General features: G+C 34.0%; 3 protein-coding genes across 7 annotated transcripts; 1 reads left to right on the forward strand and 2 right to left on the reverse strand.

Annotated features, from left to right (window-relative positions):
• Window positions 1–2,798: 2,798 nt before the first annotated feature.
• On the forward strand, window positions 2,799–7,943 carry LOC132635039 (deoxyribodipyrimidine photo-lyase). 2 transcript variants are annotated; one of them, XM_060351248.1, is made up of 9 exons: window positions 2,801–3,209; window positions 3,868–4,208; window positions 4,290–4,530; window positions 4,789–4,946; window positions 5,135–5,171; window positions 5,443–5,501; window positions 6,359–6,440; window positions 6,511–6,582; window positions 7,611–7,943. In XM_060351248.1, the coding sequence occupies exons 1-9, from the start codon at window positions 2,907–2,909 to the stop codon at window positions 7,782–7,784; spliced, it is 1,467 nt and encodes a 488-aa protein (XP_060207231.1). In that variant the 5' UTR covers window positions 2,801–2,906; the 3' UTR covers window positions 7,785–7,943. The 2 variants fall into 2 exon arrangements, with proteins under 2 accessions (XP_060207232.1, XP_060207231.1); XM_060351249.1 differs by lacking the exons at window positions 4,789–4,946; window positions 5,135–5,171 and having other exon boundaries at window positions 2,799–3,209.
• Window positions 7,944–8,852: 909 nt separating this feature from the next.
• Window positions 8,853–30,108, reverse strand: LOC132635038 (SNARE-interacting protein KEULE). Its single transcript, XM_060351247.1, is given in 23 exon segments — window positions 8,853–9,204; window positions 9,737–9,826; window positions 9,955–10,045; window positions 10,216–10,412; window positions 10,771–10,848; window positions 10,930–11,049; window positions 11,809–11,904; window positions 11,980–12,105; window positions 13,524–13,620; window positions 14,170–14,246; window positions 14,325–14,423; window positions 14,503–14,586; window positions 14,679–14,870; window positions 14,940–14,955; window positions 14,957–15,063; window positions 16,320–16,352; window positions 16,448–16,544; window positions 17,349–17,399; window positions 20,302–20,380; window positions 21,583–21,664; window positions 22,410–22,468; window positions 28,702–28,783; window positions 29,918–30,108. Coding segments are annotated over 22 exon segments (1,998 nt in total). The 5' UTR covers window positions 28,775–28,783; window positions 29,918–30,108; the 3' UTR covers window positions 8,853–9,150.
• A 33,514-nt stretch (window positions 30,109–63,622) lies between these two features.
• Window positions 63,623–66,724, reverse strand: LOC132635041 (IRK-interacting protein). 4 transcript variants are annotated; one of them, XM_060351251.1, is made up of 2 exons: window positions 66,431–66,724; window positions 63,623–65,204 (listed from the first exon to the last, which is right to left on the reverse strand). In XM_060351251.1, exons 1-2 carry the CDS (start codon window positions 66,497–66,499, stop codon window positions 63,807–63,809), a joined length of 1,467 nt encoding a protein of 488 aa, XP_060207234.1. In that variant the 5' UTR covers window positions 66,500–66,724; the 3' UTR covers window positions 63,623–63,806. The 4 variants fall into 4 exon arrangements, with proteins under 4 accessions (XP_060207234.1, XP_060207233.1, XP_060207237.1 ...); XM_060351250.1 differs by having other exon boundaries at window positions 63,623–65,207; XM_060351254.1 differs by having other exon boundaries at window positions 66,191–66,724.
• Window positions 66,725–72,089: the final 5,365 nt, after the last annotated feature.

Consider the following 72,089-nt stretch of genomic DNA (forward strand, 5'->3'; position numbering starts at 1 on the left):
CTAGACCGATGCAATTAGTATTTTGTGTGAACATATAATTCAAACATTAACTCCCTATTTTTTTTAGATATATTTATGTATTTAAAAGTTGCATAAAAAGTGCTACAAGATAAACAAATTTTTTATAGTTAAAAGTATTTGACAAAACGTTCTCAAAGATTTTTTGCTCACTTACAAGTAAATAAATAGGGCCGGAGTAAAAGGGACTCGTGGAATATTAAAAATCACTCGATATGATGATTTTGAATTTTTATAACTAAAGAAACAAATAGCCAATTAAAAAGCTATCGGATTTAGGACTGTGATGTTGGTGGAAATATATTTAAACAGACTTCTAAATTAATTAATGTCATTGCAGTTGATTAGTGGTGTGACAATCAAATGAAAAGGCAAAGTTGTACGTACAATTACAAGAAATGTAGGACGACAAACTACATCATTATATGATGGAAATAATTGTCTTTTCCATCAAGATGATATTTAAAGGAGATTTGGTGTAGAAATTCAAGATTTAGTAGGTTGCTTACCACAAAAGATGTTGGCTGTATTTTATTTGTAGGTCCACAAATTCCACATTATTTCCCTTAGCAGCCTACTTTTGCTATAGTATTTACATGTGACATTGTATTTGACCATTATGTTACTGAATACTAATATACTATAAGGAAAAGCCTTAAAATGAAATTAATTAAAAGCAACTAGATGGGATTTTATGAATCGTTACGCTTTACATATTTTTGGTAGGTTGTGAATAACTAAATAAATTAAGATAACAAAAGAAGTTCAAAAGAGTCATAATGAAATAATGGTTGATTAAGCGCTAAGAAAGGATAAAAGGTTAGAGAGCTTTTGGCCTTCATCATTTCTTTCAACAAATAGAAACGTGGTCTAATTTCTTATTCCAACATTCATGTATCAAACACTTAACCAATAGAATTTAAATTATATATATGTATAGACAGTGTAAAACAAAGGTTTATCTAATAATGGTAAATAATTTTTTGATAAATATTAATTAAAGATCTGATAAAATTAGTAATTAATCTTCAATCACACGTTTAAATTGTAAATTTGAGTATTTGACCATTGGCCAACGGATATGAAGTGTCACGGATTATAACACACTACTTTTTTTGTTCTCCTTACTTTATTGTAATGTCAATTATCAAAAGAAGGGTAGCTACAATGAGCTGCTTGCCTGCCTTGACAATTGACATCACCAAATCACTTCTATAATACTAATAACCAACAAAAGTTTGATGGTTGGCAACTATAAGGAACAGAAAAACAAAAAGGATAAAACATGAATAATATCTTCCGTATTCGTTGCATATAACTTGTGACCCTTAAACGTATAAGCACTGCGTTTAACTTATAGACACCAATAATGTAAAGAAATTTTCTTCATCAAGTCGCTCAAAATAAATTTACAGGCAATCCTTAATAATTAATGAAATTTATAATTTTAAAAATAAGACAGATTATTTGAGTTTGATAGTATATAAGTTGCACTCATACACATATAAGCTCTCCAATCTGGTCGAAGTGCACAAACATCAGATTTTGGGACCACCATTTGAGTCATATCAGTAGTGTGTAGGTATTTCAAAATTTACTCACTCTGGAATAAGTTCAGATATGCAATGTCTAAAGTTTTGTTTGAAGTTTCATATAGTTGAAGTTTATCATATTTGCTTGAACTTCAGAAGTCCAAACTTCAATCATACGAAACTTCAGACATTCTGATCGAACCTAAATTCAGACACTGCATGTGTTGAAGAAGTTCGGTAGAGACTAATGTGCAAATCTTTTTTAACTGAATATACATGTTAAATCAGGGCGTCCAACTATGGCACCTGTGAAGTTTCTACCTCCGAACTCCATGTAAATACTCCTACTAAATTGAAATTCAATTTTGTTTTCCTTCCAAACTAAGAAGATTATTGGGCTACTCCCATGATACGCGGCCCAGACATTTTACAGACCCAAATAATTGCACAATCCCTTCAAATGTGCTAGTCTTTAATTTTTGTCCTTCAAAATCAAACTTCTATCTAAAAGGCCATACACATGATAATATTCACAAGATATGTCTAACTTATATCCCTTTAGACATAAGTTTGATTTTGAAGTACAAAAATTAAATTCCAGCACAAAATAGGGACGAAAGTGTAAATGACTCCTTGCCTTGGGCTCGTATTAATGGATTTGTAAGACTGGACTCAACTCACCTGGCCCAAATAACTTGCGTACTCAATAAATCCAACCAATCAGAAAACTTCTACCCATATAACTCTAGTTTTTGACTGAGTCGGGATTCGAACCCCAAATCTCATGCTAATAGGTGAAGGGAAAATATTAAAGACCACCAATTTAATGGACAAAAATTAAAGACCACCCCATTGCCCATTGAAATTCAATTTTGTTTTCCTTCCAAACTAAGAAGATTATTGATACGTGGCCCAGACATTCTACAGACCCAAATAATTGCACAGTCCCTTCAAATGTGCTACTCTTTAATTTTTAGTCTTCAAAATCGAATTTCTACCTATAGGACCACACACATGTGTCTAACTTATGTCCCTTTAGGCATAAGTTTGATTTTGGAGGACAAAAAATTAAATTCCAGCACAAAATAGGGACAAAAGTGCAAATGACCCCTTGCCCTGGATTGGCAAAGCTGGACTCAACTAACCCGGCCCAAATAATCAGCTCACTCAACAAATCCAACCAATCATAAAACACTACGTGTCTCATTCGAATACCACAACCGTTAACCGTTTCATTTTTCCCTCCATTAACTATAACACGAAAGCTCAACCAATTTATTCACACATATCACAAAAAACATTTAATCTCCGTTAACCTACGCCCATTCCACCGGCGCACGTTAGCACAGTTTTGTTATGGCATCTTCGATTCCAGTTGTTCAGTCGGGTCGGATCCGGGTTGTAAAGCAAGGATCAGGACCGTTGGTTGGACCAGTGGTATATTGGATGTTCAGAGATCAACGGATAAGAGATAATTGGGCATTAATCCACGCCGTTGATCAAGCTAACAAGGCCAATGTACCTGTAGCTATTGCTTTTAATTTGTTTGATCAGTTTTTAGGTGCAAAAGCTAGACAGTTAGGTTTTATGCTTAGAGGCCTTGAGAAACTTCACCGTGACCTGGAAAATACTCTTCAAATTCCATTTTTTCTATTTCAGGTAAAAAAAAAAAAAAAAAAAGAGGTACTTTTAAATATGCATTTGCTTATATATTGTTCATTTTGCACTTATATTTGTGTTGTTAGTTATTTGTTTTGGTTTCAGAACTTCATGAATTATGTCGTAAAGTTGATTAGGTATACTTATTTATTTATTTATATATTATGCGTGCTTAGAGCTTCAATTATTATTTCTTTAGCGTGCTTTTAGTTAATCAGCAGCTGTAGTTTTTGTTCTCACCTAATATAGTGTAAAACATGTTGCAGTAAGTAGAAATTGTATTAAAAATAAGTTAGGTTCATGTGAAATTTAGATAACATGTAGTTTTGGAGAACCCGAATTTAATAGTAATAGAATGAAATGAGAGCGAGTAGAATGGGTATTGAAGATACTTATAGTCAAGTACTCTAACTATGTTGGGATTTACAGTTCGATCCATTCATTGATTAGGTATATGATCAAATATCACATTATGTGTCATTTATGAATATTCTTCTAGATGTAAATAGTCCCATGATTTTGTGCTGGAACTCTGAATGTAACCTTTGTATTACTCTCTACTTTGGTACGTTTTCCATTTGATTTTTTTTTTCCCTTCTTGTTGTTGCTTATTAGTAGGCATTTTTAAGCTTATTATGCAATTGACTGTCTTGAACAGGGACAAGCTGTAGATACAATTCCCGATTTTCTGAAAGAATGTGGAGCTTCTCTTCTAGTAACGGATTTCTCACCTTTGAGAGATGTTCGGAGTTGGAAAGAAAAAATTTGTGAGAGGGTGGGTGAATCGGTAACAGTACACGAGGTTGATGCACACAATATTATTCCTCTTTGGGTGGCATCAGATAAATTGGAATACAGTGCTAGAACCCTACGGGGTAAAATAAATAAGCTGCTTCCGGACTATCTGATTGAATTGCCTGCAATAGGACCTCCCAAGATAAAGTGGTCTTCCTCAAATCCTCCAATAGATTGGCCAAAAATAATTGCAGATGTTGTAAGGTAAGATATTCACTCTGGTCTAACAATCTAGTGAATCTTTATGTTTAGTCTACAAATGGTATTAATTGATCAATGCACCAGGAAAGGAGCAGAAGTTCCTGAAATTGAATGGTGTGAACCAGGTGAAGACGCTGCATTGGAAGTGCTAATGGGAAGTAAAAAAGGATTCCTGACTACCAGGTTGAAGAATTATTCAACGGACCGGAACAACCCTCTGAAACCCCAAGCACTTTCTGGTCTCTCTCCTTATTTGCACTTTGGGCAGATATCAGCGCAGAGATGTGCTTTAGAAGCACACAAAGTTCGGAAACATTATACTCAGGTCGTGGAATCGTGTCTGTCCATCTACATTCATGCTATAATTCTGCTTAATAAGAAATCCTTTCTTCAGTCTATAGAATTAGTCGATAAGCTACTTGCCTGCTGTTGCATTATATTTGGGTCCAGGAAGGAATTGGGGTAAAGGCGAGAAAATTGGGTGGTTTACTTCACTTAGGTGAAGTGTAGCTGCTCTCGTTTTTCATAGGTTTCCTATTGGCTCAGTATATGAGGCTTATTTGGTTAATTGCTGCTTATGCAGGCAGTTGACACATTTCTGGAGGAAATGATTGTGCGCAGAGAGCTTGCTGATAACTTCTGCTATTACCAGCCTCGATATGATTCATTACTGGGTGCATGGGAATGGGCACGTAAAACCTTGATGGAACATGCATCTGATAAGCGTGAACATATATACACGTGAGTGAAGTGCTTAGTTTTCTTTGTAGATCTAGAGTAGGCATGTAAACAATAAGCTTCTTAACTATCTGTTCTTCAAATCTCTATAAATTGGAGTTTGTTTGAAGATGAAACATAAAACTTATTGTAAGATTCTAGTAACTACTTTATATGGTATTGAAGTTGGAAGTGAATATGGTCTTTTGCAGGCGAGAGCAACTGGAGAAGGCACAAACTGCAGACACTGTAAATTACCTTTTCATCTTAATTATTACACTAAAAGAAGTGTTGAAAAAGCGTGATAATATTAGGTTGTGAGGGAAGAGTTATCAATCTGATTGGAATACCTTAGCATGGCACTGCTATTTCACCTAATGCTTTTAGGTTTCTAGCAGGATCCTCTTCACATCTTGCAATGAAATGGTTCTTTTCATGTGTTTCAGTTGCTATGAGTTCAAATATATCTTCCAACTTGTTTATTGATTTGTTTATTTCTTGTTTTTTTCTTTTGGTTCAGCTTTGGAATGCTTCTCAATTAGAGATGGTTCATCATGGAAAAATGCATGGTTTTATGAGGCAAGTAATACTGCTCCGTATTATGTCCTGCTCCTGCTAGTTGAATTCCTGAAAAGTGACTCCACTCTGATGCATTATCTGGTCTTCTGCATCACTTAATTATGCTTGATTCTTTTATTGTGTTTGTTTTGTTTTCCACCCTGTTACGAGCACGTTTAAAAGTAGTATATTTTCCATAAGCGGATCTTATCAGCCAAAATAAAAAAAGGTGTAGGTTTCTCGTTGAACATTAAAAAGGAAGCAAAATGAAAAGGTAATTTGGTAAATAAAATCTTACTAGCCAAAAGCAAAATGAGATGTAGATCTCTCTGTTGAAAATCAAACAGAAGTGAATTGAAAAGGTAATTGGTCTATAGCTTATTCTAGTTTGTCAGCAAGCAGTGAAAATCTTCAGATATAGTAATTTGCAGCAGAATACCATGAACAGCGGCCTTAACAGATAACTTAGTGGTGGAATGATTATCATGAGGAAAAATGATATTTGGTAAATGTTATAGACTTTTGAATACTGAGAATATTTATTGAATATGAGAAAGAAGAATGAGTATTGGTGGTTCTTTTACCGCGTATTAATCATAATGTAGCCAGGCTTTCCAATTTCTTGGTGCTTCTCACTTCGCTAGTGAACATGACAAAATTGTATAGAACAGGTTTAGTTTATTAATTTGTTGATTACATGCAGTATAATGCTTTATGGTCCAGTACCTCTTTTTGATTCACCAAAAGATTGGGATCTTCTACTAATTTTCTGTTTATGCTCTGATTTAACTCTTTACTCTTTTTCTCAATAACTTTCTTCTTTTATCAAGAAATACTGCTTGAATGGCTCATTTGTTCAACTTCAAATTTTTATGCAGGATGTATTGGGCTAAAAAGATACTCGAATGGACAAGTGGACCGGAAGAAGCTCTGGCTATCACAATATATTTGAATGATAAGGTAATCTATCTGCAGCAATTGCATTTGGAGATGCATCAGAGTTCTGATCTGAAATCTTGTTGTTTTGCAGTATCATATTGATGGAAGGGATCCTAGTGGTTATGTTGGATGCATGTGGTCAATATGTGGAGTACACGACCAGGTCATCATGCTTAATCCCTTCAATATTACAGAAAAGTAGTTGTGTGATTGTTAGTATTGATCAACAATCCAAATTATAGCACGCAATTATCTTTTCGCACACTGGGAAGTATTATGGCTACAATTGTAAACCAATCCCTATGCAAAATCCAAAATACTGAATGTTCCCCCACAGATATAGCCTTTACAGTTAGAGGTGGCAAAATAGCCCATCAAAACATAACCCGCCCAACCTGTCCATTTAGTAGCACAGCCCATTAAAATTGGGCTGATATATTTCCCACATTGACTTACGAGAAATCTTGTCAAAATATTTTCAAAAATACTTTTTAAATTGGATATGTTATATACAGTCATAATAAAGAAAAATAATAATTTTATAAGGTACTAAAAAAATTTAAAAGAACAAATAAAGCAATTAGAACTTAGTAAGAATTGGGCGAGTTGGGTAATGACCCGCATTTTAGCCCATTTCGACCCAAGTAGTTGACCGCCCATTTATTAACTCAGTCCATTTTGACCCGCCCAAATTCAGCCCAACTCGCTCATTTGACACCTCTACTTACAGTCAATGAAGTGGAATGAAAACCACGAAAGATAGAGGTTTCAAGTTCCAGCAGAGAGAAAAAATGTTAGGTGATCTTTTTTCATCCGTTTAAGCCTTCGCGGGCAGAGTTACCCCGTATGTGTGGTGGTAATAGGTGGGGATTACCCGGTGAGTAGCGGAGGCGTACATCAAGTATAGCACAGACACCACCAGTATTTAAAAATGATATGTTACCAACATTGAAAATTACTAGGCACCCAATATTCAAAATACTAGGTGTGCCACCGTGTGTAATATAACATGTAACTGTAACGCTCATAGTTAATTGGTAACCATCCTAAGTGGCAGGTAGTCAACTGCTTGTGTGGTTCGAATATGAGAAAAACATGTTAGTAACTTCAGTGAACTAATATATACCACATTTTTTAGGACATTCAATAACTGCAACTGAGATTTTTCATGTTTTGGGCTGGCTAATTCAGGGTTGGCGAGAGCGCCCCGTATTTGGGAAAATCAGGTATATGAACTATGCAGGTTGCAAGAGGAAATTCAACGTGGATGGATATATTTCTTACGTTAAAAGGCTGGTAGGTGAAAGCAAAAAAAGAAAAGCGGAAGTATTTTTCGACAAGAAGGCAAAAGAATTGCGTAGTTAGCATTTGTAGCTCTTCAAACCCAGATTTGAAGGCTCTATTGTTTTCTTTTAAATCTTATGTCTTAGTATTTAAAATTTGAAGTCACTTGAACAATTCATCCACAAATACTCCTGGATTTTGAAGATTTTTGATATATAATAGGTTTTTAACGGGACAAAACCTGACGGTTGGGACAAGCTTGGTATACTGCCTTTCCTTTACCAATAGATTGGATAGTCGCATTGCAATTATGCAACCTGTACAGATCACTTTCTGGATTTTGGCGGTGTATTAGCAACTGTAGACGGTGTCGCCCGGAGAGTTATCTTTTAGATTTTAAGTGAAACGCTTATTATCATAATAAGTGTAGTTTATGAGGAGAACTGCTCAGGATATTTGACATATGATAGGTTTTTAACCGGACAAAACCTGACAGCTGAGACAAGATCTCGATGATGTAGCTTTTAAATATATTAGTGGACGTGCTAATACATGTAGCCATAGATTAGCAAAGTCAACTTTATCACTATTTCATGAAGTCTCTTGGTCTGGGAACTTCCCATGTTGGGTTGTAAATGAGGGTTCTTCCTGCTTGGTACAATTGACTTCAGTTTGATCAATGCATATCAGTGTTGTGAAAAAAAAAAAAATTAATCAACCATACTTCACGGAGAAAGAAAAAAAGAGAAAGTAATCAACCATACGAATGATTAGCACCTGTCCCATTTTTTTAATGTCCTTCAAAATTCAGAAGATCATCGTTCAGCACTTGAGCCTATTTTACCTGTTCTTCTTTAACCATGCATTAGACTCATGCTTTGCAAGCAGAGTAAATTGGGATAACAAATGCTTAAACTGTTTGAATCTTTTCTTTGTACTTCCTCTGATACGAAGTTGGATGTCACGTGTTTGTAGTAAACCGAACAATCGCTCACTAAATCATCATTAGGGCATGATTAAGGAGGCGGAAAAAAAGCGCCGTCTGAATCCTGGGGCATGCTTCAACAGCAGACACCGTACACAAAGAACAGAGCGGAAAAATAATTTCAAAAAAAATCCTAAGAAAAAAAAACACCAAACTATAGAATGTTTCTTCCAAATGGGGCTCTACATTAACAGAAATTACAATATACACACGATGGAAGTCTTGAATGGGACCTATAAAAATGATACAACACACCCAAACCCCCAATTTTTTGGCACATGAACATTAACATTCTAGGGAATCTGAATGTTCCAGCAACTTTGCATCTAACCCTTCAGTGTGCCAGATATCTACCAAAAGACGTCAAAAATGAAATGAATCAACGTAGGTTCGGTATTACAATTGGAATGCTAGCCTGGGAAATAAGAGATTTCGCTTGCCATCTTCGCTGGCAATTTGCTTCTAGATCTGCAGATCATCCAACGAGAGTTCATCTGCAGTCAAGAGCTTTAATTTCTGCAACACAACCAACCATCACAAGTTAGTGTGGGCAATTTATATCTCAAACTTTACATTGAAATTTATCAGACTTCCAGCATACAAGCTAGAAAAGGTATGATAAGTAAAGGTCCACAACTAACAAATCACGGAATCCAAATTATTCAAGTTCTCTGGTCTACAACTACAAAACATTGTTTGTGGTCCAAAATAATGCAAACAGAAGCATATAGGCAACAAATGTAACACAAGATCCAGGAAGGGAAGAGGCTTATGCGAAATTCTAAAAAAGGCATTGCAATTATCAATAAAGCAACGAACATAAAAAAAAAAAAAAAAAAAAAAAAAAAAAAAAAAAAGAAGCAATCACTCTCCATTTCTGTAGAAAACAATAATTAGCTGTAATGTAAAAAAGTGAAACCTATCATTACTTACTACTGAAGAGATTAAATGCAGTTAGTAACAAATATTTCCAGACCTCATTTATAATGGCACCCCAAATGAGAAAAGAAAAAAGGAGATAGGGGAGGAAGCAGATGAAGTGTTGTACCGTAATGAATTGTGGAGGGTCATCGATGCTGGATGAACCAAGAACTACTTCTCTCTTCAGCTTTGTAGATAACTTATGACAAGCCCGCAACTGAACCATACAAAGGAAAATGACTTTGAGATTAACATATATGACAGGTAAACTTAAACATTAACATGCTACCAAGGAAACCAAATATAAGCCTGAAACGGAAAGGGTAAAGTTTGCGAAAGTAACACCTCTGATCGTGTAGCTCCACCAACAATAAATACAAAAATGCGTTGACCCATTTTCTTGAAATCGCTTGATGCATGCCTTAGAATTGAATCACTGCAAGAGAGTGAAAGAATTAAGACTGCTACTTCCCTCAGCTGCAAGATTAACAAATGGGAAAAGGTGCAGTGAAAGGGGAAAAAATCAGCAGTTCCTTCAAATTATTGCCTAGTGCCGACACAGAAATGATATCATGATATAAAAAGATGAGGTGCAATAATACATACCTCGAATATCCATCATCGGAATTTCGAGGGCGGGCCCATGTAGCTGTCCTTCTCGATCTCATTGAATGAGGAGTTGGAACTTGATTTGCTTGTATTGGTGCAGACTGAGAAGTCCCATGGAAAGTTGGACTTGGATCATTCATGCAGGGATAATCATTCTTTGGTAATTCCCCTTTACTGAGTTTTTCAACAAGTTCCTTCAAGATTAGAATAGCTTTGATCAGTTAACCAACTCAAAGTAGTTTCTTCGGGTCTCTGAGTCACCCCAACTCATCAATGTGATGAATTACAGTGACTCCAGACCCTGATATTAGATTTTATTCTTGCTGTGGGAGCAGTCATGTTCCACTTTTCTTCAGAAAGCCTAAGTTTATTCCCTATCCCAATCTTTTTGGGGGCAGGCTGGTGTGGATCTGAGGGAGAGGACGTTGAAGGGACCTGAGTTGTCAAGCCTTTTGACATTGTTGGCTTTACATGTAGAATCATAACAATCAAACATAATCAGAATCATCCGATCATAGATATGGTGTCATAATACACCAACATGTAGCATACCTCTATCATTGGGTAAAAACGAGACAATTGCCATGTTGCTGCTTCACCAGCACGATCTTTTCTAGCTGCGTGCTTCTTCTGTCATAAAAAATAGAACAAGGAAATCTACATCAAAGGAGCTCATCATGAATGAAAACCATTTCACAGCCAATCGTGTACCTTGTGAACGTCAAACTTGAGAGAGAAAGGTCCCAGTGAGCTTTTCTTATTTTCTGTTGATCCTTCCAGCAATCTCATATTGTACACAGCATTCATGTCATGTTGGGGCAATCTCGCCAACTAAATGGATAAGAATGTGAGTGCTGATGTGTACAAAATTGTCACCATAAAATGAGAGCAGCATTGTCTACCATTCAGAATAGTACCAAAGTGAAGTTCAAAATCAATGCAGTTCTAGATGGCACAAAATAGCATGAAAAGGAATCAGAATTAAAACAATGGCTTCACGTGAAAATTCAAGCCAAGCAGAAAAGTTGTGTTTTTTTTATAAGGTAAAGTATTATTACCAGAAATAGTAGAAATTTACCAAGAAGGTACACAAAAGTACAAAAAAGAGCAAACAGCACCGACAAGGAACTCTCTATTACATATTTGGTCTTGGTCACTACCCAGTGTAATCCCACAATAGTGGGGTCTGGGGAGGGTAAGATGTACGCAGCCTTACCCCTACCTGGGTAGGGAGGCTGTTTCCGATTGACCCTCGGCAACCCTCCTCCTTTATCCGGGCTTGGGACCGGCAATGTGAGCGAGCTCACACAGGCGGAGTTCTCTATTACATATTTCCGAGCAGATATAAAAATTCCAGGTAGTGATTCAAACTTTCTAATAAGCGTCTATTACACGAGAAAACAGATTCTGCAGACATAAGCAGAAAAGTTGTGTTTTGGACCACCAGGAAGACAGCATAACATGCAGTAGCTACCTCATTTTTTAGATTTTCAAGCTGTTAGTAGTTCAACCAAGAATAAAAGAATCTCCAAGATAAGGTAATACTTATTCGAATCAAGATATTGGAAATGACAATAACAAATAACTGACCTCCATTAACTTGGAAAGTTTGTCACTTTCAAACTTCTCAGGATGAACGGCCGCATAAATCATCAACAAGCGTAACTTGTCTTCCCTTGTCACATCCTGCAGACCACAGCTAAGTGCTCAGACAAAAAGATCTAGACATTATGGAGGTTTAACAACCTATACAATCTCTACCTGATGAACCCTCAGGAAATTGATCAACTCCTTAGAACCTGCATCTCCGAAAACAAGGTCCTGCTCTAATTGGCCAATTTCTTTTAGAATTGACTCCCTGATAATTCTGTTTAGCTTCCCGGCAATCTAGATTAGGGAAAAAATGGTCATCATAACACACTAATGACTTTTCAATAAAAGATTTTATCCACCATATCCATTAACTCTAAATTAAAAGGAAATTGAAATATCTATAATGTACATATGTGCCAAGTAAAGCATGACCTGTTAAAGATCATTCCACCAATACACAAAAAAAAAGGTGATTATCTACAGCTACACGCGATGTTGCCTCACCAGTCACCATGACAATGAAACTCTCCCTACCACAAATAAAATCATATATCACACTGAATATTGTGCTAATTCAAGCGAAGCACTAGAAAACTACAGTGTGTTCAATATTTGCAAAGGTCAAATGGATTTTTGCAGCAACCTCCAGTTCCTCCTGGGTCCCAAACGATTAGACTGCATTTAAGGAGAAAGTGTGACACTTCATAAATATCCACCAAAAACAAAAAAATCACGTGCATTAACTTCTATTTTTTTTTCTGGGTAAGATATGGCAGGCTGGCAGCCATTTATCAGAAGATGCCATCATTTTTTCTGGCACTTGTTAGGGATATCTGGATGTGTTTCCTATATACTTCTTCCTCTCGTCTTATTCAACAGAGTTTGATTAGATAAAATTGAGTTAAAACTGACTAGCATCTTAGAAGCATAAAACTAAGAATTGATTGGAAGATAAAATCATCTGTTCCTGCACTTGTTTCGGAGGGAATAGATGTCGATCAAATATATTTCACCTCCAGTTTTCATATCCTGTTTAGAACAGTTTTGAATAGGCACGAAAATTGAGTTAATTTAACTTGCATTTTATATAAGTAGAATAATGTCAAAGTAGTTGGAAAAATAATATATTTCAGAGGGAAAACTATCTTAAATTTTGAAATGTTAAATAGATATGAGTTCTTTAAACTTGTGAAGATCTTTTTTAGAAAGTTTAAACTTATGAAAATCTAGAGAAGATAATGATTATGGAAGCATTCTAAACGTTTTCGGAAACCCAAAATGAAGTCAACTGGATTAGACAACGCATATTAGGATAGAATCCCAAATATATGTAGTCTTTTTATGAACAATTATAAAAAATATAGATACAATTTAACTACTAGTTTTAATCATCTTCCTTGCAAATTATCTTTAATGCCAGAACGAAAGAAAAGCTCTTATATTTTAACCTATCTTGCACACAAGAGGAATCCATATTATGCACACTTGAGTCACCTGCAGTTTGCCACAATACCATAATTGACATGATAAAATTGCAATGACATCAATAGCCTAGAGCAGCATAAGGCTTAATGAATGACATAAACAGTCTCTCTTATCCGGAAAAACAAATATCGAAATATCTTTAGTTGCTTTACATTCAAAAGTGTAGATAAAGCATCAAATTTAGACTTCCAAAGTGAAACCACCAAGTGGAATTTTCAGAAACTCACATCAACATGGAGGGAGAGCTTCTCAATTTGTTCACTGTATTGAGGTAAAGCCTGAACCATCTTTTGCAAATCCCGAGTAGATAATTGACCACCGTCTCTACAATTGCGAGAAAAAAGTGAGTAAGTAAAATAACTTACCCGATTTAGATTCTAAAGAATGGTTAAAAAGAAGAAGATGTGCCTCGATGTCCAGACTTGCAGGTATTTTCAGTTAACCCAAATAAACAGCAACTCATGCTGCAAATAGTTCTAGGATCTACAATTAAATGGATAAAGACGTTTTCTACTAGATGAGAATAGCCTAACAGGTATCCAACTTGTTAAATATAAAGTTGACGGACTTAGCTATGTACAGCATCTCATGGTCAGTAACTGACACACCGATTCTTCCATAGAGGCAAATAGCATCTTTACTTATAAGGAAGCTACTTCAGTTGCACACGGAACGAGACTTGGCCAGCTTTTTCATACTTAAGGGTCGACATTTGTTTGAATCAACCACAACACAAATACTTATATCACGGAGATCATCTCTTTTCAAAGTTCATTAATTTTCGATTTGTATCATGACAAAGGATACTCAATCACATACTCAAGCGAAAAAATTGGAAATAGGTCTTGTAAATTGCAAAAAATGCAGACTGACCTTGAACCTTGATGCATTTGTGCAGCTTTATTCTTTGACACAAAGTTTGTCATCTTCTCATGCAACCTTTCACTAGCCTGACAAACCAATTACTGGTTAGAGATGGCATAAACACGTCCTATTGCTAACTTAAAAGCTAGTTATGCACAACTTACATCAGCAATGTGTGCATGGCGGAGCTCTAACCAGATAGGATCATGATCCTCCAAAAGAACATCTTTCTTCTCAGGAGGGCCTCCAGCTTTGCCAGGAACCTAGCCTTACAGTAAAATGTCACTCTTATGGTAGATTCAACAGCAATTCCATTAGATAGACCCGGACAGCACAACTCACCTCATGCACATATTTATTCCCGTCCATGTTTAACAAGTCATGGCACATTGCATCATATGTCCACTCGTGTATAATGGGAGCAATCTTGAAAACAGAAGGAGATAGAGAAGCATGTCAAGGAAATGATAAATATACAAGAATACCATGAGAATGGAGGAAACAAAGTTGACTATAACCTGGTCTACTGATCTATCCACAATAAGCAACTCGCAAGTTTCTGTCTGTGGAAAGTGAGGAAGAGTAGATTTGTACTTTGTCAGAGAATTCCAAACGCCAGCTGCAAGCTTTGTAGGAATTAAATCCCGAAAGGTTGTCATGGTAGTAGGATCAAGCGATTTCGCAGAGCGGTAGCGCACCAAAGGAAATTCCTGTAGAAATTAATTTTAGCAAAGGCGTCTCCATGCTTGAAATCTCCAGATCAAGATCCAAATGCTTACCAGCAATGAAGCGAACTGTAGCAATACGGTTGACCATCACATTCAAACACAAATCACCCTTCCGAGAACCTTCCTCGTCTCCATAAAGATCTTCAAGCGCCCTCTCATTGTTGGTGATAAAACCCTATAGGGTAATATGGGAGTGTAAGGAATTGATAAATCAATTACAAAGTCTCACAGAGATGGTTTATCAACCTATAGGACGACATCAGCAAATTATACAAAGAACTTCCTAGACAGTTGCAATGCTGAAGGACCACCTTAACCTCTATCAATCTCATTTGTCATTTATATTGGCGGCAAAAGATTAAGTAAAAACCTTTGCAATTCCTGGAATTGACAAAACTATAAGACAGTTCTTTAACAGCGGATATTTAGTATGTCATTTTCGTTTTCATAGTGCATCATTTCAAGTTTTACTTTGATTACCCATATAAAGTAAGAAATACAAGCTAAGAAAAGATATCACTTCAAATATCGATGCGCACTTCCCTATGAAAGAACTAAAGTGGATCAAGAAGAATGACTAGGGAAAATGCTCTAGACTGAGCCCAGGGCTTTAGTTCAGTGGTAAGTGCTTAGCGTGTCATGTCTGGGTTAGGCACACGTCACGAGTTCAAACCCTGGCGTAGTAAAGTGGGCTCATTAACCACTGAGACACAAACTATGTGCCAGCTCACCCTTGCGTATTTTCAGATTAAAAAGCTATAGACTGGGTGATAATGTATTAACTGCATGGAATAGGACAAAAGTGTCTAGGAACCAAGAAGATGGTCAGGCTAATTGGACCTATTATGTTATTTTTTCCTTTTCACATGCATACACCATGGAAGGAGGAGAGGAGTCGTTACACTACAAAAAGTTTCTTTATTGTCATATCCTTATACTCTAAATAATGAAGGGAAAACAAAGTTCAGGTTTGCAATCCAAATGGGCAAGATGTTAGTTTAACTCTGGTTCTTCAGAAATATCAAGAACAAGGATCAATCCATTTTGCAACATCATACACCACTATTTAGACAACCCCAAGGCAAAATCTGCTGGCAAAAAACTAGATTGCGCGGACTCTTCACTTTGGATGCCGCATCCGTGTCAGATTCTTCAAAAATACACTACTTTTGGAGAATCCGACACGCAACCGTTGACATTTTTGAAGAGTCTGAGCAACCTATGCAAAAAATAAGCCATATGTAGAGCTGTTGCACCGAAATACCTTCTTACCAGAGAAAGTTACAGACAAGAAGTTTGGTATGTACAATATGATTCTCAGCTTCCAGCAGCATTTTAAGGAAAAACCCACCAGAATTACATTCTCTACCAGGAATCGAAGCGGGGAAAAAACAAAATACATGACTTTTTGAGTGATGCATCATCACATACCTGGCTGTCAATAGCAAAAAACTCCAAATTCATCTGCGCAAAAAATCCCTCAATAAGAACAGTGACACCAATGAAAGCAATAAGTAAAATTAGCTCAAGAAAAGATTCCACAAAAGAAGGATGATAACTTCTCTCAAGGCACCAATGCGAGACAGAACACTTGAGTCCCTCTTTATGTAATTAACCAACTCTTTAGCAATAGGTGAACTAAAGAAGACAAATGCCCTGAAAAGAAAGAACAGCAGAAGATGAGAGAGAAAGAAAGGAGAAAAAATAACCAAAACAAATCAGACTCCGACATCTAATATATCTAACTTCCCTCTATGCTTTTGATAAAGTCAAGCTTCCCTCTATCTTTAGAAAAGGAAACAAAGGAATTGAAAAATCAGGCTTTAGGATATAGAGGATAGATCAGGTTGAGATAAACAGCTGGCTTCGTATACCATGAATATTCATGTGTTCTGGGACCTTGTGGTCATCACAAAAGGACAGAGGTCTAAACGTGAGTAACTTAAGAGGTCCTCTTTTTTTAGGATGCACTTATTAAACAGAGGTCTTCTCACCCAAATTGCATTTAGGTCGGACTGTACCTTCACAATGTTGTCGAGCATCAGTAAAAGACAACGTAAAATTTCATAAAGAGCAAATCTATCTTTAGGTTAATTACTGCAAGGTGGTCTTGATAGAATCTTTACTCAGCCTAGACGTAAGCTACAAGATATAAGAGAGACTCCCAGAGAGATTGGAAGAACGGGGTTAAAAGTGAGAAAATGCTCTCTGATAATTGGGGCAGCCCATTCTTCTCCCAAGATGTCCTCTGCCCATGCATTATATTTTTTCTTCTTCACCAAACAGGAATGTCAAGTAAACTCTTCTTTCAATTATGAATTAGTGCATTCAAAGCTATAACACAGTAATACATTATTTCTATCAACTTAAGTTAGTAAAGTAATGCACAATTGTCAAAGAAAAATAAGTGACCAAGACAAAAGGCATTCAGGATAGAACTAAGGATATCTCTGGACGTACTTTCTGTACAGAGGTGATTTACCAGCCATGTCAGACAGAAACATTACAACACTGCAAAACAAGATAAAAGGTTAACGACAAGTGTCTATATGGGTAAAGACATAGAAGCCGCATATGGATATTTAACTATAGAAGTAGAAACACAGCAAGACTGATATTACTAGCAAGAACAAAGAGCCAGCATAGTAATAATAGCACTTATCGATAGAAGTTCCTGATTATAAAAACACTTTTCAACAGAAGTTCTGCTAATAGTATCACAATAACCTATGATTATAGTGGCAAGACCAAATAAAAAGATCCTTCTATATCTAAAGCTCAGTTGAAAAATAATAGGAGATTCCTGGATTACCCGTGAGAAGAACCAAACAGAATGGTAAAACCTCCACTATAAATAGAGCTTCTGATAAGAGTCATTAAACTAATTGCTTGAAATATGTGTGTTTTTCTCTAGACTCTACATAATTACTTACATGCAAAGCAAATTCATAGACAAGACGACCTATTAAGAAGAAGAAAGAAAAACATTCACAGAAAAGATACAAAGCCATACTCCTCCATGATCAGAGTCAATATTCATGATACTAAAACGAAAATATATCACGTATTTAATGTACTGCAACCTCAAAAGGTTCAAGTAACCCCAATTTAACTTCTATCGTCATATGATATGGTGAAGGATACCAAACTGAAAGTAGAACAGATTTATAAAGCACATATACATTCATATAGGAAAAAATAAAATAAGTCTTCAACAATCAGATGTGGAAGTGTAAAATATCACTCCCTCCGTCCCATTTCATGTGACGTGAGTATGAGTTGGCGCGATTATAAATGCTAATTTTACTGGTATTTCATACTGGTCATAGTGCATGAGTAGATAGAAAAGCACTACAAGAGTCCTTAAACCCCCCCCCCCCCCCCCCCCGGGTGAATCCAGACAAGTGAAGACTCAAGACACAGCCTTGTCTCGAACTTTGTTACATTGGTGTCATAATTTATGCCGACAACTATTCCTTTTATGGGATCAATGTGTATTGAAACTCCAACTTTATCTTGCTAAATATTCGATTTCATGTTCATGTCCTTGTTTATTACTTTTGACAAGTTTGACATAGGTTGTTTCATTACCCCTAATCTTTGAACATTGACATAGGTTGTTTCTTTGGTTCACGTGCAAAAAGAAAAATGGGAGTAGATGAGAACATAATCAATAAATTAACCTCATCCACTTGAGATTAGGTTGAAGGAAATGTTTAACTCTTTTTAAATATTTAAACTTTCACTCCATACAGCATTGTTGGCCTTACCGTCGTTCTATAGAAATTGCCTTCCATTTTGGTAGGTATCTTCCTATCACATAATACTCCTGCGACACTCCTCCATATCAACCATCCTACTACAGTGATATGCATAACATCTTCTATCTACCATTCCATTTGCATGGAACATTGAGCCTAAATATCTAAATTGTCTACATTTAGGTACCTCAACTTCATCATATCTCCCTGGCTAAACTTGCAGTGCATGTATTCTTACTCCTACTTGTCCTAAATCTCTTACTCTCTGAAGTGCTTCTCTACACGGAGTAAAAGTCAAGATCAGAAATGATCACATCCGTTAGAAAGTGCAAGTAGCGTATATAAAGCATAAAATGAGGGAATGCCACTTGAGATGATTTGGAGGCTGTTTAGATGGGCTTATGTCTATAAGCTGCAAACAGCTTATAAGCTAAAAAAAATAAGTTGGGGTAGTCTAACTTATTTTTTTTGGCTTATAAGCTGTTTTCAGCTTATAAGCTGCTTTAGATAAGTTAAGTCAAATGGGCCCAATTATTTTTTTGAGCTTATTTTAAGCACAAAATGACTTTAAGTTGGCCAGCCAAACACTCAAAAAAGCTGAAAACAGTTTATAAGCAACTTATAAGCCAATCCAAACGGGCTCTTGGTCATGTGTTACATAGGCCTCTAGGTGTACTGGTTCTTATATGTGAAAACGTGATGATTGAAGATAATAAAATAGGAAGAGGTAGACCCAAAATTACCTGGTGAAAAGTTATCTGAAAAGAAGATTTAGAATATCTCGGGGTGCAGGCAGATCTAGCAAAAGATAGAAAACAATGGAAGTTAAAAATCCATATAGGTGATACCAACTAGAGGATTCTAAATATATTAGAGACATAACCACTAGAGTATATTAGAGAACCCCTACTGTTAGATAAGTTTTAAGTATGTTTTGACGATTCATACAGCCGATCTCAACTAGCTTCGGATTGAGGCGTAGTCGTCGTTGTTGTTTACTCCCTATCAGTTGTGGATCCAGAATTTTCATTTAAGGGGTTCGAAAAATAAAAATTTAGTGACTGGATTTGAACTTGGAACCTCAACGTGAATTTTAAACCTCCTAAACCACTAAACCAACCTCTTCTCTTGTGTTCAGGGTATTCAAAAACCTATATGTGTACATGAAAAATAAAAAGTTCCTTATATATATGGTGTAATTTTTCGCCGAGGGTGTTCGGGTGAACACCCTCCCCGGGCCCTAGATCAGCCCCTGCTCTATAGGTAGTCACATGATTCTTAAGACAGGTACAACCTAAACTCCATGAGTGGATTGTAGAAGGGTTGACCCAGTCTATTCTCACATGGAATTTTCAAACACATGGAACTTTAGCATGAGTCTCGATAGATTTTAGAATAAATAATAAGGTGCAAATTTTTGCAAGAAGCAGAATATACATTATGGATGTAACTCAAAGAGCTTCTGGACTTGCAAATGATAAAGAGATTAGGGTTTAGATCAATAAAAGTAAAAAAAGATATCTTCAGGGTGCAAAAATGGAAAGAGCTTAATTTGCAACATAGAAGTATCCACATATAAATGCCAGAGGATCTGAAATATTGAATTATGTAAGGAAGTCAAACAAAGGAATTATAAAGGGAGTATTCAGTACTTCTCTTTTGTTGGTTGGATGAAGTATATCGCATCCATCGATGGGAGCGGCTGCCGTCGCCTGTATATGTCTTCAACCACTGCAGAAACATTGGAAACAGATTCTTAAAGATCAAATTCAGTTCAATCATACAAGAGAGGTAACCAGTGAATGTGCAGAACACCGCCCACCCCCAAAGCCCCGGTGAAGACCCAGCAGACAACAATATCTATTTCAGTCTGTCAAGATCAAGTTTTATCAACAATCATCCACCGATAGACAATAGTAGACAACAAACCACAGGATTGGGACATGCTATGGCGTTGTCCCATGAATTTTTTGTTAATTGACCGCTATGTTCTAAAGAATTATGAATTTATTTTATATTCTTCCTCAGGCATTAATACATGCTTCTCCAGCCCAACTTTAAGTTTGCCAATCTTTAACAGAAAAGTCCAAATCACCAGGAGACCAGTAAAAGAATATAGATTGCACCAACACCTTCAGAGGAAAAGATAATAATCCACACAAAGGTGATTAATAAGATAATTTTGCACTTCTAGAAATAGTAAAACTGGAAAATATAGCCTGCTAAAACACAAGGGCACAGAAGAAAAGGGAGTAAAAACACTACATCCTATTCAGTAACATAAAGGTGAACAGATTGAAGAGGTTAAGATTATAACTGTAACATAAATGTTACCCAATACATGATACTACCAACATCATTTATGCACATTAATTCATTATGTGACACCACCAGTATAATTTTGGATACCTTCCAGTGAAAAGTTAAACCCACATAAACCCAGAGGAATACAATACAGATTTGCACATTCCAACGATATAACCAAAGCCGAGAGAAATCTATGCAATTTAGATATGTATACTTTACGTTCGTACGTGGAAGTGTATACACAAATATATAAAGCATGTCTGACATCTGAAAGCATGTATTGTTAAACTTACACACAACCATCAATGACTTGATTCACACTTCACAGCAAATCAAGACAGAAGTAAAAAATGAATATCTCTGGCACCCAAGGGTGTGGCCTAGTGGTCAATGAAGTGGGAGGAGAACCATGTGATCTGTGGTTTAAATCCCAGGAGGCAAAAAACACTTTAGGTGATATCTTCCCATCTGCCTAAGCCTTGGTGTACAGAGTTACCCGGTACATATGTTGGTGGGAAGTAGCAAGTACCCGGTGGAATAGTCGAAGTGGCAGCAAGCTGGCATGGACACCACCGTCATTAAAAAAAAAAATCCAATATCCCGAAGGATGGTATTTTAATACTTACATGAAACTCCTTCCTCTGTGATATCTGCCATCTTGCATGCATATGACATTATTTTAACGGTTAGTTTGTCCATGATGAGTACCTGCAGGATAGAGGATTAATAGAAGCGCTATCTATGGGTTTCATCAACCTGTATTCTTGGATATTTAATAGAAGTATTTCCAGACACTTCAACACAAGTGAGGGCATAACCTTGTCACAAATTGGTATACAGTCCTCTTACACTTCTCTAGAATTATAACAACGATCCATGAGAAGCAATAAAAAAAAAAGCACGAAGTTGAAAAACCCCATGATGAAAACCTGAGTCCAATTATAAATTTTTGACACGCGAACTAACTAAAACACTAAAATTCCCAAAAGAAGAAAAAGGTCGAATTAATGGTAATCACGTTACAAATGCAATAGTTGCAGCATGTGGAAGAGCAACACAAATTATTTCAAACCTCAAAGGCAGCAGATTGTGTTGGAGAGTCTGTGATGGTAGAACAGTATGATTTGTACCATTAATGAGATCTATGAAATCTTTCACATAACACAATGTTCCTACTTCTTTTTTTTTTTTAAGCAAATAGTTCCTAAGGGATACTTATAAATAATATGATTATTTCTATGAGTTTTAGACCGTAAGCAACAACAACATACCCAGTGAAATCCCACAATGTGGGGTCTGGGTTGAAATCCCACAATGTGGGGTCTGGGGAGTTTTAGACTGTAAGCATTGAATTGATAAGAAGCTTTTCATCTAAAACCACATAATTTGCAGTACAAAAATTCACAAACGGAAGCATTTCTCCAAACTGTGAGACAGATTGTAGTTGTTGTACCTTCCATGCTGATTTCGAGTCTTTTGATTTCGCAGACCTGAGCATTTCATATAGTAATCCTACAAAATATAGAAGGAAATAGTTGGAATACGTTCGTCCGAAAAGAATATCAGACGAACACACTTCATTGCAAGTCAAAATAAGTGACGACGGAATAAGACTCTTAAGGCAGAAGTTGAGATCATCATTGACTACAAACTAACACATAATATATCTATATCATGTATTTCCCATAAGTACAAGACAAGGATGTGTTAGTGCAACTTGAGAGATCATCTGTAAAGATAGTACAAAACTATTAACTGGACTGTAAAGATCGTACAAAACAATTAACTGGAATGTTTTATAGCAGATCCTGGGGTGCATTAATTGGTGACATGCTGACATGAAATCAAAGGCGGAAAGTAAGAAACTCTAAAAGTAAAACCCTTTCCCATCATTGCAATTTGCAAATTAAATCCATTGTTTTTCATTTCACAATGACCTATTTACAAACATCACAATTAATCAAAATATTTAAAAAAAAAAAAAAAAAACACACATTCTGGTATGAACATTGACAAATTCCTCTTGGAGCCACTCATCTAAAGCTTAGTCATATTTCAATAATTTTGTTCTTATAGCAACATATTTCAATACATTGTGTTGGGAGATTTGGAGTATTCTGAGAGGCGTCGGGATTTTGGGTATTGTAGGAGTATAAAAGTGGATGAGGTTAAGGATGTTGTTCGTAGGCTGCGCAAGGGAAGAGCGACCGGGCCTGACGAGAACTCCTAAGGGTGATATTCAAAGTTGCAACAATTATAGAGGGATCAAGCAGCTAAGCCACACTATGAAAGTGTGGGAAAGGATGGTGGAGATGAGGGTGAGAAGAGGCGTGTCCATTTCAGAGAACCAGTTCGGATTCATGCCGGGGCGCTCGACTACAGAAGCCATTCATCTTGTGAGGAGGCTGGTGGAGCAGTATAGGGAGAGGAAGAAGGGCTTGCACATGGTTTTCATCGACCTAGAAAAGGCTACGATAAAGTGCCAAGAGAGATTTTATGGAGATGCTTGGAGGCTAGAGGTGTATCTGTAGCGTACATTAGGGTAAGGACATGTATGAGGGAGCCAAGACCAGGGTAAGGACAGTGGGAGGATAATCGGAGCACTTCCCAGTGGAGATGGGGTTGCACCAGGGATCAGCTCTTAGCCCATTTTAATTTTCCTTAGTGATGGGTTGTTTGACGCGGAAAATTCAAGATGAGGTGCCGTGGTATATGTTATTCGCGAATGACATAGTCTTGATTGACGAGACACGCAGCGGAGTGAACGCTAAGCTGGAGGTTTGGAGACAAACTCTGGAGTCTAAAGGGTTCAAGTTGAGTAGGATCGAGACAGAGTACATGGAGTGCAAGTTCAGTGACGTGACACATGAGGCTGGCTTAGAAGTGAGGCTTGGTAACCAGGCCATCCAAAAGAAAGGAAGTTTCAAATATCTTGGGTCTATTATACAAGGAAATGGGGATATTGACGATGATGTCTCACATCATACTGGTGCAGGGTGGATGAAATGAAGGCTCGCTTCAGGAGTGCTGTGTGATAAGAAGGTGCCACCAAAACTTAAAGACAGGTTCTACAAAGTGGTTGTGAGACCGACTTTGTTGTACGGGACAGAGTGTTGGGCAGTCAAGAACTATCACGTCCAAAAATGGAAGTTGCGGAAATGAGAATGTTGCGATGGATGTGTGGGCACACCAGGCGAGATAGGATTAAGAATGAAGATCTCCGAGATAAGGTGGAAGTGGCGTCAGTGAAGGACAAGATGCGGGAAGCGAGGTTGAGATAGTTTGGGCATGTGATAAGGAGAGACATAGATGCCCCAGTGCGGAGGTGTGAGAGGTTAGCTATGGATGGTTTCAGAAGAGGTAGAGGTAGGCGGAAGAAGTATTGGGGAGAGGTGCTTAAACAAGACATGGCGCAATTCCAGCTTACCGAGGACATGACCTTAGATAGGAGGTTATAGAGGACTCAGATTAGGGTAGAAGGCTAGTAGGTAGTCGCACCTCTGACCAATAGTTTGTTGTCCTTGATTCTTGCTACTATATATTGTTTCTTGTACTTCGATTATCTTATTTATCTGTGGTAGCTACTGCTTCTTTTTTCCAGATTGCTCTATCATGACTTTTTCACTTTCTTTAGTTTCATTTTCATTTTGCTTTGAATTGCTTGTGCTTATCTGACATTTTCTCGTCGTGTTTTCTTTTGAGCCGAGGGTCTTTCGGAAACAACCTCCCTATCTTCCGAGATAGGGATAAGGTCTGCGTACACTTTACCCTCCCCAGACCCCACATTGTGAGATTTCACTGGGTTCGAGATACGAGTACGAGCAACATATTTCACTACTATTCTTGTAGATGAAAAGGAGAACTTGACCAGGAAGTCATGCATTCAGTAAGAGTATTGAGCTAAACAAACAAACAAACAAACAAGGAGGTTATTGTCATAGGCTCAAAAAATTAAGGTTAGATGTATATCATCACCGTATTACTGATTCACACTTTAGTTGCAAAGCATTCTCTTTGCTCCATGGATGTCAATCTTTCTTCTTCTTTTTTTGATGATTGAGAAATACGTCAGGAGCCAACCCTTAGGGAAAACCACAGCCTTCTAAACTCGGGAATGATGAACCTGTTCCTCTACCCATCTCTACTTAAATACTGGATTTAGTTCGCTTGGTACAGGGCTCAAACTTGTGACCTAAGACACAAGTCTGTCAATACCTTTGGGGCCAATCTTCCTTTTTTATGGTAAAACCCCCTCCTCCCAACCTTGTGCGCAGCCAACAATAGTCCTTCCCCCTTTGCTTACTTGTTGACTCGAACTCAACAACCTGCTGGTTGGAGATAGTTCCGTCACTATATCAACCTCACTTGTCTATTCCTCCGGTGACAATCTACTAAATTTCCTTAGGATTTTAGTGCAACATAGGAAAACAAATTAATTGACCAAAATGGATATAGAGAATTCATATAATAGACCCGAACTAGTTTGAAATTGAGGCTAGTTGACTGACTGATTGATTGCTCAATTGTTGCTTCAAGGGAAGCTTTCCTTATCCTTTTCCGGGTAAAACAAGTTCAGTGATTTTCAACTCCTTAATTTGCATCCTCTCAAGATAACCTCCTTATGTCTAGCAACTGTTTGTTTGTTCCTTTATTGGATTGATGGACAGACAGCTCCTGTCATGGCCAGGTAATTATTTGACTCATCTCTCTCTCTCTTTCTCTGCAAGACAAGGAAAAACGAATGCTAGTCCCTATTCCATATTCTTGTTTATGGTCCACCTTAATTTGGTTTTTACACCATTACTATTGCCCTACAACTCCGGCTAACGACTGATATTTGACTGCTGAGAGTAATTGAATTCCACGCCTGTTGATTCAAATGCTAGATGCTTTAACCAAATGTAATCCTAGTAGAGCCACCTCTAGCACATATTCAAACCAACTCTGACTTCAAATTCTAGATTTTGCTGGGAGTTTTGCAACATGTGGCACTAGATGAAAACAAGAGATATCCAGGTTTGGTTGGTTAGCAAATCTGAAACTTTTCCTGACAGTCGTATAAGTAGTCCTGAAGCAGTAGGGTGGTTGGGAGAAGGAATGGCCTTGAAAAGTGATTTGGAAATCCTTTGTTCCACCTATTTCCATGTGTTGCTTTGGTAGCAGTAAGGTGCATGTTACAAAATATATTACAGAAGAGAGGTATTTCACTATGTAATAGTTGCTTTCTTTGCAGTAGTCCTTCGGAGAAAAGCATCCATTTATCGTTACATTGCAGCTACACTTGGCGGATTTGGTCTCTATTTCTCAACTTGTTTGGAGTAAGCTGGGTAACGCCACGAGATGTCAAGCAACTTGAATTATGTTGGGATGGAAAGAGGGTGGATAGCAGATGCAAACAAATGTGGGAAGACTATTATCGCGTGTATCATCTGCACTTTGTGGCTTGAAAGAGACAGAAGATGTTTTGAAGGGCAGGCTGAACATATTTCTTTTGTCAAGTTTATGCTTATAGAGCTTATACGTTTGGTGCAAAGGAAACACATCAGAAAGTATGTTACAGATTTTGGATTTTTTGGACTCTTTGAGTCAAAAGGGGAAATTGTATGTTCTGCTTCTTTCGTACTCTATTTAATACCTTCTTGATGCTGATATTAAGAAATTACTCTTTGGGAAAGAAATTTTTAGAGTCCTATATCGATAGGAACAAAAAGAGAGATAAAGTTTCAAGCCTGGGTTTGACGGCTTAATAATGCTCTTCAGTCCTAAAATCCATTGGGGCTTAGGTGGTAGAAGTCCAAAGAGGTAACAATCAAGCGTGTGTTCTTAAAGATCACAAAACTGTCAGTGTCATGTGCCTAGGCACATCCCGCCTACGGCATTACAGAAGTTCTAAAATTAACAAGGTACAACGAACCAAAAACAAGAAGTCCAAACCAGGGAAGCTGTTTGGTCTAAACTAAGGGATCATGTTAAACAACACATCAGAGAGTTAGGTGTTTATTGCATTTTCTATACTCCCTCTTAACAACATAGCATATTTAGAAATTAATTTTTGACATGAAGGGGAGCCTTGGCGTAACTGGTAAAGTTGCTGCCATGTGACCAGGAGGTCACGGGTTCGAGCCGTGGAAACAGCCTCTTGCAGAAATGCAAGGTAAAGCTGCGTACAAAAGACCGTTGTGGTCCGGCCCTTCTCCGGACCCCGCGCATAGCAGGAGCTTTAGTGCACCGGGCTGCCCTTTTAATTTTTGACATGAAAGTGTTAATCCAAGGTTAAAAAAGTAACATTGTATAAGGATTAAAGTGCCTCACATATATGATTTGAAGGATTAAATCAAGGACTTTGACAATGAGATTACCAAATTATAATTCTCAAATGATAATTAACGTCGAACTAAGCAGCGAATAAATGAACTAAGTATGCCTCAATTCCAAGCTAGTCTAGGTTGGGCGTATTAATCCTTTATATCCGGTCCGCTTTATTCAGACACATTTCGTTACAATTCTAGCAAATAAATTGTCTTCAAGTAAGAAGACAAACAAAAAGGAAAAAAGTATTCAGTAGCTACATAATAAATCCTCACACCACAACTCACAAGACTGGATCAAGGAAGGAGCATTTCTACTACACTAGCATATTGATATAATGCCCTAATAGTTGCAAAACAAAGGCTAATTACATGTATTTAGAAGCAAAATTATGAGAAAATGATTACAGTAGATACATAATTATATGTTACGAAATACACAAATTTGCAAGGCTGGATCAAGGAAGGAGCATTTCTATTACACTAACAGATTGATAATGACCTAATAGTTGCATCAAAGGCTAATTATATGCATTTAGAAGCAAAAAAACTGTAGAATACTCACAGTCACGTATAACAATACAACAACAACATACCCAGTGAGTCACGTATAACAATACTGGTAAATAAATTGTCTTAAAGTAAGAAGATAAACAAAAAGGAATAATTATTCAGTAGCAAACAATCCTCACACCACAATTTACAAGGCTGGATCAAAAAGGAGCATTTCTACTCCACTAACAGATTGCTAATGCCCTAATAGTTGCATCAAAGGCTAATTACATGTATTTAGAAGCAAAAATATGAGGAAATGATGATTGTAGAATACTCACTGTCACCAAATAATAATTCTCAAATGACCGTAATTAGCATTGAACTAAGAACCTAATCAATAGACTAACTATGCCTCAATCCCAAACTAGTCTAGGTTGGGCGTCTTAATCCCTTAAATCCAGTCCGATTTTTCAGGCACATGTCATTACAATACTGGTAAATAAATTGTCATAAAGAAAGAAGAGAAAAAAAAAAAAAAAAAAAAAAAAAAAAAGGAAAAAGCAATCAGTAGCTACATAATTATATGTAATTAATCCTCACAATAGAATTTTGCAAGTTTGGATCAAGGAAGGAGCATTTCTACTTTTCTATTAAACTAACAGATAGATATAATGCCCTAATAGTTGCATCAAAGGCTAACTAGACGCATTTGGAAGCAAAAACACGATTGTAGAATACTCACAGTCACGTATAACAATACTGGTAAATAAATTGTCATAGGAGCATTTATTCAGTAGCAATAAATTCTCACACCAGAATAGACAACGTTAGATCAAGGAAGGAGCATTTCTATTCCACTAATGCCCTAATAGTTGCATCAAAGGTTAATTGTATGCATTTAGAAGCAAAATTATAACGAAATGATGATTGTAGAATACTCACTGTCACGTATAACTTGCCGGAAATTCTTATAATCGCTGCCTTGAGACGACGTATCGGAATCAGACATCGACATATTTGATTTTCCACCAAAACAAAAAAATATACAATTGCCTCTATCTCTCTCTCTCTCTCTCTCTCTGGCGTTTAGTAATTGATCGATCACACAGATTCAAAATTCTCAGTGGTTTAACAATCCCACAGAGAGAGATCAAAAAGTTACATTGTATAAGGATTAAAGTGCCTCACATATATGATTTGAAGGATTAAACCAAGGACTTTGACAATGAGATTACCAAGTTATAATTCTCAAATGATAATTAACGTCGAACTAAGCAGCGAATGAATGAACTAAGTATGCCTCGATTCCAAGCTAATCTAGGTTGGGCGTATTAATCCTTTATATCCAGTCTGCTTTATTCAGGCACATTTCGTTACAATTCTAGCAAATAAATTGTCTTCAAGTAAGAAGAGAAACAAAAAGGAAAAAAGTATTCAGTAGCTACATAATAAATCCTCACACCACAACTCACAAGACTGGATCAAGGAAGGAGCATTTCTATTACACTAACAGATTGATATAATGCCCTAATAGTTGCAAACAAAGGCTAATTACATGAATTTATAAGCAAAAACATGAGGAAATGATGATTACAGAATACTCACTGGACCAAATAATAGTTCTCAAATGAATGTAAAACAAATTAGCATCGAACTAAGCACCTAATTAATCGACTAACTATGCCTCAATTCCAAGCAAGTTTAGGTTGGGCATATTAAACCTTTATATTCAGGCACATTTCATTACAATACTGGTATATAAAAAGTATTCAGTAGCTATATAATAAATCGTCACACCACAATTTACAAGGCTGGATCAGGGAAGGAACATTACTATTCCACTAACAAACTGAAGATGCCCTAATAGTTGCACCAAATGCTAATTACATGTATTTAAAAGCAAAATAATGAGGAAATGATTACAATACGGTAAATAAATTGTCTTAAAGTAAAAAAGCCGTCAGTAGCTACATAATTATATGTTACGAAATACAGAAATTTGCAAGGCTGGATCAAAAAGGAACATCTCTATTACACTAACAGGTTGATATAATGCCCTAATAGTTACATAAGAGCAAATACTTACTGTCACGTATAACTTGCCGGAAGTTCTTATAATCGCTGCCTTGCCACGACGTATTTGAATCCGACATCGACGCCTTCTAGAAAATTCCAATTTGCCTCTCTCTCTCTCTCTCTCTCTGTGTTTGTTTAATTTGTTTAATAATTGATAGATCACAATTCACACAGATTGTTGTGATCGAAATTGGAAATTCTCAGTGGTTTAACAATCCCACACAGAGAGAGAGAGAATGAGTCGTAATAATATCAATTTTTTGCGCGGAGTGCCCTTCTCTTGGGCTGGTCTTTATATTTTGTCCCTCATTTAGGTTTTCTTTAAATTTTGCCCTTGCCGCCTTCTTAATGAAAGTTTTTTGATAAAATTACCCTTACCCCATTAAAATCTTTTTTATTTCATCATTTACCCTTTTCTTTTCTTTTTTTGCTTCTTCTTTCTCCTCTGTTTTGTGTTTGTCTCATCTGTTCTAAAACTTAAGTACGAATTTGGATCTTTTGCTCGTTTCAATATTTGTTTTTATATTAAATTGTTATTTGTTGAATTGATATCCTTGTCTTCATTGTTTTTTATATTTAATTGATCCTTTTTTATTTAAAATTATAGTATTTTGTTATAGTGTCTGTATGATTTTTTGAACTTTAGTTTCATTCCCCATGTATATATTTTGGTTTTTTGAATGTCGTATTATGAATGTCGTAATATGTTTTAGTTGGTTTTGATATGCGTTCTGGTTTTCTCTTTGTTGAATCGTTGAAGTTTTGCCTGTGAACAACTGTTTTATGTTGTTGTTGTTGTTTTTATTTAATAATCTGGTTTTTGTGAAGAATGTGTTTGTCTGAGGCAACATATGTCGGGTCCGGCAGAGTTCTTGGTTTTTGAAACTGAAGTTATGCCGGTTCCGGCATAAAGTTATGCTTGTTCCGGCATAACTTCATGAATTAAGTTAATTTATGTGTGTTTGGTTTTTTGGTGTTGTCTTGTTAATAATTTTGGTTTTTATGCAATCTTATGTGTTTTTGGTGTTTTTTTAATAATGTTTTGTTTTGGTTATGAAAAATGAAAGTTTGCCTCTCACGACATACTTTGTAATTTTGTAAACTGAAGTTATGTCGGTTCCGGCATAAAGTTATGCTTGTTCCGGCATAACTTCATGAATTAAGTTAATTTATGTGTGCTTGGTTTTTTGGTGTTGTCTTGTTAATAATTTTGGTTTTTATGCAATCTTATGTGTTTTTTGTGTTGTTTTGTTAATAATGTTTTTGTTTTGCTTATGAAAATGAAAGTTGCCTCTAACAGCATACTTTATTCTTTTGTAAAGTGAACTTGTGCCTCCTCCGGCATACTTTTCTAGTTCTTAACACTGGCGTAAATTTTTGTTTTGCTCATGAAAATAAAAGTTTGCCACTAACAGCATACTTTGTTCTTTTGTAACGTGAACTTCTGCCCCCTCCGGCAGACTTGTCTAATTCTTAACACTTGTGTACTTTTTTATTTTGCTTATCAAAATGAAAGTTGCCTCTAACAACATTGTAACACCCCGTACCTTTAACCTAAGCTTTGACCATGATCCTAGACTTAGAAAACCAGATAAAGAATGTGGGAATTGGAAATTTCCTCTTCAGCTGTAAGATGGTGGTTTACGCCCATGAACAGTGACCGTATTTCAGTTTACGGGCCGTAAATCAAATCGTAAACTGGTAGTTGAATGTCATATGGTTAAATACGGACCGTATTTCACAATACGGCCCGTATTTCAAATCGTAAACTGAAACCAAGGATTTCTGAGCATTCTGGAATTTGGCAATTTGATGTCAAATGGTTAAATACGGACCGTATTTCAAAATACGGTCCGTATTTCAAAATGTATTTGGAATTTGGGAAAACTTCCTTCATGAAAGTTGTAGAGATTTGAAATACCTTTCCAACGGTATATTATGGGAGTCAAAAGGACATCTGTGCAAAGAGTTATGGCCATTTTACTGAAGAGAGGCAGTGTTGTCCGTATTTCAAAATACGGCCCGTATTTTGAAATACGGCCAGTATTTAACTGGGCCGAAAAATGAATTTTTCCAGAACAGTATATATTCGTCCATATCAGTTCAAATCATTATTTTTCATTCCTTCAAGCCCTAGAACGACTTCCTACCCTCTTGCATCATCAAGAACACCAAGGTAAGCCTACTCTAATTATTCCAAATCAATTCTAATACCTATCCTTGTAATCTAAACAAGAAATTATCATTCCTAAACTAGGGTTTTCAAGAAAACCCATCTCAAGGTTCAAGAATTCAAGATTTTGGAAATCTTTTTCAAAGCTCAAGTCTTTAATTCAAGTTTTGGAGCAATTAAGGTATGTAGAACTTCCATCCACATGTGGGAATCTCTACGTTCTTCCCCATGCTCCGTTTCTTGATATCCATGAAGTTCAAACCCTACGGCATTAAACCCAACATATTGGTAGCCCGTATTTATGTATTTATGTACATGAATTTTGTATCTATATTCGTTATTGTATTCCTAATCTTTCATTACGGTTATTAGGAACCCTAGCTTAATCCATGAATCATGAATTCTTCCTCATGTATTCTCATTATGTTTATATGAAACTTTATGATTTTATGTAGCAAGTTACAAGCATGTTTTCATGTCAACTATATATATATAATTATGAACTATTGTTATTACTCATGAATCAAGAACATGTTTGCAAGACTATGACAAGTTATCTCATGAAACCATATTACAAGATATTTCATGAAACCACGTTTACAAGTTATTTCGTGAAATCATGATTACAAGTTATTTACAAGTTATTTCACGAAAATCATGGGCTTCTTAGCCAACTATATTATGTTCATGTTTTGGGAATTGCTTAGTTAACCGAGAAGGCTCAGATAGCCTGAAACTACGTAGCCACCGTAGGATAAGGGTTGTCAGCAAGGAGGCAACACCTTCATTATGCAGTTTGGATCCTTACATGCTTATTATTACTTAAATCTCATATCCCTGGCAAGGTTATGAGTGTTCTGCTAGTAGGACGCAAGTACCAGACCATGTTGTCGGTTATACTATAGCATTCCCCACGTTACAAGTAGTTTTACATACAAGTATTTCTATTGATTTACTATTTTAAGATTTTACTCACGTTTCATGCTCATGTTCAAGTTACATTCAGTTTCAGTTCATGTCCTATATCTATGTTGTGCCATGTTCTTCGTTTCAGCAGGTTTTACATACTAGTACTATTCACCATGTACTAACGTCCCTTTGCCCGGGGCCTGCACTTCACGGTGCAGATACCGGTTTTCAGGAGCATACACCTGCGCAATAGGATCACTTCAGTTATCAGCTTATTGGTGAGCCCCACTCCTCTCGGGGTTCAACATAGAGTCTGCATTAGTATTCAGTTTATGGTAGTCCAGGGCCATGTTCTGATAGTTAGTATTCAGACATGTTTTAGAGGTTTCATAGACAGATGTTAGTTCACAGAGTCAGTTGTGCTTTCATGTTTGCAGACTATTACGTTTTCATGATATTTCATGCTATGAGAAAATTTCAAGACTTTATTTCGCAAATTACATTTTCTTGATTCGTTTAAATTGCATCATATAGATTATGTTGTTTTGATGCCCATGTTGACAAGCAAGCCATGAGGTTTGCTCGGACACATGCAAGCAAGGCCCGAGTGTCGTGTTACTCCTAGGCCATGGTTCGGGGCATGACAAACATACTTTGTTCTTTTGTAAAGTAAACTTCTGCCTCATCCGGCATACTTTTCTAGTTCTTAACACTTGTATACTTATTGTTTTGCTTATGAAAATGAAAGTTTTCCTTTAACAGCATAATTTGTTCTTTTGTAAAGTGAACTTCTGCCTCCTCCGACAGACTTGTCTAATTCTTAACACTTGTGTACTTTTTTATTTTGCTTATGAAAATGAAAGTTGCCTCTAACAGCATACTTTGTTCTTTTTTAAAGTAAACTTCTGCCTCCTCCGGCATACTTTTCTAGCTCTTAACACTTGCGTAAATTTTTGTTTTGCTCGTGAAAATAAAAGTTGCCTCTAACAGCATACTTTGTTCTTTTGTAAAGTAAACTTCTGCCTCCTCCGGCATACTTTTCTAGTTCTTAACACTTGTATACTTGATGTTTTGCTTATGAAAATGAAAGTTTGACTCTAGCGGCATACTTTGTTCTTTTGCAAGGTGAACTTCTGCCTCCTCCGGCATACTTATTCAGAACTTTGCCTGATTATTTTTTGTCAACTGAAGTTACTATAATTTCAAGTCTAAGACATTGAGCATTGTATACTAATCAAATGGAACGTATAAACTAATCAAAATCAGAACAAAGCAACAAATTTGATCAATTCTATGTTGTTGAGTAAAATTATGATTCGCAATGTTGAATCTCAACTGAATATCAGTTGTTTAGTTCATAGAAGATGATTTGTTGTTATTTTCAAATATTAACAAATCTAAACTTAATAAAGCATCAAATTGAGTTGAATTACGTTCAATTGAAACGCTATATATTATGTATTTATCTTTTCCGATGTTGTAGCAGCAAAATCAATGGAGATTTCTCCGGTGAAATGTTGGAACGATGGAACGATTGAAAGGTTTGTTGTTGGAATGATGGATAGGTTTAATTGGATGTTTGGGGTTCGTTACAGACTTTCAGGTTTTTATATGTGATGGGTAGGGGTAGTAACGTCTTTTCTTATTATTTTTTAGCTTAGAAGGGCAAATATTAAAGACCACGCATTACGGGGGCAAAAATTAAAGACCAATGCATTTGAAGGGCATTCGCGCGAATTGCCCTAATAATATCAGGGAATATTTTGGCAAACGTTGACTGTTGAAAGGCCCAAAGTTGAATTGTCTCCGACGCTATGACTGTGAGCCCGTTTGGATTGGCTTATAAGCCGTTTTTTGTTTTTTTGAGTGTTTGGCTGGCCAGCTTAATGTTATTTTGTGCTTAAAATAAGCCTAAAAAATTAATTAGACCAGTTTGACTTAGTTTATCTAAAGCAGCTTATAAGCTGCTTTTTTTAAGCCCATCCAAACAGGCTCTATGACTCACCCGAATCATTTCATCTTTTTCCGGGTTGTTAAACCGGGTCGAACGGTTATTATTATCTAGCCAAAACCAAGACTAAAACTATAATTTCACTTCAGAAAAAAGGAGTAAATAAGAGGTCAAATCATTTGTTTTGGAGTCTCAATTCAAATTACTTTCTTAGGGGGGTTTTGGTACAAAATATTTTTCGATCTTATCATATTCGGTTGGTTAAATATTTTTTATTTTTTTTTAAATAAGACCCTTAAAAATAAAATAAAAAGTTTTATAAATAAAATTCTAAGTTCATTGTAGCTTCCTCATTGCCAACACCTCCAATGACACCCTGACCCCCACTCTTCACCTCACCTCCACCTCCTTCGTATTTTCTACTATACATATAAATATTTTTTGGATGATATCTTTTTGTGTACTTCTAACGAATACGAAAAAAAAAAACTTATTTTTCAAAAAGGGGAAAAACCATTTTTCGTCATGCCAACACACTCGTAATCTTAACATTTTTAAAGCTACATGACAAGTAACACTATAAATCTTAATTCATCATAATTAAAAATATTTAACAAGTGTATAAATATGTAATGATATGGTCTACTCCCCATTCAAATATAATAATGTTATATAAAGTGAAATCCAAGGAATATCAGTATTTGAGGAACCAAAGGAATTTTATTGTACATTGTCAATTTTTCAAATGAATTTAAAAGTACAAATCATGATATATTAGTTTCTACATGCTCTCTAAAGATGTATTCTTTTATTCTGAAATAAATAAACATTTGATATCCATATTTCGGATAAAAATAATTTCATTTCTTTACAAATTTTACAAGTAGAATCCCGTTATTCTCTTTTCTGGATGTCTTTCGGCGAAGAGTTTTGTTATATGTTAAAAAAGGAAAGTGCCAGGAAAATGTGGGGACCTAATTAGAAAAGTTTTGGAGAATTAGCATTAAGCGCATTGCTTTGATTGTTCCAGAAACAATGCCACATTGAGAAAATTCTATACGCGGTAAAGGATTTTATAGACACGGTTAAGTTTTTGCCTAATTTAGAAAAGAAAAAAAAAAGTTTCTGCCTAGTTCTAGAACAATAGAATCATTCGTATAGACCAATTAATATTGGTGGAATCTACAAAAATTTTGATTAATTTTTTATGGCACAAGGGCTTGAAAAGTAAAATTTTAAATTTGACTTTCATTTGCTGGGTTTTAAGTAGAGGCTTGCTATTTATTAGGACAAAAAGTTTTAGAAGTAAGATGCATTTATATGCATGTAAAAGAGAGATTTAAGTTATATTTTCTTCCGCTCAAAATAAATGAATTTTTGAAGTGTGTAAGAAAATTAATTAATTACACTAAATAAAGAGTCATTGACAATATTATTGTTTTGCTTTCCCCAAACTTTTCCTAAAAATAGAAATAGTATCTTAAAAGGCCAATCAGAGATGAGGATAACTTTGGAAGAAAATAAACTCCTTTTTGGACTTTGATGTTTCTAGTCCTTTTTTCCAAATGTTTTATCTTGCTTTCTATAATATCTTTTCATGGTTGCTTCACTTTCGTTATTTCTTTTTCTGACCTGCTTTGATTTGCTTTGCCGAGTGTGTATCGGAAACAATCTCTCAACCTCTTAAGGTAGGGATACAGATTGGGCGCACTTACCCTTATTAGATCTCACTTCTGAAATTACACTAGGTATATTGTTGTTATTGTTGTTGTTGTAGTAGCAGCAGCTTGGACTTTGAAAATTTTATTTATTTTGGACCTTGAAAATTTTATTTATTTTGGACCAAAGAAAAGATGTGAGAAATTCACTTATTTTAAACTAAAGGGAGTATGTATTACTGGTATAAAATTTACACTACCAAATTAAGTTGATCCTTAAATCGGTTATTTTTTCATTTCGCAATCATACATTCTTGCTAGTTTATTTATTTTTCGGGGTTTTTTTTGGATAAACATGCTAATTTTTCATTTTTGTGGAGGTGTTTATATCTGCTTCTTAAACTCCTTTTTCAATTCACCTTTGATTACACCTAACTCAAACACTTTAAATTTAATGGTCTCGTTCCCACCATTTGGATCAGCTGGATCCTCATAAAATCGGCAAATTGAGTACCAAGTAATAGTGACCAAATAGTTCAATTAGATAGAATTGAACTAAGTGATAACTTCATGTATGATCCTCCAACTCAATAATCAAGAGTGGCTTTACAGTTTGTTGAGGCGCGGTAACATCAAAAACCTAAATTTTATCTGACAAGAACACAGAAAAAATGGCCCTTATAATAATTGATATCGGTGACTGCACCCTATTTTCCAGTGATATTAGTCCACACGAGGTCTCCAGCAAGGATGTCTCAATAAAATTAATGGCCTAAAGCTAAATTTGAATTCGAAGACTTAAGTATATACATATACGTACAAAAGTTTTTTTTCATACCTGTTGCCTTTTACTTCACATAGTAACATTAATATTTATAATAGTGAGGATTCATTCAAGTTAATAAGATAACTTAAAGGCTTTACTAGCCTCACCGTTGAACCATCCTTTTATCTTCAGGTCACCAAAAGCCAAACAATTACCACTTCCTTCATGATAGAAAACCAGCAATACGTAACCTGACACAAGAGAAAGATTTACAGTAAGACAACATTGTCCATGCAACTCGAGATTAGTGCTTCTCCATGACCCTGTGAAGCCAATAAATCTCTTCGTGAAGTTAAATTTGGGTACGTGGCAAAGGATGTAAGAGGTTCATCACTCCCATATTATTATTTGCCACGGTGAAGATCCATGCTTGTGATGTAAAACACTCTCGTCCTCTAACTTCCGAGAGAAACATGCATGAAACTTTCTGTTCGGAAAGAGAGTAAAATTCTCGATAACATCATCTTTGTCCGCCAACATTAACAATGGAACTTGGGGGAAACACATCAAGATTTTCCTTTGTGGTGGCAATTCGCCAAGAGAACAAACATTACCAAAAGCTTTGAAATCTTCCATTACTTTAGCACGCTTTGTAGCAATTAGATTGTTGGGCAGTTCTGCCCAGTTCGCCATTGTAAGGATATTAGCAAACTATGCTCGTGCGATGCACGGGGCCCAACCTGATTAATTTGATTACTCAATTTAGTTAGTCTTTATGGTTTGTATCTTTTGCAAAGGATACCGCGATTCTTCTTAGTGAGTCTCCATATTTCTTTCTTTTCGTCTTATTTTTCCCCTTAATTTCTCAATTGTTGTTAACATTTATCTTATTTTGGTTACGTCCGACTCTTTTTATATTTAGTAAGTTGACAGTTCAAATACCCTACATGTCAAGTTTATAATCACAAGATTCAAAGGATATTTTATTATATTATACACATTTTTAATTTGGAACTACAAGATAGTCTATCTTTATTTCTTAAACTTCGTGTTTAGTGAAACGTAGACACTTAAATTGAGACAGAAGGAGTATATGCCAAAAAGGAAATGAAAGAACAATTGAGACACTGCGGACACATGGGGTCTTAAAAAGTAAACACACAAGAGGTAGTATTAATGTTAAACTTCTGAAATGTACACATGTTAGTTCTGGCTTAGAGTACAATTTCAGTTGCTTTTTGTACAACTTATTGTTGCTGTGTTCGTCCACTTGGGCGTTTGTTGTTAAAAAATAAAAATAAAATTGTTTTATTTTGGTTATGTCTGCCTTTTTATATATTTAGTAAGTTGACAATTCAAATATCCTACATGTCAAGTTTATAACCACAAGATTCAAAGGATATTTTATTATATTATACACATTTTTAATTTACAACCACAAGATTTGAAAGTCTATCTTTATTTCTTAAACTTCGTGTCTAATCAAACGTAGACACTTACATTGAGACAGAGGGAATATATGTCAAATGAAGGAAATGAAAGGACAATTAAGACACTGCGAACCTGTGGGGACTTAAAAGGCAAACACACAAGAGGTAGAATTAATGTTCAACTTCTAAAATGTACACATGTTAGTCCCTGCTTAGAGTACAATTTCAGTTGCTTTTTGTACAACTTATTGTTGTTGTGTTCGTCCACCTTGGGCGTTTATATATAAGATGAAGAAAAATATAGAATGGAAAAATAGACATATATTTTTAGTAATGTGGCCAAGTAATATGGGACGAAGGGAGTACTTCATTTATTAATTCTTAAAGAACGTGAAAAGTCAAGTATAGTAATGTGGCCTAGTAATATGGGACGAAGGGAGTACTTCATTTATTAATTCTTAAAGAACGTGAAAAGTCAAGTAATGTTGCCAAGTAATATAGGATGGACGGAGTACTTCATTTATTAATTCTTAAATAACGTGAAAAGTCAAAAGTGAACAAGTAAAAGTGCACGGAGGAAATAAATACGTGTCGGAGAATGAAATTGAAGTGCATACATGTATACATGAGAAGAGAATAAATATTCAGCAATAACGTGAAAAGTCAAAAGTGAACAAGTAAAAGTGCACGGAGGAAATAAATATGTGTTGAAGAATTAAAATTGAAGCGCATACATGTATACATGAGAAGAGAATAAATATTCAGTACTATGGCATATATCCACGTGGGATTTATTAATTCTTAAAGAACGTGACAAGTCAAAAGTGAACAAGTAAAAGTGCACAGAGAAAATAAATTTGTGTAGAAGAATTAAAATTGAATTGCATACGTCTATACATGAGAAGAGAATAAATATTCAGCAAGAACGTGAAAAGTCAAAAGTGAACAAGTAAAAGTGCACGGAGGAAATAAATGTGTGGGAGAATTAAAATTGAAGTGCATGCGTCTATACAGGAGAGGGAATAAATATTAAGTACTATGACATATGTCCACGTGGGATAAAAAAATAGTTGGGTAAAGTGTACAAGCTATATAGCTTATGGTACAAACATTCATTGCGTATACAATTTGTAAAACTTTTGGTACAAGTATTTGATATTGTGTTGGTCCTCCTTAGAGGCATATATATAATACTAGCAAACTATGGCCGTGCGATGCACGGGGCCCAACATGATTAATTTGGTTACTCAATTTATTTAGTCTTTACGGTTTGTATATTTTGCAAAGGATGTCTCCATATTTTTTTTCTTTTCGTCTTATTTTTTCCCTTAATTTCTCAATTGTTGTTAAAATTTATCCTACATGTCAAGTTTATAATCACAAGAGTCAAAGGCTATTTTATTATATTATACACATTTTTAATTTAGAACCACAAGATAGTCTATCTTTATTTCTTAAACTCCGTGTTTAGTCAAACGTAGACACTTAAATTGAGACAGAGGGAGTATACGCCAAATGAAGGAAATGAAAAGACAATTGAGACACTGCGGACACGTGGGGATTTAAAAAGTAAACACACAAGATGTAGTATTAATGTTAAACTTCTGAAATGTACACTTGTTAGTCCTGGCTTAGAGTACAATTTCAGTTGCTTTTTGTACAACTTATTGTTGTTGTGTTCGTCTGCTTGGCGTTTGTTGTTAAAAAATAAATAAAAGTTTATCTTATTTTGGTTATGTCCGCCTCTTTTTATATTTAGTACGTTGACAATTCAAATATCCTACATGTCAAGTTTATAATCACAAGATTCAAAGGATATGTTATTATATTATACACATTTTTAATTTAGAACCGCAAGATTTGAAAGTTTATCTTTATTTCTTAAACTCCATGTCTAGTCAAACGTAGACACTTAAATTGAGACAGAGGGAGTACATGCCAATTGAAGGAAATGAAAGGACAATTAAGACATTGCGGACCTGTGGGGAGTTAAAAAATAAACACACAAGAGGTAGAATTAATGTTCAACTTCTAAAATGAACACACGTTAGTCCCTGCTTAGAGCACAATTTCAGTTGCTTTTTGTACAACTTATTGTTGTAATTGTGTTCGTCCACCTTGGGCGTTTATATATAAGAAGAAGGAAAATATAGAATAGAAAAATAGACATATATTTTTAGTAATGTGGCCAAGTAATATGGGACGAAGAGAGTACTTCATCTTTACTCCCTTCGTTCACTTTTACTTGTAGACTATTCCTAAAATAGATTTTTATTTTTACTTGTCATTTTTCACATATCAAGATAAGACAATTTTTTTTCCTGTTTTACCCTTAGCATTAATTACTCATTCCAAATCATTTTCCAAATCCATAGTAATGTGGCCAAGTAATATGGGACGAAGCGAGTACTGCACTTATTAATTCTTAAAGAACGTGAAAAGTCAAGTAATGTGGCCAAGTAATATGGGACGGAGGGAGTATTTCATTTATTAATTTTTATATTACGTGAAAAGTCAAAAGTGAACAAGTAAAAGTTTACGGAGGAAATAAATATGTGTCGGAGAATTAAAATTGAAGTGCATACATGTATACATGAGAAGAGAATAAATATTCCGCAAGAACGTGCAAAGTTAAAAGTGAACAAGTAAAAGTGCACGGAGGAAATAAATATGTGTTGGAGAATTAAAATTGAAGTGTATACGTGTATACTTGAGAAGAGAAGTAATATGACATATATCCACGTGAGATTTATTAACTCTTAAAGAACGTGAAAAGTCAAAAGTGAACAAATAAAAGTGCACGGGGGAAATAAATGTGTCGGAGAATAAAAATTAAAGTGTATACGTCTATACATGAGAAGGAAATAAATATTAAGTACTATGACATATGTCCACGTCGGATAAAAAAATAGTTGGGTAAAGTGTACAAGTTATATAGCTTATAGTACAAGCATTCATTGCGTGTACAATTTGTAAAGCTTTTGGTAAAAGTTGGTGATGCTGTGTTAGTCCTCCCAATATATATATATATATATATATATATATATATATATATATATAATAGAAATAGATGGGTACAACATGGAATGCTCTATGTACAATTTGTTAATGTTGCGTTGGTCCTCCTTTGACACTTATATATAATAAATACTAGCCATATATGCCCGTGCGACACACGGGCCGAACATGTTTATTCACTTTAATTAGCCTGTATTTAAGGTTTGTATTTTGTAAATAATTTTTAAAAATTAGTCATAGTCATGGCAATGAAAGTTGTTCATCAATGTGAAAAAGAAAATTAGTAAGAAGGTAAGGGAAAATTAATATTTTGATTTTAGTTTTTTTTCTTTTAAATTGTTTAATATCTTATATGTATACCGACAAGTTGATATCCATACCAATCAATTAACTGTTCAGATCCAAACATAAGAACCATTGTTATATATATTGGATTTTTTTAAAAGCAAAACTAATAAAATATTTTTATTAAATTAATTAAAAAATATGAGGAAATAAATGTGTCGGATAATTAAAATTGAAGTGCATACGTCTATGGAATAAATATTATATGACATATTATAAATGTAATATGTTATATCGTAAATCACCAAATTTTAATTCTGAAATGAAAATTTAAAGTAATACACTTTATAAATGTAAAGAAACAATAATCAAAGAATGCAAAGGAGAGTAAGATAAGTAAAGTATTGACAAAGAAGGAAAACGGGTTTTCCTGCAATCTTAATACTTTAAACGTGAAAAGAGGACGAACAATAGCAATGCAAATTTGTACCAAAAGTTATATAAAGTGTACACTTTAACCAACTACTTTTTTATCCCACTTAGACATTTGTCATAGTCTCTCTCGAATAGACTATTTTCAAGAATATTTATTAGAAAGGGTTAATTTTATTTTTGTTTTATAAATGAACAAGTAATTTGGACACACACATATTATATTTTTCAAAAACTCAAAAAGTCAAGAGTGAACAAGTAAAAGTGCATGAAGGAAATAAATGTGTCGGAGAATTAAAATTGCAGTGCATACGTGTATACATGAGAAAAGAATACATATTCAGTACTATGACATATGTCCACGTGGGATAAAGAAGTAATTGATTAAAGTGTACAATTTATGTAACTTCTGGTACAAGTATTCATTGTTGTGTTAAAGTGTACAATTTGTAATGCTTATGGTACAATTTTTGTATACATGAGAAGAAAATACTTATTCAGTACTATGACATATGTCTGCGTGGGATAAACAAGTAAAATTGAAGTGCATACGTCTATGGAATAAATATTAAGTACTATGACATATTAGAAATGTCCATGTGAGATAGGAAAATAGTTGGGTAAAGTGTACAAGTTATATAGCTTATGCTATAAGCATTCAATGTGGGTACAATCTGTGAAGCTTTTGGTACAGCTGTTTAAAGCTATGTTCGTCCCTTTAAAATTGAAGTGCATATTTCTATCTATAATAAGTGCCAAGGAGAGACGAACACAACAGTCCCTCCTTGTACCCACCGCTTTTCAAATTGTACCCGCAGTGAATATTTATACCAAAAGCTATATAACTTGTACACTTTATTCAACTATTTTTATATCTCACGTAGACATATGTCATAATACTTAATATTTATTCCCTTCTCATGTATAGACATATGCACTTCAAATTTAATTCTCTGTCATATTTATTTCATCTGTGCACTTTTACTTGTTCACTTTTGACTTTTCGTGTTCTAGCTAAATATTTATTCTCTTCTCATGTATAGACATATGCAGTTCAATTTTAATTCTCCTACACAAATTTATTTCCTCCATGCACTTTTACTTGTTCACTCTTGACTTTTTACATTCTTATAGAAAAAGTACCAAAAGCTATATAACTTGTACACTTTATTCAATTATTTTTATATCCCACGTAGACATATGTCATAATACTTAATATTTATTCTCTTCTCATGTATAGACGTATGCACTTCAAATTTAATTCTTCAACATATTTATTTCCTCCGTGCACTTTTACTTGTTCACTTTTAACTTTTCATGTTCTAGTCGAATATTTATTATCTTCTCATATATAGACATATGCAGTTCAATTTTAATTCACCTACACAAATTTATTTCCTCCATGCACTTTTATTTATTCACTTTTGGCTTTTTACATTTTTCTATTATATATAAGTCCCTTAAAGGGACAAACACAGCTTTAAACAGCTGTACCAAAAGCTTCACAGATTGTACCCGCAATGAATGCTTATACCATAAGCTATATAACTTGTACACTTTACCCAACTATTTTCCTATCTCACGTGGACATTTCTAATATGTCATAGTACTTAATATTTATTCATTTCTCAAGTATAGAAGTATGCACTTTAATTTGAATTCTCCGACACATTTATTTCCTCCGTGTACTTTTACTTCACTTTTTGACTTTTCACGTTCTTGCCGAGTATTTATTCTCTTCTCATGTATACGCATATGCAGTTCAATTTTAATTCTCTTACACAAATTTATTTTGCTCCGTGCACTTTTACTTGTTCACTTTTGACTTTTTACGTTCTTTAAGAATTAGTAAATCCCACGTGGATGTATGACATAATACTGAATATTTATTTTCTTCTCATGTATACACGCATGCACTTCAATTTTAATTCTCCGACACATATTTATTTCCTCTGTGAGTTATATATCTTATGGTATAAGCATTCAATGTGGGTACAATCTGTGAAGCTTTTGGTACAGCTGTTTAAAGCTGTGTTCGTCCCTTTAAAATTGAAGTGCATATATGTATACATGAGAAGAAAATAAATATTCAGCAAGAACGTGAAAAGTCAAAAGTGAACAAGTAAAAGTGCACGGAGGAAATAAATATGTGTCGGAGAATTAAAATTGAACTGCATGCGTGTATACATGAAAAGAAAATAAATGTTCAGTACTATGGCATACATCCACGTGGGATTTACTAATTCTTAAAGAACATAAAAAGTCAAAAGTGAATAAGTAAAAGTGCACGGAGGAAATAAATTTGTGTAAGAGAATTAAAATTGAACTGCATATACGTATAAATGAGAAGAGAATAAATACTCGGCAAGAACGTGAAAAATCAAAAGTGAACAAGTAAAAGTACACGGAGGAAATAAATGTGTCGGAGAATTCAAATTGAAGTGCATACTTCTATACTTGAGAAATGAATAAATATTAAGTACTATGACATATTAGAAATGTCCACGTGAGATAGGAAAATAGTTGGGTAAAATGTACAAGTTATATAGCTTATGGTATAAGCATTCATTGCGGATACAATCTGTGAAGCTTTTGGTACAGCTGTTTAAAGCTGTGTTTGTCCCTTTAAGGGACTTATATATAATAGAAAAATGTAAAAAGCCAAAAGTGAATAAATAAAAGTGCATGGAGGAAATAAATTTGTGTAGGTGAATTAAAATTGAACTGCATATGTCTATATATGAGAAGAGAATAAATATTCGACTAGAACATGAAAAGTTAAAAGTGAACAAGTAAAAGTGCACGGAGGAAATAAATATGTTGAAGAATTAAATTTGAAGTGCATACGTCTATACATGAGAAGGGAATAAATATTAAGTATTATGACATATGTCTACGTGGGATATAAAAATAATTGAATAAAGTGTACAAGTTATATAGCTTTTGGTACTTTTTCTATAAGAATGTAAAAAGTCAAGAGTGAACAAGTAAAAGTGCATGGAGGAAATAAATTTGTGTAGGAGAATTAAAATTGAACTGCATATGTCTATACATGAGAAGAGAATAAATATTTAGCTAGAACACGAAAAGTCAAAAGTGAACAAGTAAAAGTGCACAGATGAAATAAATATGACAGAGAATTAAATTTGAAGTGCATATGTCTATACATGAGAAGGGAATAAATATTAAGTATTATGACATATGTCTACGTGAGATATAAAAATAGTTGAATAAAGTGTACAAGTTATATAGCTTTTGGTATAAATATTCACTGCGGGTACAATTTGAAAAGCGGTGGGTACAAGGAGGGACTGCTGTGTTCGTCCCTCCTTGGCACTTATTATAGATAGAAACTAGCAAACCATCGCACGGGCCCAACATGGTTAATTTGGTTACTAACTTTAGTTAGTCTTTATGGTTTATATATTTTGTAAAGGATACCGTGATTCTCCTTAGTGAGTCTTCATATTTTTGTTTCTTTTCCTCTTATTTTTCCCCTTAATTTCTCAATGGTTGTTAAAATTTGTCTTATTTTCGTTATGTCCGCCTCTTTTTATATTTAGTAAGTTAACAATTGAAATATCCTACATGTCAAGTTTATAATCACAAGATTCAAAGGATATTTTATTAGATTATACACATTTTTAATTTAGAACCACAAGATTCAAAAGTCTATCTTTATTTCTTAAACTCCGTCACTTTAATTAGCCAGTCTTTAAGGTTTGTATTTTGTAAATAACTTGTAAAAACATTTTAATTGTTATTATATAGAGCAACATATACAAAATGTATTTTATGTACTATCACTTTAGTTATAATTAAAAAATGATGGAATTAAGTCTTTGAGATGGAAAGAGTCGTACTTTTTTTCTCATTGTCATGACAATGAAAGTTATTCATCAATGTGAAAAAGAAAATTAGTGAGAATATGAGGGGAAATTAATATTTTGATTCTAGATTTTTTATTTTAAATTCTTTAATATCTTATATATATACCGACAGGTTGATATTCATCTCAATTAACTAACTGTTCAGATCCAAACATAAGAACCATTGTTGTATATATTGAATTTTTTAAAAGCAAAACTAATAAAATATTTTTATTAAATTAATTTAAAAATATGTTAATAAAGGGGTAAATTAGTTACATTATAATAAATTAGTTACATTATAATTTTTTATATTAACAATTATAGATAAAAATATGTCACGACCAAAATCTGACACTCAGGCCGTGACCGGACACCTGTCGAACTTCTACCCATAAGGCGAACCCTCTAAGCTAATCATACGAAAATTAACAAATAAAATGAATAATACGCAAAGTCTCATAATATAAAGAAAAGTGCGGAAGCGAAATACAAATACTAAGCCTTGCCCATAAACCCCATAAAATGTCTAAGTCATGGAACTACTAGTCTGAATATAAAAGTACGAGACGTAGCTTGGAATACTACTAAGTCAACTAAAGAAGAAGAGGCCGCCATGATCTCATGGTGGCTCACCTCGACTGAACTGGACTGAACGAATCTGGAATGAATCAAGTATCGGCTACCTGGTCACCGTTAACCATACCTGCACACATACAACATCAACAAGCGTGAGTCTAAAAGACCCAATAAGATCATCGACCCTCTCAGCTTACCCCTGGGGCAAGTATTTGAAATCCCTGATAATGCATAAAAGCAATTACACAGTACAAGTATATTAAATATATACAAGCACTGAAGCTAAAGCTGAAATCATGAAGCATAACCAAGCAAAACATGAAATGCTCTAAATCTGAATCTATGCTCACGGGACATAGTACGTATTTATCTATGTCTTACCCCGTTTTCCGGAGAGGACATTATTTACCCCCATCTTACCCGGACGAGCAATACATAAAATACACTGAATCTGAATGTTGCTCATGGGACATAGTACGTATTTGTCTATGTTTTACCCCGTCTTCCGGACAGGGCATTATTTACCCCCATCTTACTCGGACGAGCAATAGATGCACTACACTGAATGTGAATCTATGCTCACGAGACATAGTACGTATTTGTCTATGTCTTCCCCGTCTTCCGGAGAGGGCATTATTTACCCCCATCTTACCCGGGCACTTAAGATTCTAGCATCAATCTCTCACTGAACATCAATGGGACCTATGGAAGTGTGCCCCTCTAAAAATACGATAAGTGGAACATACATCCAATCAATACCACTTCTAAACTTTACATTTATATAAATAGTATCTATTTAAGCGAATTTACGCTAAAGGACTCATACGGTCATTACTTTAGAAACTTGGAAATTATCCAATTTAGATCATGCTTGCCCACTCACACGAACTAAATGGTTTAAATGCATACATACAACACAAACCATATGCTTTTATGAAAAGCAAGTAAACTAAGAGTTTAAGCCTCACTTGCCTTATAACCGGAACACAACCTCTCCGATAGTGCCAAATTTCCTTCAAACAATCTCCAATAGCCTCAATCTATCCAAATACATAAATAAATGGTCTAAATTAGTTTAGGGAATCTAATCCTATAATTTTATGTTTAGAACTAAATCTCAACATTCTACCTAATTTCCATAATTCTTTTAAAAAGGTAGAAGTTGTTTCTCAATACTCTTAGTAAACAGTTATACAAATATGTTCTAGTCCCAAAATAAGAATAATCATAATGTGAAACTAAAGAAATAAAAGAAACTAAACAAACAAAAAAAAGAAAAAAAAGGATTAAAAGAAAGACACAGTGACGAGTTGAAACAGTAGGGTAATGTCACCCTTTTGAATACCTATTTTATTTTATTTTAAATCATACCACTAATCAATTCTCAACTTCCCATAATTGTCATAATCATTAGAGTAATCATTAGCATTCTTTTCATTCTTTTGTTGTCATCCGCTATACACCACTACATATCTCTACAATACCAATTCTATGCTTTCATACTAAAAACAGTAACAATATGTACGTGAATGTTTTGTGTTTAATCCAAGAAAATGTTCACTGCAATGATTCTTTAGAGCAGCAACGAGAACTGCCCTAAGCCGTTCTTTTTCTTTTTTTTTTTCTTTTAAGGCTAATAACTAGAATAATGATTTTTTTCTGAATTCGAACTTTCACCTTAACGTGACTAGTGGTGAAATAGTGGGTCTGACCCACTAATTTACTTTTAATTAATTTACCATCTAAAATATTATATCATATAGATAATATTTAATTAAATACATATACACCCATATTATATGAATATATTCCATAATTAACCGCTTTAATACAAGACCGCTAAAATTAAATAAACTATGAATAAGGAAGTAATTCTAAACACTTGAAAATTTTCGGGTTGTTACATTCTCCCTCCATTAAATTAACGTTCGTCCGCGAACGTAAGAAAAGTTCTACCCTTGGTCAAAGATCAACGCATTGGCAAACCTTAACTATCTTAACAAGTCTCTTAGGTCTACAAAAATTTCGGCAGAATTTCCTCTATAATTAGGACTAATGCTATCTATATACTTGTCTTAAAATAGCTAACAACAACAACCAACAGTCATAATTTATAAACTAACATATATAGGGAGTCCCGAGCGACTCCATACCATCAATCACATGCAAAATGGGGCACCGGGCGACCCCGTACCATCATGCAAAATTTCAAATAAAGAACATAACACCAATGTATCTCGAACAAATCAACATATAAATATGAACAAGTAAATCCATGATCTAGTACACATGTAACCAATGCACATACGCACTGAAACTTCTTTTGGTCACTGATAACGTTCAAATCCACTCCTCAAAGAGAAAGTGTACACGGTCGTATGCAATATAATTACCCAACTATGAGTCGGGGTTGAATCCCACAAGGAACAATATACTAGGCGATCAAGCAAGTAAGGAATTTTCACTTTCTACACTAAGCCAAACACTTGATAATATTTTGGTTTTGAGAAAATTATAACTAATGCAAAAATGTAAACTAACCTAGAAAGCAAGTAAAATGATCAATGGCCACAAGCTAGGATACAAGGAACTCTCACGTAACGATCCAATATATTTTATGATATTACAACTAAGAGCAAGTTTATGTTAATAGATAATGGTTTCTACAATCTCATTGAAAGTCTTCCAACCAAATCAATGAATTTCACTCTAAGCTTTTCCAAGCCTTAGAGTGTGATATCAAGCACAACCAATTGAATCTCAAGTAACTATCCTCTTCCGAGCTCAAGTTATTAGATGGGTTTAATGACCCAAATTCTTGCTATTAACTCTTTTCCTAACCTCTACTTTCTTTTCCAAACAAAGTATGGGTATTTGGGCACAAATAATGTTGTACACCATTAAACGACATTAAAGCTTGAAGAGTTAATAGAGAAACAATAAATCCACTTCATTAGAAACAACAATCATTCAATACATAAGCATAACAAAAGGTTTCATCCAACTTTGCAAATGAATATTTTCATAAACAAGTTTCAAGTAATGGAATAAAATACAACACACTTAAATATGCAATACAAAGCAGGGAATTGAAGAAAGGATTAAGAAATTTATCATTAAAGAGCTCCAATCTTCTCCTCCAAAGATGTGGTGTAAAAACCCTAGCTCCAAAGCTTGCAAAATGGCCAAAGATGAATATAATTGCTCCCTTGTCTTTCTTTTGTAGTTCCCCCACTTTTTCCAAGTCCAAAAATAACAAAATAAGCCCCAAGTTTTCAGATTTGCAAATCTGTCCCGTTTTTGCAAAACTATCCACTTTTGACAGTTTTGCAAAACTGTGCATTTTTTGTCCAATTTGGCCTCTTTTTAACTTTATTTTCACTTGGTTTCTTCCGATCACTTCTAAATCATATAAACCTATAAAATGGAAGTAAACGACATCAAATGCACTATTTTCTCAATCAAAACAAAGCAACAATCTAAGATTAAAGAAGAAATAAGTTGGTAAAATACCAACTTATCAGTCACGATATGATTCGTTAAAGGATCCAAGATTCACTAAAATGTCTAATCTTCCTAATAGAATGCCTCGTGAATGTTTTCATGCCTAGGCACAAAGATGACAAGAAAACTGTTAATATTTGCATAAAGTAAATTGTATACCTTAACAAATGTTGGATAAGTAGTGGATTCCTTTCTGGTTAAATTTCTCTTGGGTAGTAATTGGAGTAGTAAACTTTCTCTTGAAACTAACAGTGCTCATTTAGATATTTGTAGTATTTCTGGTTCATAAGCCCATAGAATATGGACAAAAAAATCATGACTAGGCTAACTAAATGATAAAAGTGCAGATAGTCAATATTCATTGTCAACAAAAACACTTTACACCAAGTAATGTATGAATCACAAATTAGCAATTTCACCTAGAAATAAATATTACTCCTAAAAATTTCTATTCAAATCAACAGTGGCTCATTTAAGTGATAAAACCACGGTTACCCAAGGGATAAACCATTTCACCTACTAATAAATTATTACTTACTTAAAAATCAAGCTAGGATTCACTTCATACAGATACTATCCTGTAACCACCACTCTACCTTATCATTTCAAAACCTAAACGACAACATGTGAAAAGAAAAATTAATTATGTATATACAGAACTCCACAAATATCAGGTCTTCCAATATGATCCGTGAACAAACATAGGGGAACTATTAATAATTAATAATGTAAACTGCACATAGATTGCATTCCTTTTTGGTTAAATTGGTACCAACTTAAAATCCAGGTGTTTTAGTATGTGTGATAATGCAATATATGGCAACCTCTTATGTATAAATATTTACAATATAAATCACTCCACTATCTTGCTTAACATCCTCAACTGCTAGAGATCAAATAGGACCTCATGAAATACCTCTCCTAGGCTCTTAAGACATTAGGTCAAATTCCCGATTAGCATTGATTTTTTTTTTTGAGCCACCATCCTTTATCATTCGTGACAGAAGGCATAACCTCATGCACTTCATACGGATTGATTGTCTCGTTGCTTACCCAACTATTACATACACAACAACAACCTTACCCAACTATTACATGCTGCAAGCAATTACTGAAAAGTTGTTAATATTGAAGATAACACTGCTAATTTTGAAACTGTCACTACTGTCACCAATCATAAGAGAGGCTTACGGGACATGGAATATTTAATACACATCTCTTACCCTGTCTTCGGAGTGTTAGTCTCGTGGCTACCCACCTGTCGTGGTCAATTCTCAAATCTGGGTGTTGTAGTTCTCCTCACGTCTCTTTATCTATTTAGAAGTTTATGCTACTACTTTAAATTTCCATACCCGAAGGCAAGCCATATACTTAGACTGTTCTGATTATTGTTTTAAACATCTAAAGTCCAAACTCATCTCCTCATCAAAACTGAATTGTCTTCTAAGTTGCGCAAGTAAAAAATGTTGTGATAGTCAAGTCTGCTATATGACAGTTGTCATGTTCTTGTTAAATACATAAAACAATATACTTCCATTATTTCACCTTTCTCAATCTCTTCAGAATCCTTCGAGATGTCATATTTAGCTCGACTCATACTAACTTGATATGGTATTTTAGTAGAATTTTATTCTCTTAGTACTCAACACATATAGTACTCACATTATCCGCAAAAACCGTTATCATATGCTCCTTGCTATAGCAATAACACCAATACGAATTTGAACTCTTGGTTCCTTAAGCCCATAAAGACTGGACACAAGTCATCTACATCCATAGGTCTAGAAAACTACTTCAGTATATCAAGTTAGAATTCTATTACCTTCATAGGTAAAACATCATATGCATCTTAAAGATTCATTTGGAACTTGCAAATCGTGAAAATGTCTCAAAGGTTAAAATTCCACTCTAACGTCCAAGGCACCATTATACAAGCTAAACACACACTTCTCGACATTTACTTGACTTTTGATAAAAGGAATAACCTTGCCTGAATGCAACTACACATTCACTTCCATATAAGGCTAAGCTCCATTTTGATGAAAACAATCAATCCATGCTCAACTTGACCTTTGGAAAATCTCAACCAAACTTATAAGGTTCACTAGTCTTTCTCTGTCTAGAATTATATTTGCCCTCCTCCAATAGGCACGATTTACCATAAGACACTACCCCACTTAGGTTGAAGCTATAACAACTTGTCCTACGACTCAATTTCCTTCTTCTTCCACATAAAGTATCAGCATTCTAACTATCTTTCTTAAATTCATGATAGGCAAACAATAACACATATTAGTCAACTGTGGAAAAATAAATCATGTTCGATGTTGGTCACTTCACAAGCTCCAAATGTCACAAATATCCTCTATAACTAGACTTTTCATCTTGTTGATGCGGGAAAAACATCCTATACCCCACGTCCTACTCAAACTGATTCGGCAGACAAATCCTGGTACACTAAATCTCATGCTCAACGTCTTACTTTATAACTGAAGGTGCTTTCGACTAAAAATAAGTCTAGCACTGTACTCCCTACTGGTCATAAGAAATAACTGACATTGGGATTGTACTGAGCCTGGCGCCCAACGCAAATCTAATTGTGATGGCAAAAGTGCCCTGCTATCTGAATTTGGAGCTTAATCCACTGGTGACTATATGGGAAAGCATGCCCATTCTAAGAAGATAAATACAAATCATAAGAAGATAAATAAAAATCAATTTAATGAGGTGTGATATCACTTAACTATGGTGTATTCAACATAGAAACTAAACAAGATTAAACTCCTCTTTAACACACCCTTTCGAAGTGCGAAATCCTTGAAGGTTTATAGTCACTACTGCTAAGTAGTCCGGAACTCTCCAAAACCCAAACTGAAATATGTTGTAGTAGTAGGTTTATCTGATTCAGCCAATGTGCAAGTCATGAAGATCGAAACGTCAATGTCGATTCTCCATATATAACATACTCGATAGCCTTACATAGCCAACTTAATACGCTGAACAGAACTAATTTTCCTCATTGAGTTGTAGTAGTCAACTTTCATGAATGTGACATAAAACTGTCGTCTTAATTTGTAACTGTGCTAAAATTCCATTTCCTATTACTGTTTACACTTAAGATAATTCACTTAATTATGCCCATATTCTCTCCAGTATAACATGTATGAACCGTAGTTCTCGTTTTGCTCGTAGCCTTGCTATATGTGCCACTGATTGTGGTAGGCACAATTGTTGCTCCACTGCTCCCACTTCAAGAATCATAAAGAGATCTATCTTTAAAACCCAACTCAAAATTTTAGAGTCTCCTAGATCTGTATAGTAACTCGTGAATACTTCCGTTAACCTTGTAAGCTACTACTCAACTCCAATCGTCTTCAATGTTTTAGCCTATCTTTTAGGCTTACCTCTAACTTTTTCGAACTTCTTTGTAACTCCCGGAGAAACATTCTTAATCGCTAACGCCGGAATTAGTTGAATGTGTTCCTGCCTTACATAGGGAAGAACACGAAGTGTATCACTTTCCATACTTCAAGCTTTATAGCACGAGGGAGGAATGAAAGAAGGAAACTTTCCTAAAATGTCCATGCAGCCCCTCGAAGATAAGTACAGACGTCTCCGTATCGATCCGTAAGGCTCTACTAGACACTGTTCCATGACTCCAAGGAAATTGAAACCTAGGGCTCTGATACCAAGTTTGTCACGACCCAAATCTGACACTCAGGCCGTGATCGGGCACCTGTCGAGCTTCTACCCATAAGGCGAACCCTCTAAGCCAATCATACGAAAATTAACAAATAAAATGAATAATATGCAAAGTCTCATAATATGAAGAAAAGTGCAGAAGCGAAATACAAATACTAAGCCTTGCCCATAAACCCCATAAAATGTCTAAGTCATGGAACTACTAGTCTGAATATAAAAGTACGAGACGTAGCTCAGAATACTACTAAGTCAACTAAAGAAGAAGAGGCCGCCATGATCTAATGGTGACTCACCTCGACTGAACTGGCCTGAACGAAGCTGGAATGAATCAAGTATCGGCTACCTGGTCACCGTTAACCATACCTGCACACATACAACATCAACAAGCGTGAGTCTAAAAGACCCAGCAAGATCATCGACCTTCTCAGCTTACCCCTGGGGCAAGTATTTGAAATTCCTGATAATGCATAAAAGCAATTACACAGTACAAGTATATTAAATATATACAAGCACTGAAGCTAAAGCTGAAATCATGAAGCATAACCAAGCAAAACATGAAATTCTCTAAATCTGAATCTATGCTCACGGGACATAGTACGTATTTATCTATGTCTTACCCCGTTTTCCGGAGAGGGCATTATTTACCCCCATCTTACCCGGACGAGCAATACATAAAATACACTGAATCTGAATGTATGCTCATGGGACATAGTACGTATTTGTCTATGTCTTACCCCGTCTTCCGGAGAGGGCATTATTTACCCCCATCTTACCCGAACGAGCAATAGATACACTACACTGAATGTGAATCTATGCTCACGGGACATAGTACGTATTTGTCTATGTCTTACCCCGTCTTCCGGAGAGGGCATTATTTACCCCATCTTACCCGGGCACTTAAGATTCTAGCATCAATCTCTCACTGAACATCAATGGGACCTATGGAAGTGTGCCCCTCTAAAAATACGATAAGTGGAACATACATCCAATCAATACCACTTCCAAACTTTACATTTATATAAATAGTATCTATTTAAGCGAATTTACGCTAAAGGACTCATACAGTCATTACTTTAGAAACTTGAAAATTATCCAATTTAGATCATGCTTGCCCACTCACACGAACTAAATGGTTTAAATGCATACATACAACACAAACCATATGCTTTTATGAAAAGCAAGTAAACTAAGAGTTTAAACCTCACTTGCCTTATAACCGGAACGCAACCTCTCCGATAGTGCCAAATTTCCTTCAAACAATCTCCAATAGCTTCAATCTATCCAAATACATAAATAAATGGTCTAAATTAGTCTAGGGAATCTAATCCTATAGTTTTATGTTTAGAACTAAATCTCAACATTCTACCTAATTTCCATAATTCTTTTAAAAAGGTAGAAGTTGTTTCTCAATACTCTTAGTAAACAGTTATACAAATATGTTCTAGTCCCAAAATAAGAATAATCATAATGTGTAACTAAAGAAATAAAAGAAACTAAACAAACAAAAAAAGAAAAAAAAAGGATTAAAAGAAAGACACAGTGACGAGTTGAAACAGTAGGGTAATGTCACCCTTTTGAATACCTATTTTATTTTATTTTAAATCATACCACTAATCATTTCTCAACTTCCCATAATTGTCATAATCATTAGCATTCTCTTCATTCTTTTGTTGCCATCACCTATACACCACTACATATCTCTACAATATCAATTCTATGCTTTCATACTAAAAACAGTAACAATATGTACCTGAATGTTTTGTGTTTAATCCAAGAAAATGTTCACTGCAATGATTCTTTAGAGCAGCAACGAGAACTGCCCTAAGCCGTTTTTTTTCTTTTTTCTTTTAAGGCTAATAACTAGATTAATGATTTTTTCTGAATTCGAACTTTCACCTTAACGTGACTAGTGGTGAAGTAGTGGGCCTGGCCCACTAATTTACTTTTAATTAATTTACCATCTAAAATATTATATTATATAGATAATATTTAATTAAATACATATACACCCATATTATATGAATATATTCCATAATTAACCGCTTTAATACAAGACCGCTAAAATTAAATAACCATGAATAAGGAAGTAATTCTAAACACTTGAAAATTTTCGGGTTGTTACAAAAGAAATGTTACAAAGAAATCAAAATTAAGATTTAATTAATTTTATCTTAGTTTTGTAAATGAACAAGTAATTTGGCCATATATTTTTAACAATGTGGCCAAGTAATATAGAACGGAGGGAGTATTCATTTATTAATTCTTCAAGAACGTGAAAAGTCAAAAGTGAACAAGTAAAAGTGCACGGAGGAAATAAATATGTGTCGGAGAATTAAAATTGAATTGCATACGTGTATACGTGAGAAGAGAATAAATATTCAGTACCATGACATATGTCCACGTGGGATAAAAAAGTTGTTTAGTAATATGGCCAAGTAATATGGGACGGAGGGAGTACTTCATTTATTAATTCTTAAAGAACGTGAAAAGTCAAAAGTGTTAAAGTAAAAGTGTACGGAGGAAATAAATATGTCGAAGAATTAAAATTGAAGTGCATACGTGTATACATGAGAAGAGAATAAATATTCAGTAGCCAAGTAATATGGGACGGAGAGGGTAAGATGAGAAAGATTTAATTAATTTTATCTTGATTTTGTAAATGAACAAATAATTTTGATATATATTTTTTAGTAATGTGACCAAGTAATATGGGATGGATGGGGGACTTAAATAACGTGAAAAGTCAAAAGTGAACAAGTAAAAATGCACGGAGGAAATATATGTGTTGGAGAACTAAAATTGAAGTGCATACGTGTATACATGAAAAGAAAATAAATATTCGGTACTATAACATATGTCCACGTGGGATAAAGAAGTAGTTGGTTAAAGTGTACAATTTATATAACTTTTGATACAAGTATTCATTATTGTGTTAAAGTGTACAATTTATATAATTTTTAATACAAGTATTAATAGCCATGTTTGTCCATCTTCAGCACTTATACATAATTAAAAGGTTATATATATATATATATATATATATATATATATATATATATATAATATAGAATAGAATATAATAGAAATAAATGAGTACTAACATGGAATGGAATGCTCTATACAATTTGTTAATGACGTTTTTCCTCCTTTTGCCCAAATACCTGTTAGGCACACAACCGTAAGAAGAAATGAAATTGATAGGCAAATCAAGAGATGGGGCCCACGCTGTACAAAAGCTAACTAAAGTTTGTTGGCTGACACATGTAATAAATAGAAACATGGAGTGGTTGTTTTGTCCAAGAATGCAAAAGTACAAATAACCGTTTGTTACCGTATCAGTAAAGAACCACAAATTGCAGAATTCCTATAATGCCCTTGAGAGCTAGTAGCAGACATGTTGTTGTACAGCTCAAATAACCGTTTGTACAATTTGGGGATGCTATGTTCGTCCCTTTTAGAAACTTATAATAAATACTAGTAACACATCGCATGGGTCGAACATGTCTATTCGCTTTAATTAGTCAATCTTTAAGGTTTGTATTTTCAATATAATTTTTAAAAACATTCTAATTGTTATTATATATACAAAATATATTTTATGTACTATCACTTTAGTTGTAATTAAAAGTCTTTGAGATGGAAAGAGTCGGACCTTTTTATCATTATCATGACAATGAAAGTTGTTCATTGATGTAAAAGAAAATTAGTAAGAATATGAGGGAAAATAAATATTTTGGTTCTAATTTTTTTTTCTTTTAAATTCTTCAATATTTTATATGTATACCGACAGGTTGAAATCTATTTCAATTAAGTAATTGTTTAGATCCAAACATAAGAACCATTTTGTTATATATATTGGATTAAAATATTTTTATTAAATTAATATTAATTGTTACAAAGAAATCAAAATTAGAAAGATATATGTTATATCATTAATCCCCAAATTTTAATTCTGAAATTAAAATATAAAATAATACATTTTATAAATGTAATGAAATTATAATCAGAGACTGCAAAGGAGAGTAAATAAGTAAAGTATTGACAATGAAGGAAATCGGAAATAAATGTCACTCCCTCCCTTTACTTTTACTTGTCGACGTTAACATATCAAGGGAAAAAATCACGGAAAAAAAAATATTCTTCTTATTTTACCTCTCACATTAATTATTCATTTTCAAATCATTTTCTGAGGTTATTGAGACTATATACAAATAAATATGGATATTATGATAAATTATATACTTTATTTATTAATTTTCAAAGAACGTAAAAAGTCAAAAGTGAACAAGTTATGTGTAGAAGCATTAAAATAACTTTTGGTACAAATTGCATTGCTATTGTTCGTCCTCTCTTCACATTTAAAGTGTTGACAAAGAAGAAAAACGGGGATAATAGAAATAGAAAAGAAGATAAATATTGAATAGAAAAATAGACATATATTTTTAGTAATATGGCCAAGTAATATGGACGAAGGGAGTACTTCATTTTTATTAATTTTTAAAAAACGTGAAAAGTCAAGTATAGTAATGTGGCCAAGTAACATGAGACGGAAGAAGTATTTTATTTATTAATTCTTAAAGAACGTGAAAAGTCAGGTATAGTAATGTGGCTAAGTAATATGGAACGGAAGGAGTACTTCATTTATTAATTCTTAAATAACGTGAAAAGTCAAAATGAACAAGTAAAAGTGCACGGAGGAAATAAATATGTGTCGGAGAATTAAAATAGAAGTGCACACGTGCGTACATGAGAAGAGAATAACTATTCAGCACTGTGGGGTATATCCACGTGAGATTTATTACTTCTCAAAGAATGAGAAAAGTCAAAAGTGAACAAATTAAGGTGCATGGAGTAAATAAATTTGTGTAAGAGAATTAAAATTGAACTGCATATGTCTATACATGAGAAGAGAATAAATATTCAGTTAGAACACGAAAAGTCAAAAGTGAACAAGTAAAAGTGCACAGAGGAAATAGATGTGTCGGAGAATTAAATTTCAAGTGCATACGTCTCTACATGAGAAGAGAATAAATATTAAATATTATGACACACGTCTACATGGGATATAAAAATAGTTGAATAAAGTGTACAAATTATATAGCTCATGGTACAAGAATTTAATGCGGGTACAATTAGTGAAGCTGTTGGTACAAGCTTGGGGAGCCGTGTTCATCCCCCCAAGCCGCTTATATATAATAGAAATATAATAGAAATGTAAAAAGCCAAAAGTGAACAAGTAAAAGTGCATGGAGGAAATAAATTTGTGTAGGAGAATTAAAATTCAACTGCATATGTCTATACACGAGAAGAGAATAAATATTCAGCTAGAACATGAAAAGTTAATTAAGAATATAAAAAGCCAAAAGTGAACAAGTAAAAGTGCATGGAGGAAATAAATTTGTATAGAAGAATTAAAATTGAACTGCATATGTCTATACATAAGAAGAGAATAAATATTCAGCTAGAACATGAAAAGTTAAAAGTGAACAAGTAAAAGTGCACGGAGGAAATAAATATGTCGGAGCATTAAATTTGAAGTGCATATGTCTATACATGATAAGAGAATAAATAATAATTATTATGACATATGTCTACGTGAGATATAAAAATAATTGAATAAAGTGTACAAGTTATATAGCTTTTGGTACATTTTCTATAAGAATGTAAAAAGCCAAAGTTGAACAAGTAAAATTGCACAGAGGAAATAAATTTGTGTAGGAGAATTAAAATTGAACTGCATATGTCTATAGATGAGAAGAGAATAAATATTCAGTTAGAACACGAAAAGTCAAAAGTGAACAAGTAAAAGTGCACGGAGGAAATAAATATGTTGAAGAATTAAATTTATAGTGCATACGTTTATACATGAGAAGGAAAATAATATTAAGTATTATTTCATGTGTGTACATGGGATATAAAAATAGTTGGATAAAGTGTACAAATTATATAGCTCATGGTACAAGAATTTAATGCGGGTACAGTTTTTAAAGCCCATGGTTGTGTGTTCGTCCCCTTACGGGGCTTCTATATAATAGAAATATAATATAGAATAGAATAGAATAGAAATAGATGGGTACAACATGGAATGCTCTATGTACAATTTGTTAATGCTGTGTTGGTCCTCTTTTGACACTTATATATAATAGAAAAGAAATGTATATATATATATATATATATATAATAGAAATAGATGGGCACAACATGGAATGCTCTATGTACAATTTGTTAATGCTGTATTGGTCCTCCTTTGACATTTGTTAATGCTGTTGTTAGTCCTCCTTTGGCACTTATATCTAATAGAAATAAGATAATATATATAATAGAAAAAAGAAATCTTTGCTAAAGGTTTTTTGACTTCAAGTTTGTAACATTTATAGGCTGCCAGTATTTTTCAATTTTGACTAGAACTAAAATGTGAAACTTACATAAATAACTACCTTTTATTGACTTCTAACTAGATAAAACTATAAAATGCAAAATTATCAAGCGTAACTACTTTTCTTTAAAAACGTGTGTATTTCTGTTTTTTTGAAATATAGAGAAATACAATAAACAGTAAACACTCTCCAGTGAAATCAGGAGCTATTTATGGAACAGATTTTTTGAAATATAGTGAAATACATGGAAATACAAAATCGGGTTGAGTAAAAATAGGCTATATTTTTTTAACAGATTCTTCTTTTTGTTTTTAAATGGTAAGTTAAATTTAATCAACCATATTTCACGCATTCCATAACAGCTCACGAATCTCTCTCAACTTTTATCACAATCAAAAAAATTTGAATTCAAAAACCACTAAAGATCTGAAAACTTCCAAATATAGAAAAATATACATTGGAATACAATGAAATATGGTTGATTGTTTAAGAAATATAAAGTTGTAGTATGCGTATATATAATGGAATACAATGAAATATATCAGAAACTATTTCATAAATTAGAAATACAAAATACAGAAATACATTGAAATACAACGAAATACAAAAATCGAGAAAACAAAGTGGAGTAAAAATAGGCTCTACACAAAAAAAAAAGATAAATACATTTAAATACAGCGAAATATACTGAAAAATTAGATATACTGTTTGTTGATACACAGAAATACATTAAAATATACTGAAACATTTTATCAAACACTTGGTGTAACACCCCGTAAACTTAAACTAGGTGTGAATGTGTAAAAATCTAGTATTAAGATGATATTATATCTATATGAAACCATTCTTGATGAATTCGGGTGGAAGATGGTCGTTTTGAAGTCAAACCAACTAGTGAAGTTCTTAAGGGTTCTTAAATTCGCCTAAGTTTTGGTAGGTCTGTCTTCTGAGCGATTTTCATAAAAATGTGTTGCGAATTTGGAAAAACTTCCTTCATGAAAGTTGTAGATCTTTGAAATAGCTTTCCAACGGTAGGTCGTCCAGCCCAAGCAAAGTTACGTACAAGAAGTTATGTCCATTTTACCGAACACTGTGCAGAACCGACACATGCCGCTTGTGAGGGCGCGTGCGATGGCCCCGCGTCGCACGCCGATCGCACAAAAACCCCTTCTATGACTAATGACCTGCAGATGGTCGTGCGCGGCATATGCGTCAATTAGAATTATAATTTCACTAATTTACCTTATTAATTATTTGATCTCCATTTAATAGTATTTTTTCTTTTATGACATTAATCTCTTTTCACATTTATTAGAGTAAGGAAAAAATGAAAAAGTAATTAAATTCTATCTTATTTTAATATATAAGTATTTTAAGTATGTTGTTGTACAATAATTTCATTTGCTCCCACTAATGGATCGATACGCATGTGGCAATGAATCCATCATTATTGATTTAATTGTTTGATTTTCTTTGCTTGATTTTGTTAATATGGGATCCACTTTTTTTTTCGTGAATTTGGATGTGGTGGGTTCCACTTTTTTTTTTTTTTTTTTTTAATATTGGTTGGTGTTTAATATGGAGCCCAATTTTTTTTTTTAATATTAGTTATTGTTTTTTAATATATATGGGGCTCATAATTTTTTTTTTTTTTAACTTGGAACGGACTACCAAAAAGGAGCCGGTTGGACCACGAAAAAGGTACCCAACCGGCTCTTCTAAAGAGTTAGAATAGAATATGAAAGCAAACTATGTACGTAGTATTATTTTATGTGAAACTGGTCAACCATATATTAGTAATCACAACATATTAACCAGCTCTTGATGCCAACTAAGCCATTTCTAAAACAACAATGCGTATAGATCAATACCTAGGACAAATGTTTATCTTTTATTCAGACATCATCTCTAAGGATAATGATGTGCCGATAAAGATTACTTTCAATACGTATTGAGTTTCCAAAGGGAGAGAAAAAGTCTGATAAATACTTCTCTTAACATGTAGTGTTTGTTGTACACGTAAGTCTTAAATGTCAAAATACAAGGAGATAACTGTATTTAACTGTGACCTAGCGATCAACAAAATGGATGAAAATCATATAAATTGAGATTCAAATCCAACAAAAATGCTAGATTTTCTTTCTGGCAGCGGACACAACTGTTACATCGACCCCTTCCTTTCCGTTGTTTCCGGTATTTTCGGAGGCTGAACAGAAATTTTTATTATGAAAGAGAAACAAAATCCGAAGGTAGCTATCGTAATGGGGAAGGCAGAACGAGGAAACGACCCCTCGACCTTCTTGTTTTCGATGGAAAAAAAATTCGATCTCTGAGAGCATTTTTTCCCTTAGTAAAAATGCCGGGGGCTGGTTTGGCTTCAACATAGGCTCAAACATGTCTAAATCTTCATTAGTAATTATTCGATATTTGTACTAGTGAAAATAACTATTTTTGTTGTCTATGAAAAGCTTAGATATCAAAATATATGAAGATTTGAAAATCTATGAAAGTGATTCTTTTAAAAACTAGTGAGTTGGACTTCTTGCAATGGTCCCGGCAAGTACTCAATAGGACAAATTTGCAGGATGAGGAAACCTAGATGAGGGCTGTCAAAGACAAGAACAACTCATATACACCAACAAGAAACTTTACTACTTTCTTTTATTGGCTTAGACACCACAAGAAATGAAACAACTTCCAAAAAAAAAAAAAAGTATTCATTCATCACAACTTACAATGTGCATGTTACCTTCCTCTATTATATAGTTTGCACATTATTATGATCCATAGGGAAGTTTTTGTCCTCTTTTTTATCTTTCATTCCAAATGGTATTATTTTTAGTTATCCATCCGGTGTCCCTACCCGTAAAAGGGTCCTACTCATTCGAATTCGCGCCGCATAAGACTCATTAAAAGAAAATTATTCCCTACTATGACTTTCTTAGGGATCTTTACACAAATAATCTACCGGCTATATTTAATTTAAGTGGTTGTATGGGTTCCTAATCGGGTTAATTCTTCTCCCTTCTTTTTTTACCCAAAATTCGAACCCAAAACATCTAGTAAAGGATGGCAAAATCCCATCCATCCCACCACAATGATGTGATCATTTAATTCCCACAACGAGAAAAGTCTGATAAAGAAAAATCACCAATTTGACCAAGTAATGAGTAAAACAATGCAAGAACTTACAACAACAAAACGCCAAATATTTCACTTTGCTTTAAAAGGTCCTCCAAAATCTAAGTACATAAAAAGCAAAAGTAAACTAAATATTTTTCACATGACATTTCATACTATCATATGTCTAATTTGTTGCTATGTAGGTGATGGGGTTAAACCATTTAGATCACTACCCCTATCATTGTTAATGCCACCATGAATAATGCTACTATTATTATTGTACCTGCAAAGCACCTTGCACTTGACCACATTGTCATAGACATAGAACCCTGGGGTGACCATGATCCTAACCATGGCTGGGACCAACTTCTTAGCTTTATCTCCACCCATATCCTCCATGTAAACACAGTCAAATTTCATCTCTTTATCCACTCTGAAAATAGGCAGTGTTGGATGAAGTGAGTTAGCCAAGAGGTGCACTAACCACACTGCTTTTGATGCACCAAAAAAAGCTTGCAATAGTGGTTCAGGCCAAGGTTTGTTCCATCCCAACATAGCCACAATTTCACTCATTTTCCTATCACAAAACTTGCTGAATTCTTCACTGTAAAATCTTGTCCCTTTGCTCAATACTTCCTCCCATGTTAAATCCTTCAATCGATTGTACAAACCAAAATTTGTCTCACATCGATCGATGGGGTTCAAGATTTGGTTACAAGAACTCTTTTGGAATCCAATAGATTCAAAATCCTCATAAAAAGCTTTGTTCAACAAAGATTCAAGATACACAATTAACCCCCTTGGGTTTCTTGAAATTGAAATCTTGATATCACATGGTTGGAGTAGTAATGCAATTCGATCATAAACTTTACCACCAATTTGTCTAAGTTGAAGTGTCATCGATCGACTTAAAATCCTAACAGATGATCTTGCTTCAGATACCATAACCAAGAAATGCTCAATAACTTTGTCCTCTTCACCAAATTTCACTCTTTGAATATTTGAAGGGGATTTGTTGTTGTTCATAACATTGTTGCTACAAACTTCAAGACCAGATTTAAGATTATGGCAATAAATTTCAAGCTTGTTTAGTTTTTTCTCAAGCTCAACCATAGAAAACTTCAATCTTGATGCTTCTAAAATAGCCTCATCTCTTTTTCTTGTAGCTTGAATTAGCTTATGTGACAGCTCAGCCAATGCAATTTTCCATTTTTCCTCTCTTGACCCTTCACCAGTAGAGGACTCAACTTCTGCTGCTGATGATGATGATAATCTTGGACTTCTTTTGACCAAAGTTGAGAGGACTGATTTGAAAATACCACTACCACCATGAGGGCTATTTATAGAATTACGTTTGTTGTTGTTGTTGTCTAATGGAACCACAGTGATTTTCTCTCTATTGCTAGGCCTGCACTTGTTGCACAAAACACCCTTCTTGTCTTCATTTTCTAGCCTCTTTTTGTTAGACACTTTGGATTTATTCTCTGTTTTAGAGTGATGTAAAGGTGTAGGACGGTGCCTGTATTCAACTTCACTTGGAGTTGTCTCTGCTCTATAACTGCTTCTCCCTTGTGAACACTCCTCTTCTTCAATCTGCTTTATAACACACACACAAAAAAAAAGGAGAGGAAAAAAAAATCAATCTTTTTGAGAAAAAAAATCATCTAAACAGAAATTGCATAAATATCCAAAAGAGAACAAGTGGTAAAAGATTGAGGGGTGAACTTAAATGGAGGATTTTGAGGAGGAAGAAGAAGAATTAGCTATTGAAAAAAAAAAAAAAGTGGGGGGGGGGGGGGGGGGGGGTAGTGAGTATATATGAAAAAGAATGTTTCTTTCTGTGGAAAACAAAAAATCTTAAAGATATGTGAGGTTTCATTCTCTTTTCACTAAAGCAAGGGATAAAAACTCTATCTTTTTGAGCGACAAAACATCACTAAACAAGAATCAAAGGGCACAAAAACAATAATTTGCTTGAATAGCCAAAAGAGAAAAAAGTATCACTAAACAAGAATCAAAAACTCCCTTGTCATCATTTTGAGAAGGAAGAAGAAGAATCAGCCATTGAAATTGAAATTAAACGTAAAGGGTATTAAGTATATATGAAAAAGATTGTTTCTTTTTGTGAAAAAAAAAAATACTCTTAAAGATGTCTGAGCATTTTCATTCTCTTTTCACTAAAGCATGGGGATAAAAACTCAAATCTTTTTCAGAGAAAAAAACATCACTAAACAAGAATCAATGGGGGAAAAAACAAGAATTTGCTTGAATAACCAAAAGAGAAAAAAAACAACACTAAACAAGAACCAATGGGCACAAAAACAGAATTTGCTTGAATAGCCAAAAGAGAAAAAAGCATCACTAAACAAGAATCAATGGACACAAAAACCAGAATTTGCTTGAATAGCCAAAAGAGAAAAAAGCATCACTAAACAAGAATCAATGGACACAAAAACCAGAATTTGCTTGAATAGCCAAAAGAGAAAAAAGCATCACTAAACAAGAATCAATGGGCAAAAAAAAAATTGCATAAATATCCAAAAGAGAAAAAAGGATTAAAGAGTGAATGGTGAACTTACAGGAGTGAAAAGAGTAGGAGAAATGGAGGACTTTGAGGAGGCAACAGAAGAATTAGCCATTGAAAATGACTAAAATGAAAAGGGTATTGAGTATATATGACAAAGATTGTATCTTTATGTTGAAAATCTTAAAGCATGGAATAAAAATATCACTAGTGAAGAATCAACGGCCAAAGAAAACAGAATTTGCATAAATAGCCTAAAGAGAAAAAGGGATTAGAAAGTGAATAATTTACTTACAGAAGTGAAGAGAGGTGGATGACGAGGAGAAATGAAGGATTTTGAGGAACAAGAAGGAGAATTAGCCATGGAAACTGAAAATTAAACCAGAAGGGTGTTAACTGTTAAGTATATTTCATATACTATAGTATATGAAAAAGACATGTTTTTTTTGGTGAAGAAAAAAAAAATAAAAAAAATTCGTCGGCTTGTAATCATGATTTTTAATGAATCACAAAACAGATTTTGCAGGTTTTTGTTCTGAAAAATTGAAATTATTATATTTCAGCATCTTGTAAGCTAACCCCACCCCCCTAAGCAAACTAACCCGAAATAAGAAGAATCTGAATTTACCAGGTCAGAATTTATGACGTCCACGCGCTATAGAAGTGTTTTAGGAGTTAACGATTGTCTACTATTACGTGACACATAGGTACGTGTGTTACACGTGGCGATGTTGAGTTGGGTCTTCCTTATGACTTGTGAGTCAAATGTCAATGAGTTTAAGAGCCTGTTTGGATTGGCTTATTTGTGGTGTTTTTAAGCCATTTTAAGCTAAAATAGTTTGTAAGCACTTTTTGTTGTGTTTGGGTAAAATAAAAAGTGATTTTAAGCACTTGTTTTTATACCAAAATAATAAAAATAAGTCAAAAGTTATAAGTTAGAGTTTTTATTATTTTTGGCCATGAGTTTTGAAACAATGGTTTCAAACCAGCGTTTGGACATGCGTTTTTACGCATGGTTTGAAATCATGATTTCAATTTTTTAAATATAAAATTTAACCCATAAGTTTATATTTTGTAAAAAAAGACCCATAAGTTGATAGATATTTTTAACAATTACCCCATCAATCATTTACCAATCTCATTAACTTCCACCAAATTTTATTTATGTCTACCAACCTTTTAATTTTGTAAAAAAAGACCCATAGTTTAATTTTATTTATTGAACTAAAATTTGATCAATTGATGTTGTATTTTAAAAAAGTCTTCTAGTATTAATTTTGAGCCGGTTGTTATGAATTAGCGTATTAATTTTGTTATGAACTATGACTTGCTCATTTGGTAAGATTGTATAAGAATTGAGAATGTTTTGATAGTTTTCACAACTTGTGGGGTTTTTATGTCTATAAGAGAAAATACTCCTTAAAATATCCAAATTGCATGTCCAAAAATGATTTCAAACAATGTCCAAACGGGGCCTAATTCACTTTTTCTTAAGGCTGATTGCTCCATTTTAAACCCTATTTAGATTTTATTCTATTTTTTAAAAATTGCTAAATATAATTTTTAAAATTATTTAGAATAATTTTGAATTCTAGTCTAATATATATATATATATATTACATTACATAGGGAGGACTGGTGATTTTTTTTAAGGGGATTTACGGGCACTATGCGATACTCTCTCCCTTCCAAAATAATTGAATTGTTGGGGTGTGACACACTCATTAAGAAATCTAATTAATTACATTAAACAAAGAATTACTTATTTGACTAAATTACCCTATGTCTTTCCTCTAATTTTTCTTAAAGGTTGGGAATATTGAATGTTGGGATTTGGAAAAACTATTAAAAAGAAGGATAACTTAGGAAAAATTTAATTAATAACCTCTTGAACTTTGAAAAATTCACTTATTTTGGATTAAAAAAAAATCTCAAAAATTTATTTATTTTGGAAATGGAGGGAGTATTGATAGTCTGATAGTTACGTATATCTCACATTTCTATGCTTCCCTTAAAGAAATCGATTTTGATATCAAATGATTAAATCATTTTAGACAGAAATCAAACATTCCAAGATTTTTTTTACTAAATTTACTAAAAAATAAAGATGATATCAAATCATCTAGAAATTAGAACAATTTTGACTTAACTATATTAAATTTCACTTGAAGTTAAATACCAAGCAAGTTGCTGAAAATTATATTTAGATAATCTTGACCAAGAATATAAAAACTTATAAGACTGGCAATTTTATACGTATAGAATAGGTAAAATAAAATGGTAAATGTCGTTATATTGACCAATTAAGCATGGCATGAGTTTATTTAACTTTTAACCTATTGTGTCCAAAATAATACATAAAGTTAGTATTTAAGAGAATACCCTCTGGGTCACTACTATATTCATTTGGTGAGACTTTGAAATACTTTAACATGAAATGAGTTCAACAAACAGTTAGTTATAAATGTTGTAGATGTATCGTATTTCGCAATTATACATGAAGTAGGAAATGATTTATTTATTTATTTTTGTAATTATACTGTTAGAACTTAGAAGGAGACCATGATCATGATACTCAATTGGGACGTAACGAATAGTAATAATTGAGAACACTTGCTTGCTAGCTCTTTGATCATTTTGAAAAACTAATTCGATATCAGTTCTTAAGAATTAATTTCTAGCTTACACACCCCCACCCCCTCTCTATCTCTCAATAACATGCATATATAGGAAAAGGCAGACCAGATATTCGGAAAACTCATCATAATAAGTATAATTTTTAATAATCAATAAAACGGGTTGAAAATGATGAGGTATCATGTCCAAATCCTAGCGAAGGCAAAAACAAATTAGGTGATTTTTTTTCATCTATCCATGCCTCAATGGACATAATTATTTGATACGTAATACTAATATATAAGAGATAATAAATATTCTGTTAATCTTAGTGCATACAAACTGGCTTAAACATTAAGGTTATCAAAAAAATATTACTTTGCTATTTTTCATGCTAAAAAAATAGCCGTAGGTGCAGTAACTGTCCTCCCTAGCCAAACTTGAAACCAACTATATTTTACAAAGCTCACATAGGTAGAGATCTTATCTCTCATATAACTGAAAATATTCATTTGGTAATAAATATATTATAAAAACTTAAAACAGTTTCATGAAAAAAAAATCTATATTTGCAGCATTGGAGGGTAGGTCGATCCTTATCTAGAGTAATTTAATGAGGACAATGATCCCCCAAAAGATGGTCGATAGTTTTTTTGGAATTGTCTTTTAACCAGCTAGGCATGCCCTATATGGCTTTTACTTAAATTTCCACCATACCTCTGTATATCTATATTTCTACTTTGGGTTCAGTTGGCTGTTGGTCAAATTGGCCTTTGTCTTCTTCCTTTAAACCAGCCAAAATTTCACAAAGACCTTTGAGTTCCAACGATACGTCAATTATCAAACAATGACGCCAAAAACGTCATGCATAAATTCTAGTATTTCTTTTGATAACTATTGTCATTTTGCAAGAGTCACTGCCGTGTAATGTCAATTGTCAAGCATATCATAAACACCATTTTCACAATAGTTTATATAGATATAAGAAAGTTTTTACACTATTTGATCACACGAAGGATATCTAACAAGTAAGACTTCATTTGTTTGCACTTTATGTATGTCTTAATTTTAATTATCTAAATTTCAATTATTAAATCTCTTTATTTTTTAAGGTTGAATCTTACTCATTCAGATTAACGTTAAGCGTATTTTTTTTATATTACAATCACTTACTAAATCTGAATGATTCAAATCAATACAAAATTTTAATATCATTAAAATATATGTTTAAATAGTTTTACAGAGATGGCAGGAAACGACTGTTAAACAATAACATGATCATATAAGTTATAAAATGAATGAAGCCAAATAAGTAACTATGTGTTGTCCTTCGTCATGATTTTGAAAGTTCTATAAGTTTTACATTTGTCATTTTGCAAAAGTCGCTGCCGTATAATGTCGATCTTGCTGTGTGTAAATCAACGCCAAAGTACTAATTAATGGCATAATAATATGTTCTGTTCATTCTTCGTCCGTGAACTACCCACGCCTGCATTTACTACCATGCACCATCCTACACCTAACAACCACGTCTTCCTTTTTTGCTTATTTCCCTCTCTTTTATTTTCTTATTTTTATGAAATCCCTTTCTATAAAAAAATCAATACAGAGATAATTTCTTATTGAATGACTGATATATAACAAGTTAATATATATTGCATAATTTAAATATTTATTCTTTAAATAGAATAAAAAAGTATTCTTACATATACTATTATGAGAGTCAGTTTTGTCAATTTAGAATTTTAATCCACTTATTGCTAATACACCCACTTTTATTGCATATTCTACCAGCATAAATAATATATAGGTTCCACATAATATAATACATAGGTTCTTGCATCACTTATGTAGATAATGAGGCAAACAAAAAAAATTAACAATCAAACATGGTATAACTTAAAACTGTATTTTATGTGGAGATTAAATTTTCTCAAGCTCAACCAAATATAGTACTATACAAATTACTGCTGAATTCTATGTGGAGATTAAATCTTTCTCAAATGCAAACCAAATGGCCCGCAACTGTGATTGACACTTAGAGACTTATTATTTCGTTCCATCTTAACTGTCGCTTGAGCTCAAAAGTTCTAAAATAATTATCACTCTAAAAATTCAAGACTAAATTTGATTGTTGTTTTCAACTATACTTTTAAGGGCATAATATTTAAGAAGCAGAAATCAATATACTTTTACTAAATAGGAATAACTTAGTAAAATTTACCTTGAATTTATTATTTTTCTTAATGTCGTGAAAAGCTAAAATGACAAATAAAATGAGAGGGAGGGAGTATAGAACAAGTAGTTGCAAATTTCCACGGAGCGGGAGCTGATTGATTGAAATACTATAAGATTTCTTGAATTAAGCGAGGATGGAAAAATATAGATCTCGTTGATGACATTGTTTTAATTTATCATAATAAAAGGTATACGTCAAAACGTGTGATCAAATGTTTTGATAGAGGTCACTAGCATTCATTACCCAACAATGTAGTGCGATTTGGTCATTAATTTTCTTTCTAGATGGAGCTTATGAAATCCCATCTGATGTAGCCAACAAATTACGTGTTTAATTGAATTTAATGTTTTCAATACGAATATATATATATATATATATAGATAGATAGATATATGTTACATTCTAAATCTATAATTCTAAAAGTAAAATGAGTATAATGGTAAAATTATAAAGATTGAACTACCTGTAAGTTAAAATCTTGAATCCGTATATATCCCATGTTACATGCACTAACATCAAAATATTACACTCGTAAGGAGAACAATAATTCAAAATCGGAGACCCTTTAATTACAACCATACAGTAACACGAAAAAGTCATGAAAATTAAATGTATCATGAAAATTAAATGTTCCATTCAATTACGTATGTTCTTGATTTGCATGGAATTCACGAAAGCAAAAGAATGAAGTTATCTACAAAGAGTTAAATCGAATTAAATAGTGTGAACAGTAGCGGAGCCACATAGAGCTGAGGGGGTTCTGTGTGGCTCCGAGGGTGTTCATCCGAACCTCCTCGGCAGAAAAAAATATTATTTTTAGATGGTTAAAATTATTTTTTATGTATATATAGTAGATGTTGAACCCCCTTAGGCTTCTTTGTATGTTTACATTTTTATATTTTAAATCCCCTCGATAAAATTCTGGTTCCGCCAATGAGTGTGAATGCAAATGTGAACCATTGGAGAAGGACATCACTCCCTGCATTTGAGGGAAGCTACATTTATGGGCCACCACAAAAAAAGACCTATGAATTTTGGGGAATGTGAATTTACTCAAAATGTTTTTTCCGTGATTAATTAGATATAAAATCAAACTTGC

The sequence above is a fragment of the Lycium barbarum genome, chromosome 4, assembly GCF_019175385.1.
Source record: "Lycium barbarum isolate Lr01 chromosome 4, ASM1917538v2, whole genome shotgun sequence".
Taxonomy (NCBI): domain Eukaryota; kingdom Viridiplantae; phylum Streptophyta; class Magnoliopsida; order Solanales; family Solanaceae; genus Lycium; species Lycium barbarum.

Bases quoted from the DNA above. Each gene is read 5' to 3' on its own strand.
- LOC132635039 (XM_060351248.1), top strand. From the start codon at position 2,907: ATGGCATCTTCGATTCCAGTTGTTCAGTCGGGTCGGATCCGGGTTGTA. The intron at 4,531-4,788 runs GTCGTGGAATCG...CTGCTTATGCAG, and splicing joins TTCGGAAACATTATACTCAG to GCAGTTGACACATTTCTGGA. The intron at 5,502-6,358 runs GCAAGTAATACT...ATTTTTATGCAG, and splicing joins AAAATGCATGGTTTTATGAG to GATGTATTGGGCTAAAAAGA.
- LOC132635041 (XM_060351250.1), bottom strand. From the start codon at position 66,499: ATGGCTAATTCTCCTTCTTGTTCCTCAAAATCCTTCATTTCTCCTCGT. The intron at 65,208-66,430 runs GTAAGTAAATTA...TGTGTTATAAAG, and splicing joins ATCCACCTCTCTTCACTTCT to CAGATTGAAGAAGAGGAGTG.